A 72,089-nucleotide genomic window follows, 5' to 3' on the forward strand; every position below is an offset into this window, starting at 1 on the left:
ACTGGGGTACAGTACTGGTGGAGACAGGTCTGTCACTATAACACTGGGATACAGTACTGGTGGGGACAGGTTGTCACTGTATAACACTGGGGTACAGTACTGGTGGTGACAGGTCTGTCACCTAAAACACTGGGGTACAGTGCTGGTGGGAACAGGTCTTTCACTGTATAACACTGGGGCACAGTCCTGGTGGGGACAGGTCTGTCTCTGTGTAACACTGAGATACAGTACTGGTGGGGACAGGTCTGTCACCTAAAACACTGGGGTACTTTACTGGTGGGGACAGGTCTGTCTCTGTATAACACTGGGGTACAGTACTGGTGGGGGCAGGTCTCTCTGTATAACACTGGGGTACAGTACTGGTGGGGACGGGTCTGTCACTGTATAACACCCGGGTACAGTACTGGTGGGGACAGGTCTGTCTCTGTATAACATTGGGGTACTGTACTGGTGGGGACAGGTCTGTCACCTAAAACACTGGGGTACAGTACTGGTGGGGACAGGTCTGTCTCTGTATAACACTGGGGTACAGTACTGGTGGGGACAGGTCTGTCTCTGTATAACACTGGGGTACAGTACTGGTGGGGACATGTCTGTTATTATAATACTGGGGTACAGTACTGGTGGGGACAGGTCTGTTATTATAACACTGGGATACAGTGCTGGTGGGGACAGGTCTGTCACCTAAGACACTGGGGTACAGTTCTGGTGGGGACAGGTCTGTCTCTGTATAATACTGGGGTACTGTACTGGTGCGGACAGGTCTGTCACCTAAAACACTGGGGTATGTTGCTGGTGGGTTGAAGTCTCCACTGTAAAACATTGTGATGCAGCACTGGTGGGTACAGGACTGTCATTTATAATTCTTTGGTACAGTACTGGTCCCGACACACATCTCTCACTCTACAGCACTGGAGTGCAGTTCTGGTGGAGACAGGTCTGTCACTGTGTAACACTGGGGTACAGTACTGGTGGTTTCACACCTTTCACTGTATAACAATGCAATTCAATTCATAGAAACTAGGAGCAGGAGTAGGCCATTCGGCCCTTCGAGCCTGCTCCGCCATTCATTATGATCATGGCTGATCATCCAACTCAATAGCCTGCTCCCGCTTTCTCCCCATACCCTTTGATCCCTTTCACCCCAAGAGCTATATCTAACTCCTTCTTGAAAACATACAATGTTTTGGTCTCAACTACTTTCTATGGTAACGAATTCCACAGGCTCACCACTCTCTGGGTGAAGAAATTTCTCCTCATCTCAGTCCTAAATGGTCTACCCCGTATCCTCAGACTCTGACCCCTGGTTCTGGACTCCCCCACCATCAGGAACATCCTTCCTGCATCTACCCTGTCTAGCCCTGTTAGAATTTTATATGTTTCTATGAGATCCCCCCTCATTCTTCTGAACTCCAGTGAATATAATCCTAACCGACTCAATCTCTCCTCATATGTCAGTCCCGTCATCCCAGGAATCAGTCGGGTAAACCTTCATTGCACTCCCTCCATAGCAAGTACATCCTTCCTCAGATAAGAAGACCAAAACTGCACACAATATTCCTGGCGTGGTCTCACCAAGGCCCTGTACAATTGCAGCAAGACATCCCTGTTCCTGTACTCGAATCCTCTGGCTATGAAGGCCAACATACCATTTGCCTTCTTTACCGCCTGCTGCACCTGCATGCTTACCTTCAGTGACTGGTGTACGAGGACACCCGGGTCTCGTTGCACATTCCCCTCTCTCAATTTATAGCCATTCAGATAATAATCTGCCTTCCTGTTTTTGCTACCAAAATGGATAACCTCACATTTATCCACATTATCCTGCATCTGCCATGCATTTGCCCACTCACTCAGCTTCTCCAAATCACACTGAAGCATCTCTGCATCCTCCTCACAGTTCACCCTCCCACCCAGCTTTGTGTCATCTGCAAATTTGGAGACATTACATTTAGTTCCCTCATCTAAATCATTAATATATATTGTGAATAGCTGGGGTCCCAGCACCAATCTTTGCAGTACCCCACTAGTCACTGCCTGCCATTCGGAAAAAGACCGGTTTATTCCTACTCTTTGTTTCCTGTCTGCCAACTAGTTTTCTATCCATCTCAAAACACTACCCCCAATCCCATGCGCTTTAATTTTACACACCAATCTCTTAAATGGGACTTTGTCGAAAGCCTTCTGAAAGTCCAAATAAACCACATCCACTGGCTCCCCCTCATCAACTCTACTAGTTACGTCCTCGAAAAATTTCAGTAGATTTGTCAAGCATGATTTCCCTTTCATAAATCCAAGCTAACTCTGATTCTGCCACTGTTTTCCACGTGCTCAGCTATTAAATCTTTTATAATCAACTCTAGAATTTTCCCCACTACCGACATCAGGCTGACTGGTCTATAATTCCCTGTTTTCTCTCTACCTCCCTTTTTAAATAGTGGGGTTACATTAGCTACCCTCCAATCTCTAGGAACTGTTCCAGAGTCCATAGAATCTCAGAAGATGACCACCAACATATCCACTATTTCTCGGGCCACTTCCTTAAGTACTCTGGGATGTAGATTATCAGGCCCTGAGGATTTATCGACCTTCAATCCCATCAATTTCCCCAACACCATTTCCCTACTAATATTGATTTCTTTCCATTCCTCCCTCTCACTAAACCCTGTGTTCCCCAACATTTCTGGTATGTTATTTGTGTCCTCCTTTGTGAAGACAGAATCAAAGTATGTATTTAGTTGGTCAGCCATTTCTTTGTTCCCCATTATAAATTCCCCTGTTTCTGACTGTAAGGGACCTACATTTGTCTTCACCAATCTTTTTCTCGTCACATACCTATAGAAACTTTTACAGTCAGTTTTTATGTTCCCCGCAAGCTTACTCTCGTACTCTATTTTCCCCTTCTTAATCAATCCCTTGGTCCTCCTTTCTAAACTGCTCCCAATCCTCAGGTCTGTTGTTTTTTCTGGCCAATTTGTATGCCTCTTCCTTACATCTAATACTATCTCTAATTTCCCTTGTAAGCCATGGTTTGGCCACCTTTCCTGTTTTAGTTTTGCGCCAGACAGGAATAAACAATTTTTGCAGTTCACCCATGCACCTTTTGAATGTTTGCCATTGCCTATCCACCGTCATCCCTTTAAGTAACGTTTCCCAATCCATCATAGCCAACTCGCACCTCATACCATCGTAGTTTCCTTTATAAGATTCAGGACCCTAGTCTCAGAATCAACTACATCACTCTCCATCTTAATGAAGAATTCTATCATATTATGGTCGCTCATCCCCAAGGGGCCTTGCACAACTAGATTGCCAATTATTCCTTTCTCATTACACAATACCCAGTCTAGGATGGCCTGTTCTCTTGTTGGTTCCTCAATGTATTGGTCCAGAAAAATATCCCATATACACTCCAGAAATTCCCCCGGTATTGTTACTAATTTGATTTGCCAATCTATATGCATATTAAAGTCACCCATAATTACAGATGCTCCTTTATTACATGCATCTCTAATTTCCTGTTTAATGCCATTCCCAACATCACACTACAGTTTGGGGGTCTATATGCAACCCCCACTAACATTTTTTGCCCCTTAGTGTTTCTCAGCCCCACCCATACAGATTCCACATCGTTGGAGCTAATATCTTTCCTCACTATTGCGTTAATTTCCTCTTTAACCAGCAATGCAACTCCACCGCCTTTTCCTTTTTGTCTGTCCTTTCTAAATACTGAATACCCCTGGATGTTCAGTTCCCATCCCTGACCACCCTGCGCCATGTCTCCGTAATCCCGACTATATCATACCTGTTTACATCTATTTGCGCGGTTAATTCATCCACTTTATTGCGAATGCTCCTCGCGTTAAGGCACAAAGCATTAAGGCTTGTCTTTTTACCATTACTTGTCCCGTTCCCACTCATTTTCACTGAGGCCCCGTTTGATTCTTGCCCTTGATTTCTCTATCATTTTTCTTATTTCGCTTTCTGTCTTTTGTTCTTGTCTTTGATTCCCCCTCCTCTGACTCCTTGCATAGGTTCCCATGCCCCTGCCATTTTAGTTTAAACCCTCCCCAACCACTCTAGCAAATGTTCCCCCTAGGACATCAGTCCCGGTCCTGCCCAGGTGTAACCCGTCCAGTTTGTACTGGTCCCACTTCCCCCAGAACTGGTCCCAATGCCCCAGGAATCTGAAACCATCCCCTTCACACCATCTCTTCAGCCACGTTTTCATCCAATATATCCTGCTATTTCTACCCTGACTGGCACATAGCACTGGTAGTAATCCTGAGATCACTACCTTTGAGGTCCTAATTTTCAACTTACTCCCTAACTCCCTATATTCTGCTTTTAGGACCTCATCCCTTTTTTTACCTATGTTGTTTGTACCAATGTGTACCATGACCACTGGCTGTTCACCCTCCCCCTCCAGAACGTCTTGTAGCCGCTCTGAGACATCCTTGACCCTAGCACCAGGAAGGCAACATACCATCCTGGAGTCTTGTTTGCGGCCACAGAAATGCCTATCTATTCCCCTTACAATTGAATCCCCTATAACTATTGCATTCACACACTTTTTACTCCTCCCCTGTGCAGCAGAGCCAACCGCAGTGCAACGAATTTGGCTGTTGCTGCTTTCTCCTGAGAGGCCATTCCCCCCAACAGTATCCAAAGCGGTATATCTGTTCTGCAGGGGAATAGCCACAGGAAATTCCTGCACTGCCTGTCTAGTCCTCTTGCTCTGCCTGGTGGTCACCCATTCCCTTCCTGCCTGTGGACTCTTAGCCTGCGGTGTGACCACCTCTCTCTATGTGCTACCCACGATACTCTCTGCCTCATGGATGCTCCACAGTGTCCCCAGCCGCCGCTCCAATTCCGAAACCCGGGCTTCCAGGAGCTGCAGCTGGAGACACTTCCCGCACACATGCTGGCCCCGGGCACTGGAAATGTGCCCGGCTTCCCACATAGAGCAGGAGGAGAATACCACGGCTTTGAGCTCTCCTGCCATGACTTACCCCTTTAAATTAAATTAAACCTTTTGAAAGATACTTAATATCAAATAATATCAATTACTTTCAAGCCCTTCTTCCCTGCTCCTCATATAACCAAGAATATAACCCTTACAAAGGATGAACCACAAAATAAGACCTTAAAAGCTGTAAGCAATAAATGTAGCAAATGCTTACCCGGCCGTACTCACGGTACTCAAAGGATCACATCCTTCCCTCCTCACAGAACTCCCTCAGTCACCACTGCTCTCCCAGCTTCTCTTGACCTCCCGACTCCTCTCGTGCTCCTCCTCAACTCCTGGCTTCTCTCACGCTACTCCTCAACTCCCGACTACTCTCGCACTTCTCTTCGACTCCCGACTCATCTCGCACTCCTCTTCGACTCCCGATTCCTCTCGCACTTCTCTTCGACCCCTAACTCCTCTCTCGCTTCTCTTCGACCCCCAACTCCTCTCATGCTCCATTTCGACTCCCGACACCTCTTGCGCTTCTCTTCCATTGGTGGGTACTCACTGTATAATGCTGAGGTATACTGCTGAGGTATAATGCTGGTGAGGACCCATCTCTCATTGCATAAAATTTCTATACAGTGCTGATGGTGACAGGTCTGTCACTGTATAACACTGGGGTACAGTACTGGTGGGGACAGGTCTGTAACTGTATAACACTGGGGTACAGTACTGGTAGGGACAGGTCTGTCATTGTATAACACTGGGGTACAGGACTGGTGGGGACTGGTCTGTCTCTGTATCACACTGGGATACAATATTGATGAGGACAGGTCTGTCACTGTGTAACACAGGGGTACATTACTGGTGGGGACAGGTCTGTCACTGTATAACACTGGGGTACAGTACTGTTGGGGACAGGTCTGTCACTATGTAACACGAGGGTACAGTACTGGTGCCGACATATCTCTCGTTGGAAAGCACTGGGGTGCAGTTCTGGTGGGGACAGGACTGTCACTGTATAACACAGGGATACAGTACTGGTGGGGACAGGTCTGTCACTGAATAACACTGGGGTACTGTACTGGTGGGGACAGGTATGTCACTATAACACTGGGGTACAGTACTGGTGGGGCAGGTCTGTCACTGTGTAACACTGGGGTACAGTATTTGTGAGGACAGGTCTGTCCCTGTATAACACTGGGGTACAGTACTGGTGGGGACAGGATTGTCACTGTATAACACTGGGCTACAGTACTGGTGGGGACAGGTCTGTCACTGGATAACACTGGGGTACAGGACTGGTGGGGACAGGTCTGTCACTGTGTAACACTGGGGTACAGTGCTGGTGGGGACAGGTCTGTCCTGTGTAACACTGGGGTACAGTACTGGTGGGGACAGCTCTGTCGCTGTATAACACTGGGGTGCATTACTGGTGGGGCAGGTCTGTCACTGTGTAACACTGGGGTACAGTACCGGTGAGGACAGGTCTGTTACTGTATCACACTGGGATACAGTATTGGTGGGGACAGGTCTGTCCCTGTATAACACTGGGGTACAGTACTGGTGGGGACAGGTCTGTCACTGTATAACACTGGGCTACAGTACTGGTGGGGACAGGTCTGTCACTGTATAACATTGGGGTACAGTACTGGTGGGGACAGGTCTGTCACTGTATACCACTGGGGTACCGTGCTGATGGGGACAGGTCTGTCACTATAACACTGGGGCACAGTACTGGTGGGGACAGGTCTGTCACTGTCTAACACTGGGGTTCAGTACTGGTAGGGCAGGAATGTCAATGTATAACGCTGAGGTAGATTGGTGGGGCAGATCTGTTAGTGTAAAACCTCGGGTACAGTACTGTTAGGGACAGGTCTGTCACTGTATAACACTGGGATACAGTACTGGTGGGGACAGGTCTGTCACTGTATAACACTGGGGTACAGTACTGGTGGGGACAGGTCTGTCTCTATATAACACTGGGGTACAGGACTGGTGGTCTCACTGTAATGTTGTGCTGGTGTTTTTCCTGCAGGCTCTGACTGCTGCAGTACTTGTGAAGCTGTCATGTCAACTCTGTCAAATTATGCCCGTCGCATGATGCGACTTAGTGCACAGATCTTTCAGGAAGTCGCCCGACCCACTGATGACCGCTCAAGGAAGGTGATAACACTGTTCAGCGAGCAACCCCTGGCACTGGGGAAGGGGGTGTATGACTGGTACCCACAGCACAACCAATACTACAGCCTAATGAAGAAGCTGCGACTCCTGGGTTTGTACAGGTGATGGTCCTCCATTCTCCTTTCCCTCTGTCCACTTTGCTTTTTTGATTAACTCCATGCACCCATGCATGGTCAGGCTGTCGGTGCTTTGAATATCATAGCAGGGGCTTGTTGGACTGCAGGCTAACAGGTATGACAGTTTACTGCTGAACTATGTTTAGACCAAGAAGGGACAGTGGTTGATCCAGTCGTTTTGTGTACCGTCCTTCCACCTCAGGGATATGGGATAACATTCAGTCTGCATGGTTAGAATAGCTCATGAAATTCTAGCGACATTCACTTGTATTAATGTCGAGCTCCTTTAACAAGGTAAAACATCCCAAGGCTTGTCATTGCACAGAATATCAAATAAAGCTTGATACCAAACCAGCTAAGGTGATATTGGGGCAGATGACCATATAATAGTTAAACACGGAAGGAGGCCATTTGTCCCGTCATCTCCATGCTGGCTCGCTAGAAGATCTGTTCAGGTAGTCCAGCTCCCCTGCCTTTTCCCCCAATAGCCCTGCGATGTTTCTCTTCAGCTTATTGTCCACTTCTCTTTTGAAAGCCACGATTGAATAATCTCAGGCAGTGCATTGCAGACCCTAACCACTCGCTGCAGAAAAAGGTTTTCCTAATGTCGTCTCTGCTTCTTTTGCCACTCATCTTATATTGGTGTGCTTTTGCTCTCAACCTTTGCATCCCAAAGGGAACAGTTTCTCTCTATCTATTCTACCTAGGCCCCTGATGATTTTGAACACCTCAATTAAATCTCCTCTCATCCTTCCCTATCCTAAAAAGAACAACTCACATCTTCCCCAATCTATCCACGTAACTGAAGTCCCTCATCCATCGAACTATTCTTGTAAATCTTTTCTGGACCCTCTCTAATGCTTTCACATCCTTCCAAAAGTGTGATGTCCAGAACTGGACGCAATACTCCAGCTGAGGCCAAACCAGTGTTTCATAAAGGGTCACCATAACTTGCTTGCTTTTGTACTTTATGTCTCTATTTATAAAGCCCAGGCTCCCAAAGAACTACTTCAAACCACTTTCTGACCCTGTCAAGCCAGGTTCACCCATTTGTGCAGATATACCCACAGGCTTCTCTGTTCCTGCACCCACTGCGTCATTGTACCTTTCATTTATATTGCCCCTCCTGATTCTACCTGGGAAGGAGTTTCATTTCACATTTCTCGGCATTAAATTTAATATGCTTCATGTCCACCCATTCCACCAGTCTGTCTATGGCCCCTGAAGGCTGTCATTAGCCTCTCAGTTCACATTACTTCCAAATTTGGTGTCATTCTGTTCCCACCAGCTGGGGAGCAGTGAACTGACTCACCTCTATCCAGCCTCCTCGTTTGGTCACGACAAAGGCTTTTTAAATTTCTCCTCCCTCTGGATGACTTTTCCATATCCAAATATATTGTTTACTATTGATTCAGTGAACAATAAAGAGCCAATCGCAAGGTTCTCTTGAGCCAAAGAAAGAACTCGTGCAGACAGGCAGACACACGCAAACAGACAGACACACGCAGACAGGCAGACACACGCAGACAGGCAGACACACGCAGACAGGCAGACACACGCAAACAAACAGACGCACGCAAACAAACAGACGCACGCAAACAAACAGACGCACGCAAACAAACAGACGCACGCAGACAGACAGACGCAGACAGACACACACAGACAGACACACGCAGACAGGCAGACACACGCAAACAAACAGACACATGCAAACAGACAGACACACGCAAACAGACAGACACATGCAGACAGACAGACACACGCAGACAGACAGACACACGCAGACAGGCAGACACACGCAGCCAGGCAGACACACGCAGACAGGCAGACACACGCAGACAGGCAGACACACGCAGACAGGCAGACACACGCAGACAGGCAGACACACGCAGACAGAGACACACACGCAGACAGAGACACACACGCAGACAGGCAGACACACGCAGACAGGCAGACACACGCAGACAGGCAGACACACGCAGACATACAGACACACGCAGACATACAGACACACGCAGACAGACAGACACACGCAGACAGACAGACACACGCAGACATACAGACACACGCAGACATACAGACACACGCAGACATACAGACACATGCAGAGAGACAGACACACGGAAACAAACAGACACACGCAGACTGACAGACATACGCAGACAGACAGATACACACAGACAGACAGACACATACACGCAGACAGACGCACAGACAGACACACGTTCCAATTCTTAGAAGATCTTGATTTTTTGAGACGCAGCGAGAGAGCGATAGAGACAGCCAGAGCGCAAGGGTGTGATAGAGACAGAGAGAGAGATACAGGCAGAGTGACAAACAATGATAGAATTCTTCATTAGGATGGAAAGTGAAGCAGTCTGATCTGAAACTAGGGTCCGAAATCTTAACAAAGAAAACTACGAAGGTATAAAGCGTGAGTTGGCGAAGATAGATTGAGGAACTTCATTAAAAGGTGGATAGACAATGGTTACTATTTAAGGCATGAATGTTAGTATTGCAACAATTATACATTACTTTCTGGCACAAAACACAACAGGAAAAGCGGCCCAACCATGGCTAACAATTGAAATTAAGGATAGCATTAGACCCAAAGAGGAGTCACATAAAGTTGCTAGAAAAAATAGCAAGCCTGAGGATTGGGAGCAGCTTAGAATTCAGCAAAGGTGGACCAAGGGAGTGATTAAGAGGGGAAAAATAGAGTATGAGAGTAGACTTACAAAGAACATAAAAGCGGACTGTAAAAACTTCTGTAAGTATGTAAAAAGAAAAAGATTAGTGAAGTCTGAAAGGGGAGAATTTATGATAGAAAACAAGGAAATGGCAGAGCAATTCAGTAACTACTTTAGTTCTGTCTTCACAAAGGAAGACACAAATAGCTTCCCAGAAATACTAGGGAACCAAGGGTCTAGTGAGGAGGAGGAATTGAAGGAAATTAGTATTACTAAAACAATAGTGCTGGAGAAATTAATGAGTCTGAAAACTGGTAAATCCCCAAGGCCCGATAATCTACATCCCAGGGTACTAAAGGAGGTGGTCATGGAAACATCTGTTGGTTGTCATCTTCCAAAATTCTGTAGATTCTGGAACAGTCCCGGCAGATTGAAGGGTGGAAAATGTAACCTCACTATTTAAAAAAGGAGGGAGGGAGGAAACAGTGAATTACAGACCAGTTAGCCTAACATCAGTAATAGAGAAAATGCTAGAGTCTATTATAAAGGTTGTGATAATAGGAACTTAGAAAATATCAATGGAATTAGACAAAGTCAGCATGGATTTATGAAAGGGAAATCATGTTTGACAAACCAACTGGAGTTTTGAGGATGTATCTAGCCAAACACACTGACCTCATGTGGGACTTTATCAAAAGCTTTCTGAAAATCCAAATACACCACATCTGCTGATTCTCCCTCACCTTTCCGCAAGTAGCATTTTCCCCACTACTGAGTTTAGGCTAACCAGTCTGTAATTTGCTGATTTTCCCCTCACTCCTTTTTTTAAAAATAGTGGGGTTACATTTGCCACTCTCCAATTTGCCGAGACTGTTCCAGAATCTGCATAATTTTGGAAGATGATAATCAGCACATCCTCAGTTTCCCTGGCCACCTCCATTCATACCCTGAGATGTAGTTTATCAGGCCCTGGGGATTTATCGGCTTTCAGTCCCATTCATTTCTCCAGCACTTTTTTTTAGTAACACTAATTTCCTTTAATTCCTCCTTCTCGCTAGACCTTTGGTTACCTAGTATTTCTGGGAAGTTATTTGTGTCTTCCTCCATGAGGACAGAACTAAAGTAGTTGTTTAATTGCTCTGTCATTTCCTTGTGCTCTATTATAAATTCTCCTGTTTCACACTGTAAGGGACCTACATTTGTCTTCACTAATCTTTTTCTTTTTACTTACTTATAGAAGCTTTTACAATCTGCTTTTACATCCCTTGCAAGTTTAATCTCATACTATGTTTTTCTCCTCTTAATTGCTCTCTTGGTCCTCCTTTGCTGAATTCTAAACTGCTCCCAATCCTCAGGTTTGCTACTTTTTCTAGCAACTTTATGTGACTCTTCTTTGGATCTAATACTATCCTTAATTTCAGTTGTTAGCCATGGTTAGGCCGCTTTTCCTGTTGTGTTTTTGCGCCAGAAAGGAATATATGACTGTTACAATACATATGTTTGTTCTTTAAATATTAGCCATTGCCTATCCACTGTCATGCCGTTTAGTAAATTTCCCCAATCTATCTTAGCCAACTCAGGCCTCATTCCTTCATAGGTTGCTTTGTTAAGATTTCGGACCCTAGTTTCAGATCGGACTACTTCACTTTGCAACCTTTCCAATGTTATGGTCACTGTTCCCTAAAGGACCCCGCACAACAAGATTATTAATTAACCCCTTCTCATTGCACAAAGCCAAATCTAGCCTGTTCCCTAGCTGGTTCCCCGATGTACTGGTATAAAAAACCATCCTGTACACACTCCAGGAATTCATCCACCACAGTATTATAGCTAATTTGGTTTATCCAGTCTTTATGTAGATTAAAGTCACCAATGATCACTGTAGCACCCTTGTTACATGCGTCTCTAATTTCCTGTTTAATTCTGTCCTCTACCTTACCACTACTGTTTGGAAGCCTGTATACAGCTCCCACTAATGTTTTCTGCCCCTTGTTACTTCTTAGCTCCATCCAGATTGATTCTACATTTAGATTTTCCAAGCCAATATCTCACTGTCGCATGGATTTCATCCTTAACGAACAATGCCACCGCCTTTTCCTTTTTCCCTGCCCATCCTAAATATTGAGTACCCTTGGATATTCACTTCCCAACCTTGGTCACCCTGCAGCCATGTCTCCGTAACCACAATCATATCGTACCCGTTTACATCTATTTATGCTGTTAATTTGTCTACCTTATTGCGAATGCTCCATGCATTCAGATACAATACCTCTCGATTTGTCTTTTTACACATCTGTTTTGTACTATGGCCCTATTTGCTGCTCGCCCCTATTTCCTCTGCTTTTTACTTTTACTTTTTGCTTTTCTGTCTTTCATTCCTATCTTTGCTTCCCTCTCTTGTGTCTCCTCACTCAGGTTCCCATCCCCCTGCCACTCTAGTTTAAACCCTCCCCCACAGTCCTAGCGAATACCCCTGCGAGGATATTGGCCCCGATCCTGCTGGGGTACAACCCGTCCAGCTTGTACAGGTCCCGTCTTCCCCAGAATTACTCCCAATGTGTCAGGAATGTAAATTCCTCCCTCCTACACCATCTCTCCAGCCACGGTTTCATTCGGTCTGTTTTCCTGTTCCTGATCTCACCAGCATGTGGCACTGGGGGTAATCCTGAGATTGCTACCTTTGAGATCCTACTTTTAAATTTATTTCCTGGCTCCCTCTGTGCTGCTTGTTGGACTTCATCCCTCTTTTTATCTATGTCGTGGGTACTGATATGGACCATGACCTCTAGCTGTTCACCCTCCCCATTCAGAATGTCCCGTAGCCACTCAGTGACATCCTTGACCCTGGCACCAGGGAGGCAACACTCCATCCTGGTGTCATGCCTGCGGCCGTAGAAATGTCTATCTGTACCCCTTACGATGGAATCCTTCATCACTGTTGCTGTCCCATTCTTTTTTTCTCCCCCCGCCCCCAGTGCAGCTGAGCCAGTTGTGGTGCTACGGACTTGATTCTGGCTGCATTCCCCTGAGAAACCATCTCCCCCAACAGTGTCCAAAACAGAAAATCTGCTGGAGAGGGAGATGGACCCAGGGGACTCCTGCACTACCTGCCTAGTGCTTTTACTCTGTCTGGCGGTCACCAATTTCCTTCCTGTCTGTGCCCTCTTTACCTGTGGTGTGACCGCCTCACCGTACGTGCTATCCACAAAGATCTCAGCCCTGCGGATGCTCCACAGTGGCTCCAGCTGCCGCTCCAGATCCGAGGTGCGGATTTCAAGTAGCTGCGGCTGGAGACACTTCCTGCACACGTGGTCACCTTAGACACTGGAAGTGTCCTGAACTTCCCACATTGCACAGGAGGAGCATTCCATGTGACCGAGCTGCCCTACCATGACTTACCCTTGACTTACTCTTTTTACTTTTACTTTCTCTAGTTCAGAGAATATTAAGGAAAGTACAAATACTCACCAAGTCCTAATTACCAAGGCCTCTGCTCTCCTTACCGAGGAAAGGTAGAAAATGAAAGGATCACCTCCTTCCCTCATCAGTGAGCCCCCTCACTCACCAAACTCCAACTGAAGCACTCTAATGCAGACAAAAGCAGCACGGTAGATGGCTTGCTTTTATGCTGTCTAAATCTAGCTTCTGAAAACCGGTTAACTAATTAACTAGCTGCAAGCAGAGCCTGAATGAGCCCTGTTATAAAGCTGGACAAAAACTCATCTTCTCCCAACCCAAAGAGCAACTTTTAGTTAATTGCTTAATTAAAGAAAGACGAGACTGTAGATAAAAATTAACTCTTAAATTAAATTAACCCTTAAAATTCCCTCACTCACCAAACCCCAAGTGAAGCACTCAAATTCAACCCAAAGCAGCACTCCAAAGACACACACACACACACAGGGATACCAAGAGAGGAGACACACAGAGAGAGGAGAGGCAGAGAGAGAGACAGACAGAGTGAGAGAGAGAGACACACAAGAGAGAGGGGCAGCTAGAGACAGAGGGACAGACAGAGAGACAGACAAACAGAGAGAGAGACACACACAGGCAAATGGACAGAGATAAAGACACAGACAGAGAGAGAGAAAAATGGACAGAGAGAGAGAGAAAGACATAGACAGAGAGAGCAACAAACAGAATAAGCGGAGAGACAGATGGAGAAGAGAGAGAGAGAGACACCGAGAGGGAGAGACACCGAGAGGGAGAGACACCGAGAGGGAGAGAGACACCGAGAGGGAGAGAGACACCGAGAGGGAGAGAGACACCGAGAGGGAGAGAGACACCAAGAGAGAGAGACACCGAGAGAGAGAGAGACACCGAGAGAGAGACTGAAAGAGAGAGACACAGCGAGGGAGAAACATAGAGAGAGAGAGAGAAAGACACAGAGAGAGACACACACACACAGAGATGGAAAGAGAGAGAGGCAGACACAGACAGACAGAGAAATAGAGAAAGACACAGACAGACAGGCAGAGAGAGAGAGACAGACAGGCAGAGAGAGAGACAGACAGAGGGAGAGAGACACGCCAAGAGAGAGCAACACACCGAGACAAAGAGACACACTGAGAGAGATCCATGCAGACAGAGAGAGACATGAAGAGAGACAGAAAGGGAGAGATTTGAACAAAGAGAGAGAGACAGACAGAGAGAGAAAGGAGACAGACAGAGAGGAGACAGAGAGACAGACAGACAGAGAGCAAGAGAGAAAAACAGACAGAGGGGGAGAGAGAGAGAGAGGGATACAGACACAGAGAGAGAGAGAGACACACAGACAGAGACACACAGACAGGCAGTGTGAGATAGACAGACCGAGAGAGATAGATGCATGGAGAGAGAGAGAGACAGACGGACAGAGACAGATGGATAGAGAGAGAGAGAGACAAAGAGAGTGAGACACAGAGAGACGGACAGACGGGGAAAGAGAGACGGTGACAGGCACGGAGAGAGAGGCAGACAGACAAACAGGGAGAGAGAGACAGAGAAAGACAGAGAGAGAGAGATACACAAAGACAGGCAGAGAGAGAGAGACAGACAGAGAAACAGAGAGAGAGACAGACAGGCAGAGAGACAGAGAGAGAGAGAGACACCCACATAGATAGGCAGATAGACAGAGAGAGCGACACACACACAGACAGTAAAACAGAGAAAGATGCAGACAGAGAGAGGGAGACAGACAGAGGGAGAAAGACACAGACAGACAGAAAGAGAGAGATGGACAGAGGGAGACAGAGAGACAGATGGAGAGAGAGACAGACACAGACAGAGAAACGGAGAGAGACACAGACAGAGAGAGAGGGAGAGACACAGAGAGACACACAGACAGACAGAGAGAAAGAGAGACAGACAGAGAGAGACACCCACATAGACAGGCAGACAGAGAGATACAGAAAGATGCAGACAGAGAGAGAGGGGAAGACAGACAAAGAGAGGGAGAAAGACAGAGAGAGAGACGGACAGAGGGAGACAGAGAGACAGATAGAGACGGAGAGAGAGACACAGACAGACAGCGAGACACAGACAGTAAGAGAGAGAGAGATAGACAGACAGAGAGAGAAAGAGATACATATGGGCAGAGAGACAGACGGGGAGAGAAACAGATAGATAGAGAGTGAAACACAGACAGAGAGACAAACAGAAAGAGAAAGATGCATAGACAGATGGACAGAGAGACACAGAAAGACAGATAGAGAGACATAGAGAGAGGGAAAGCCAGACAGACAGGCAGAGACAGAGAGAGACAACAGATAGAGAGAAAGAGAGACAGAGCGAGACAGAGACAGACAGGTAAAGAGAGAAACAGACAGAGAGCCAGACAGACAGGGAGAGAGCGACAGACAGACAGGGAGAGCCTGACGGACAGGGAGAGACAGACAGAGAGAGAGATACAGACATAGACAGCCAAAGAGAGACAGAGAAAGACAGACAGGGAGAGAGAGAGACAGACAGACAGGGGGAGCCAGGCAGACAGGGAGAGAGACAGACAGACATACAAAGAAAGAATGACAGACAAAGAGAGGGACAGACAGAGAGAGAGAGAGAGACGGACAGAGAGAGACAGATGGAGAGAGAGAGAGATACAAACATAGACATGCAAAGAGAGACAGAGACAGACAGACGGGGAGAGAGAGACAGACAGACGGGGAGAGAGAGACAGACAGACGGGGAGAGAGAGACAGACAGACGGGGAGAGAGAGACAGACAGACGGGGAGAGAGAGATAGACAGACGGGGAGAGAGAGATAGACAGACGGGGAGAGAGAGACAGACAGACGAGGAGAGAGAGAGACAGACAGATGGGGAGAGAGAGACAGACAGACGGGGAGAGAGAGACAGACAGACGGGGAGAGAGAGACAGACAGACGGTGAGAGAGCGACAGTCAAACATGGAGAGAGATGGACAGAAAGAGAAAGAGGCAGTCAGAGAGAGACAGACAGACAAACTGAGGAAGGCAGACAGAGAGAGAGGCACAGACAGGCAGAGAGAGAGCAAGAAACAGACAGGCAGTCATCAGAGAGAGAATGACACTGATCGAGAGAAAGAGATTGAGATACAGACAGAGAGGGGCAGACAGACAGAGAGAGACAGAAAGAAAGAGACAGACAGAAAGCGAGAGAGAGAGACAGAGAGCGAGAGAGACAGACAGAGAGAGAGAGAGTGACAGACACAGTCAGGCGAGAGAGAGAGGTGCACTGACAGGCAGACAGGGAGAGAGATCGAGAGAGGCAGACAGACAGCGAAAGGCAGACGGGGGGAGAGAGGGGGGAGGACTGAGAGAGACAGACGGGCAGAGACAGAGAGACAGACAGATAGAGAGAGAAAAACAGAGACACAGGCAGACAGAGTTAGACGGACAGAGAGAGACAGACAGAGGGGGAAAGAGAGAAACAGACACAGAGAGACAAAGAGAGTAAGAGATGGTCAGACGGTGAGAGAGAGAAAGAGAGAGAGACAGTGACTAGCAGAGAGAGAGAGAGACAGAGACTTACAGAGAGAGAGTATGACAGACAGAGAGAGAGACACCGACAGACAGACAGAGAGATAGACGGACAGAGAGACACAGATGGAGAGAGAGATACAGACATAGACAGCCAAAGAGAGACAGAGAAAGACAGACAGGGAGAGAGATAGACAGACAGACAGGGGGAGCCAGGCAGACAGGGAGAGAGACAGACAGACATACAAAGAAAGAATGACAGACAAAGAGAGGGACAGACAGAGAGAGAGAGAGACGGACAGAGAGAGACAGATGGAGAGAGAGAGAGATACAAACATAGACATGCAAAGAGAGACAGAGACAGACACGGGGAGAGAGAGAGACAGACAGACGGGGAGAGAGAGATAGACAGACGGGGAGAGAGAGATAGACAGACTGGGAGAGAGAGACAGACAGACAGAAGAGGAGAGAGAGAGACAGACAGACGGGGAGAGAGAGACAGACAGACGGGGAGAGAGAGACAGACAGACGGGGAGAGAGAGACAGACAGACGGTGAGAGAGCGACAGTCAAACATGGAGAGAGATGGACAGAAAGAGAAAGAGGCAGTCAGAGAGAGACAGACAGACAGACAAACTGAGGAAGGCAGACAGAGAGAGAGGCACAGACAGGCAGAGAGAAAGCAAGAAACAGACAGGCAGTCATCAGAGAGAGAATGACACTGATCGAGAGAAAGAGATTGAGATACAGACAGAGAGGGGCAGACAGACAGAGTGAGACAGAAAGAAAGAGACAGACAGACAGCGAGAGAGAGACAGAGAGCGAGAGAGACAGACAGAGAGAGAGAGAGAGTGACAGACACAGTCAGGCGAGAGAGAGAGAGAGAGAGGTGCACTGACAGGCAGACAGGGAGAGAGATCGAGAGAGGCAGACAGACAGTGAAAGGCAGACGGGGGGAGAGAGAGAGGGGAGGACTGAGAAAGACAGACGGGCAGAGACAGAGAGACAGACAGATAGAGAGAGAAAAACAGAGACACAGGCAGACAGAGTTAGACGGACAGAGAGAGACAGACAGAGGGGGAAAGAGAGAAACAGACACAGAGAGACAAAGAGAGTAAGAGATGGTCAGACGGTGAGAGAGAGAGAGAGAGAGAGAGAGAGAGACAGTGACTAGCAGAGAGAGAGACAGACAGGGAGAGAGAGACAAACAGGAGAGAGACAGACAGACAGAGATAGATGGACAGAGAGTGAGTGACAGGGATAGAGGGAGAGAGAGGGAGACACACAGGCACAAAGAGAGAGACAGACAGACAGAGAGAGTGAGACAGACAGGCAGAGAGAGAGACAGACAGACAGGCACACATCAGAGAGAGAGAGAGACACACACACCCACACAGTCAGAGAGAGAGGGGCAGTCAGAGAGAGAGAGACACTGACAGGCACACAGAGAGCGAGAGATTGAGAGAGACAGACAGACAGAGAAAGACAAAGGGTAATACTCTGGGGACCAGGGTTCGAATTCTGCCTTGGCAAATGGTGAAATTTGAATTCAATAAAAAATCTAGAATTGAAAGTCTGATGATGGCCATGAAACCATCACCAATTATTGTAAAAACCCATCGGGTTCACTAATGCCCTTTAGGGAAGGGAATCTGTCATCCTTACCCAGTCTGTGACCCCTGACCCACAGCAATGTGGTTGGCTCTTAAAATGCCCTCTTGACCAAGGATAATTAGGGATGGGCAATAAATGCTGGCCCAGGCAGCGATGCCCACATCCCATGAATGAATAAAAAAGAGAGAGAGAGAAGAGACAGGCAGGCAGACAGAGAGGTGGACAGAGAGAGACAGATGGGCAGAGACAGAGATATAGAGAGAGACAAAGAGAGAGAGAGAGACAGAGACAGTCAAGGAGAGACAAAGACAGAGAGATAGACAGAGAGAGAGAGAGACAGACAGACACAGAGAGAGGCACAGACAGACAGAGAAAGAGAGAGAGTGACAGACCGAGAGACAAAGACAAACAGACTGAGAGAGACAGAGCGAGCAAGACAGAGAGAGAGAGACAGACAGAGAGAAACAGATAGACAGACAAGAGAGAGACGGACAGAAAGAAACAAAGACAGATGGAGAGAGAGGGACAGAGAGAGAAGGGGACAGAGAAGGAGAGATGCACAGAGAGCCAGACAGAGACAGACAGACAGGAGAGGGAGAGAAAGGGAGGGACAGACAGGCAGATATCACAGAGAGAGTGAGATACAAGCAGAGAGAGAGAGTGAGACATAGACAGAGAGAGAGACACACACAGACAGGCAGAGAGAGACAGATAGGCAGACATCAGAGAGAGACATACACAGACATAGAGAGAGATAGACACGCACAGACAGAGAGACAGAGACAGATAGGAAGATGTCAGAGAGAGAGTGAGACAGACTGACAGAGACAAGGACAGGCAAAGAGTGAGAGGGACAGAGGCAGACATGAGAGAGACACACATAGAGAGAGAATAACACAGACAGAGAGACAGAGACATAAATGGGGAGAGAGAGACAGTCAGAGAGACAGACAGACAGAGAGAGAGATGCAGAGAGACACAGACAGAAAGAGAGAGACACTGACAGGCAGACAGAGAGAGAGAGAGAGATAAATCAAGTGAGACAGACAGGCAGACAGAGAGAGAGCCACACAGGCAGGCAGAAGGACAGAGAGAGATATACCGACATGGAGAGACAAAGAGAGACAGACAGAGAGACAAAGAGAGTGAGAGACAGACAGATGGACAGATAGCAAGAGAGAGGGACAGTGACAAACAGAGAGACAGACAGATAGTGAGAGACAGACACAGGGAGAGAGTGACAGACAGACAGAAAGAGAGAGAGGGACAGATACAGAGAGAGAGAGTTAGACAGAAAGAGAGACAGACAGGGAGAGGGAGAGACAGAGACACAGGCAGAGAGAGAGAGACACACAGGCAGGGAGAGAGACACTGACAGGCAGACAGAGAGAGAGAGAAATCGAGTGAGACAGACAGGCAGACAGAGAGAGAGAGAGAGACAGGCAGAAGGACAGAGAGAGATATATACCGACATAGAAAGACAGATAGAGAGACAAAGAGAGTGAGAGACAGACAAATGGACAGATAGCGAGAGAGAGAGAGAGACAGTGACAAACAGAGAGACAGTCAGACAGATAGTGAGAGACAGGCACAGGAAGAGAGGCAGACAGGGAGAGGGAGAGACAGAGAAACAGGCAGAGGGAGAGAGACAGACAGGCAGAAATCAGAGAGAGAGAGTGAGATACAAACAGCGGGAGAGAGAGAGAGAGTCTGGCAGGCAGGCAGAGAGAGAGATCGAGTGAGACAGATAGGCAGACAGAGAGAGAAAGATATATAGAGACATGGAGAGACAAAGAGAGTAAGACACAGACAGATGGACAGATAACGAGAGAGAGACAGTGACAAACAGAGAGAGAGAGACAAACATACATTGAGAGACAGACACAGGGAAAGAGAGACAGACAGAAAGAGAGACAGACATCAGAGAGAGAGAGATACAGACAGAGAGGGAGAGAGAGAGAGACTGGCAGGCAGAGAGAGAGACACAGGCAGACATCAGAGGGAGAGAGACACAGAGAGCGAGAGAGATAAAGACAGACAGGCAGATATCAGAGAGAGAGATAGACAGACAGACAGAGAGATAGAGACACAGACTGGTAGACGGACAGACAGAGATACAAACATAGAGAGACAAAGAGACAGAGAGAGAGAAACAAACAGACAGATGGAGAGAGAGAGAGACAAAGAGAGTGAGTGAGAGACGGACAGACAGGAGAGAGAGACAGTGACAAACAGAGAGAGGGACAGACAGAGAGAGACAGACACAGGTAAAGAGAGAGACAGGGAGAGAGCAACAGACAGACAGGCAGAAAGGGACAGACAAACAGTCACAGAGAGATAGACAGAATGAAAGAGATAGAGACAGAGACAAAGGCAGAGAGAGAGGGAGACAAGCACATCAGAGGGAGTGTGAGACACAGACAGAGGGAGAGAGAGAGAGACATACAGACAGAGAGAGAGAGACATACAGGCAAGTATCAAAGAGAAAGAGAGACAGACACTTAGGCAGGCAGAGAGAGAGAGACGGGCTGACAACAGAGAGAGAGAGGGAGACAGACAGACAAAGACAGAGAGAGACACTGACAGGCAGACAGAATGACAGAGAGAGACACAGAGAGAGAGAGAAAGAGAGACACAGGCAGCGAGAGAGAGTCACAGAGAGAGAGACACACACACAGACGGACAGAGAGACAGACGGGTAGAAAGAGTGAGAAAGACAGATAGAGAGAGACAGGCAGACAGAGAGATGGACAGAGAGGGAAACAGACAAACACAGAGAGAGACACAGACAGACAGAGACAGATAGACAGAGAGTGTGACAGACAGAGACATACAGAGGGAGACAGACACGGAGAGAGACAGACCAACAGAGAGAGGGGGAGAGAGAGAGAGAGACAGACAGGCTGAGAGATACAGACAGAGAGAGTGTGAGGCAGAGAGAGAGACACACACACAACGAGAAAGAGACTGACAGACAGGCAGACATCAGAGACAGAGAGAGAGAGACACAGACAGGCAGCAAGAGAGGGAGACAGATATGCAGACATCAGAGAGAGACACAGACACAGAGAGTGAGAAGGGCAGTCAGGGAGAGAGACGGAGAGAGAGAGACAGACACAACCAGAGTGAGACAGTCAGAGAGACTGACAGACAGAAAAAGGCAGACAGAGAGGGAGAGAGAGACACTGACGGGCAGATAGAGAGAGCAAGCGAGAGACAGACAGGCAGACAAACAGAGAGAGAGAGACAGACGGACAGAGAGATAGAGTTACAGTGAGAGTGAGAGACGCAGGCAGACAGAAAGAGAGAGAGAGAGATGGACAGAGACAGACGGGCAGAGAGACAGATAGGGAGTGACAAAGAGACACAGACTGGGAGAGATCGACAGTCAGACACAAAGAGAGAGACAGGCAGACAGAGAAAATGACAGAGTGAGATTCAGAGACAAACAGAGAGAGAGCGACAGAGAGACAGACAGAGAGAGAGGGAGAGAGACAGAGAGGGAGAGAGACACAGAGAGAGGAAGAGAGAGACAGACAAAGAACAAGAGCCATAGATAGAGACAGGAGAGAGAGAGAGACACAGCCACAGACAGCTTGACAGACAGACAGAGAGACATGGACCGACAGGAGAGAGAGAGAGACATAGACGGACAGACACAGCGAGGGAGACGTAGACAGATAGAGAGAGAGACAGACTGACAGGAGAGAGAGACACATGGACACACTGCAAGAGAGATAGACAGACAAACAGAGAGAGAGAGACTCAGACACAGAAAGAGAGTGAGACACAAACAGACAGGCGAGAGAGAGAGAGACACAGACAGGCAGCGAGAGAGACAGACAGAGAACAGAAAGACAGACACAGACAAGCGGGAGAGAGAGAACAGAGAGACACAGATAGACAGACGGAGAGATATAGACAGGCAGAGACAGACTGACGGACACAGAGACATCCCTTACTGCTCCATTAGCAGCTTCTCCACACTCCTCTACCTGCTTGGCAAACCCAGTTCTTATAACCCTGCTGGCTGATATTCCAAAGGATTTTGATTACCACGTCTGCTGTAGTCATTGTTGTAGGACAAGTAATCACATTTTGATGTTTCATCTCAGAAACTTTTGACACATTTCAGGATTGTAGAAACCAACAGGAGATGGGGTTCTTTCATCCTGCACAGGGGGTTTGAGTGTCTGTTGTTTGTATATCCTGGCTGACTAGGAGCTCCCTATTACCTTGATTAAAGTCCAACACTTTACATTTTTAATATCTTCCTTAGTGTTGGGTTTCGATGTCTGTAAGTTACCTGAAGTGTCTCTCTCATCAAACTTCCTTGGTGGGATCGTGTTTGCTTTTCTCGTCTTCACCTTGGAAAGTGGCCTCCCATTTTAAAGCATTTTAAACCTTGCTCGGGTGTCCTGTTTTCTTCATCTGGGTGTTGGACAAGATCCTGCCCTGGGCTATGGTGAGTCCTCCCAACAGCTTGTTGAACTGCTCGTCATTTTGGAAGATGAACCTCAGGTGGCGGGGGATGGTGAGAGTCATCTTCTTGTCCTGGGCAGCTCCAGGATTTCACCGGTAGTCAGGTAGCCAAGGGCTCTGGCCTCGACATGGTCAGTAGAGCGACCCTTGCGCACTGTGCAGTAGCTGGTGGAGGCTCACTAGGCCTCCACTTCAGGCCTTGAGGATTACGCCTATTACTTAATATTGAGTTCAACAAATTCAGCTCATGAACTCTCTCCTCCATCCCCACCCCTTTCCGATCCCCCCTTTTCCAATAATTTATAATTTTTTTTTACACTATATTGTTTTCTTTTCCCTCCTATTTTTAAATTTATTTCGATCTATTGTTTCATCTCCACACCTTTTAGCCCATTTAGATCCCTTTCCACCACCCCACTCACACTAGGACCATCTGCCACTAGCTTGCTTCCCTTAATGTCCCGATTAGCACATCCTTTAGATAATATCACCACTGTCAACACCCCTTTGTCATTTTGTCTATGACATCTTTGGCAATCTCTTCTTGGCCTCCACCTATCACTGGCCCTCTATTGAGCTCTCCTATCCCACCCCCTCCTGCTAGCTTATATTTCATCTCATTTCTATATGTCTTAGTTCTGATGAAGGGTCACACGGACTCGAAATGTCAACTGTATCCCTCTCTGCAGATGCTGTCAGACCTGCTGAGTTTTTCCAGGTATTTTTGTTTTAGTTCTAGATTTCCAGCATCCGCAGTATTTTGTTTTTATCTTACACTTATAACAGTTTCTGGGCTTGGCAGGTTTGCACTTTGGGAATGGCCAGTACTGGGGGGAAGCAGCCTAGACTGTGCATGTGTGTCCTCCCCAGGCCAGTGAGGGGTGCAGAGAGGTGGTAGAGCATTATTTTATGGTTTATTAAATTCTGTTCAGTAACGTGGCACTTAGAACTGATGTTTCTGACAAGTTGTCACAAACCAGAATTGAGTTGTAAGGATATTATTTATCCTGCACAGTGAGGGAACACCCAATTAAGTTGTCAGTGAAGCTCAGTTGGCTTACAATCGAAATTCTCGATTAGATTATAACATAAAATCTCATTCCTTACATTTTTCTGTAGGTTTATACCAATATTCTTTATAGTCCTACGATTCCTATTTGAGATGAATCTGATGTTAGTTCATTATTATAAATTGGGAAATGTATCTAGAATCAAAATTTGCAAGAAAATACCAAGGAACTAAGGAAGAATTATATCCTGGAACTTGTGTGAAAATGAAAAAGGATCCCCCAAAATCAAAAGAGAGCCCCCGAAACTCAGAGTGGCCCTCAGGAAAATCACAAGAACAGCTCTGAAAAATAATATCTTGAGCTCTGCTGACAAGCCTATTATGTGACACTTTATTAAATACCTTTTGGAAGTCCATGTACACCACATCAACCACATTAACCCTCTCTGTTACCTCAGCAAAAACCAAAGTCAAGATAGTTGAACATGCTTTGCCTTTAACAACTCCTTGCTGCCTTTCCTTAATCCCACTTCTCCAAGTGACTGTTAATTTTGTCCCAGATTATCGATTTATCAATTCTAAAAGCTTTCCCAACACCAAGGTTAAACTGACTGGCTTATAGTTGCTAGGTTTATCCTTACACCCTTTTTTGAACAGGGTGCAATTCTCCAGTCCTCTGGCATCATCCCTTGTATCTAAGGAGTATTGGAAGATTATGGCCAATATCTCCATCCTTATTTCCCTCAGTAATTTAGGATGTAATTTATCAATCTTAAATACAGCTAGCCTATCTACTACCTCCTCTTTGTTTACCATTAACCCATCCTCTTTGGCTACGACTTTGGCAACACCATCTTCCTTGGGAAAGACAGATGCAAATTATTCATTTAGTGCATCAGCCAGGCCCTCTCCATCCATTTGTAGATCCCCTTTTTGGTCCTTAATCAGTCCCCCTCCCCCTCCTCTTACCACTTTTTTTTTTTTACTATTTATATGTCAGTGGAAAACGTTGGATTCCCTTCAATGTTAGCTGACAGTATTTTTTCATATTTCTCTTTGCTTCTCTTTTTTTCTCACTTCCCCTCTAGACCTTCAGTATTCAGCCTGGTTCTCACTTGTATTAGCAGCCTGGCATCTGTACATGCACCCTTTTTCTGTTTCATCTCTTATCTCTTTCATCATCCAAGGAGCTCTGGATTTTTCACCCTACCTTTGCCCTTTGTGGGAATGTGCCTCAACCTTACCCAAATTCTTTCACCTTTAAAAGCATCCAGTTGTTCATTTGCACTTTTGCTTGTTATTCTTTGATTTTAATTTACCTGGGCCAGATCTGTTTTCACCTCATGGAAATTGGCCCTCCTCCAATTAGATTATTCCTTGTCCTTTTCCATTGCTGACCTAAACCTTATGATGCTATGATCACTCTTTTCTAAATGTTCCCCTACTGACATGTGATCACTTGACCCACCTCATTCCCCAGAACCAGAACAAGCAATGCCTCCACCTCATTGGGCAAGAAATGTATTGATCATGAAAATTTACTTCAGAAACTCTTCCCCCTCACTCCTCTTTACACTTTTACTATCCTAGTCTATATTAGGATAATTAAAGTCCTATAAATGCTCTACAGCTTTTGCACCTCTCAGTAATTTCCCTACACTTTTGTCCCTCTCTATCTTTCCCACTAGTTGGTGAACTATATAACACACACCCAGTAGTGTAATGGTATCTCTTATCATTTTTTTAACTCTAACTAAATAGATTCTGCCCTTGACCCCTCTAGGACATTCTCCAGCAATCTAATATTCTCCTTAATCAATACTGCTGCTCCACCTCCTTTCTTCCCTATCTTTCCTAAATACCTGTATCCAGGGATATTTAGTATCCAGTCCTACCTTTTCTTTGAGACTTGAGCCAGGTCTGCGCTATTGGCACAGCATCATATTTCCACATGGCTATCTGTGCCTGCAGTTCATCAACTTTATTTACAACACTTTGTGTGTTCACAAACATGCACTGACCACCCAATTTAGGCCTTATTCCATTTCCCCTTATTCTGACCCCAAGTAATACTATTTCTTATGCTTGTTCTATCTGCTTCTCCCAATCCTTTATGCACCTTCTCTATCCTCCCTATTGATATCTTCTGGCTCCTATTGCCTACCAGGTTAGTTTACACCCTACCCAATAACTCTTGCAAATGGCCTTGCAAGGAAATTGGTCCCAGTTCTCTCAAGTGCAACTCATCGGATCCCATCTCCCCCAGACCAAGTGCCAAAACCACAGGAATTTAAAACCTTCCCTCCTGCACCATCTCTCCTGACATCCATTCCTCTGCTCTGTTCTCCTGTTCCTATACTCATTAGTGTGTGGCACCACAAATAACCTGGAGATTATTACCTGCGAGGCTCTGTTTGCTAGTCTCCTTCTTCACTCTCTAAAATCTGCCTGTGGGACATCATCCCTCTTTCTACCCATGTTGGTACCGATATGTAACACAATCTCTAGATGGTCATCCTCCCCTCCTCAGGGTGCTTTGCAGCAGCTTACTGTTGTCCTTGACCTTGGCACGAGAGGTAACATACCATCCTGGCATCACATCTATAGCCGCAGAGACACCTGTCTATGCTTAACTGTAGATCTCCCTATCACTTGCTTTCCTAGTCTTCCTCCTGCCCCCTGTAGAGCTGAGCCACCCAGGCTGTGGACTTAGCTCTGGCTGTACTCCCTAGAGGAATCGTCACTCTCACCAGTATTCAGAAATGGAATAGTGTTGGGGAGTGGGATACACTCAGGGGACTCCTGCACCACCTGCCTGCTCCTCCTTGTCTGTCCAGCGGCTGCGCGTTTCCTCTCTGCCTGTATGCCCGTAAGCTGCGTGTTGACCACCTCCGGAAGCCTAGCAGGTATGTTTTAACCAATGCTTTAAAGGAGGAGAAAGAAGTAGAGAAGTTTCAGATGGGAATGCTGGAGCCGGGGCCTTGGCATGGCTGCCAATGGTGGGGCAATTAAAATCGGGGTTTCCAAAGAGGCCAGTGTTGGAGGAACACAGAGGGTTATAAGGCTGTAGAAGGTTAGAGAGATAGGGAGGCAGTGAGCCCATGGAGGGATTTGAACCAGGATACACAACATAAGGAGACTATTCAGCCCACCTCAGAGCTATCAATTAAGTCCCATTTCCATGCTTTTTCCCACAGCACCACCATTATTTCACATTCCAGCTTTTATCTTATTCCCGTTTGAAAGTTATTATTGAATCTGCTTCCACCATCCTTTCGGGAAGTGTGTTCCAAATCATAACAACTCTGCGTGAATTTTGCCAATTATCTTAATTCTGTGCTGTCTGGGTTACCGACCATCCGTCCAGTTGAAAGAATTTTGCCTTATTTACTCTATTCTCTGCTGATTTTAAGGACCCTACATAAAAATGAGATTGGGTACCCACAGCCCAGTTCCTAACAGGCAAGCGACCATCACACAAAACAGGTTTTAAACCGGCGTTCCCTGAGGGTGACTGGGAAATAAAAACAGAAAATGCTGGAAACACTCAGTAGGTCAGGCAGCATCTGTGCAGAGAGAAAATGAGTTAATGTAACAGGTCAAGGACCATTCTTCAGAAAAAAAGTGTTCTTCAGAAAGGTCCCTTGAACTGAAACGTTAATTCTGTTTCTCTCTCCGCAGATGTTGTCAGACCTGCTGAGTATTTCCAGCATTTTCACTTTTTACTTCAGATTTTCAGCATCCACAGTATTTTGCTTTTATTGTGGTGTAGAATGAAAGCTCTTCTGAATTTGGGGTTGAGGCAAGGTGTAGGGACACAGCGGAAGGAGCTGTACTGTGCTCTCTAAACAGAAAACGCCTGACTGTGGGAGCGCTTGATACAGACTGCAGGCGCCTGGAACGCTAAGTGTTGTTCCCCGGTATCAGCCCCCTCCCAGCATCTCAGTAAGCTTAAAATTCATCAATAGTAAGAGAATTTTAATATTGCAGGGAGTGTCGTCATTTGAGGTTGGATGATGGTGCTTCTGCATGACAAGTAACGTGAAGCATGTTACCAATGGTATTGAATCATTGTGGTAAAGATCGCACTGTTTGTAGCTGCTGTGTTGTCCTTTATTTCAGATTTGATGTTTGTTAGTGTTTACCATGTCGCCTGGTGGAGTGTTTTGAATTGATTTTCACGTGGGCACATGATACTGTAATGAATTTGCCCATTTATCATTTCTCCCTGCTTCTCCCACTAAACTGAGTTCTCAGCACTGGAATAAGATAAATAAAGTCATCAAAAAATAACATTTATAAGACAAGGATTAAACCTATCTAACAGTAGTATTTTGCGTGCCTGACATGCTGCTGAAATGGCTTCTGTCAGAGGCTTGTGCCTTTGTGAAAAGCCTCAGGCTTCAGCATAGACACTGAACAGGCAGATTACCATTCACAGTGTGAATCTGTCCCTGCCTGTCTTTAGTCTCTTCCCCCCTAGACTGACAGCAAAACTGGCTATTGGCTGAGCATGTCAGGGCTTGCCATTTGTAAGCTTTGCCTTCTTATAGAAATAATGTTTTGTATTTTACATTATGCATTGTTGCTGTCCTTATAAAACAGCCCATGCCATGACCAGTGCCACAGGAGACTTTCTGCTTATCATGCTGCCTGCCAGATGACATTGGAAAATTAGATGCAAATCTGTTATCTCAATGGGATGTGATTAGAATGTATTTATTTATGACACTTTATTTATACTGATCTGCAAGGGGATAAGAATATGGTCCACATTTAGTGCAGAGAGAATACAGCTTGCACCTTTCTAGATAAATATACTGTCTGGTGTCCTGTTGAGCCGTGTAGACTGTAGAGTTCAATCCCAGGGCTCAGCTAAGCTACCTGACCAGGCAGTGTAGCAGCTGGGACATTACAGTCAACCTCTCTCGCTGGCCTAGAGAGCAGAAAATATCCATATAGAAATATAGGAATAGCTAGGTGTAAAAAGACCAAGCTCCATCTAGTTTGCCTTCTGCCATCCTGGTAGTCACATGATACAATGATAATAGAGTTGTTGAATAATCATAGCAATTAACTCCTTATCATCTCTTATCAGACTACAACAGACCCAGAAATGAGGTAAGGAAAACCCCAGTGATAGAGGACAGTGAGGTGTTCAAGATGATTAAAGAAATTGATAGGGTAGATAGAGAGAAACTATTTCTCTGGTCAGGGTTGGGACTCCAGAACAAGAGATCATAACCTTGAAATGGGAATCCGGCCACTCAGGGGTGACGACAGGAAGCACATCCTCACACAGAGGGTAGTGGAAATCAGGAACACTGTCCCCCAAGAAGCTGTTGAGGCTGGGGGTCAACTGAAAATTTCAAAGCAGATTGATAGATTTTTGTTAGGCAAAGGGATTGAAGATTATGAAACCAAGGTGGGTAGATGGAGTTAAGATTGGCCATGACCTGATTGATTGATGGAATAGACTTAAGGGGCTGCTCCTGTTCCTGTGAAACAAGGTACCAAAAGTCTTTCCGTTCCTGAATAGGGATCTGTGCTGCTGGGAGGAAATGAACTTTGCCAAGTTGAAGAAGCCAATGGTGTAAAAATGCAGTAACGCCAAAACCTGGGCGTTGCTGAATCCAGAGTGACTGCAGATTGAGTCCGGATTTCTGACCCAGGGAGACCAGCAACGTGGAGTTGTGTGACAGGATTGGGGTGAAATCGTGCTGTTGAGCCACATCGCCTGTGACTCTCTCTCTCTCTCACCTTTTGTCTCCACAGAGATGAGCATGAAGATTTCAAAGAGGAAATGAGACGGCTCAGGAAGTTGCGAGGCAAAGGGAAGCCGAAGAAAGGAGAAGGGAAGCGAGCCTTGAAGAAGTAGAGGCGTGCCTGGTCAGGCTACAGGCTCACCCTCTCAATGGTCAACTACACCTGGCTGCCTCTCCCATCTGCCCCTTTCCTTTTGAGTATTTTTCTAGAAAGAAGTGTCAAATTTAAATTGTCTTCTCCATCTCCCCGCCCTCAAACTCTTCCTTTCTTTCTCTCTCTCACTGGATTACATTGGCTGTGCTATCTGCAGTTCTCCAGGCAGCAAAGTTCCTGATCAAGCCTTGGATGTAAGGAAGCAAACCAAGCCGAACGACTCATTCTCTCCCTGTCCCTGGTGGTTAGTTGGGTGCAGGTATTAACCAATAAAGAGAGTAGAAGCTGCCAGGTTCAATCTCCTGATCGGTGCTCAGGTAGTTTGACTTCACTCGAGGTACTAAAGTAACTTAGGGCACCCTTGCCTTGAGGCTGGGCTGGGCACAAACCTGGCAGAGATCGTGTCCCGATAAGTGACCAGAGATCCAGCGCCAGTGTTGGGTGGGGACAGAATTGGGCTGGCTCTGATGCCTGCCTATGGTCAAATTGGCCCAGCATTGTTCACTGCCCTGACTCCTTCGCGGTGAGCGGCCAGTAAGGTGAGGCACTGTCAGAATAGCGATGCCTGTGGAGCCAGGACTCCAGGACAAGTAGACTGCTTTGGGAGAGGTTAAAGGAAAATGAATCAGGCTGCTTTCAGCCAGTGTCAGCGGCAGCAATTGATCAACGTGTCTGCAAACCTGGGATGGGGTGTGGACCGTGACAGTAACAAAAGTGAGAGATTCCTGAGGAAGCACAAACTAACTGTACCAGGACTACAGCAACTCTGACCTGGTGTTTGAGCAGCCTTGGGAGGCAAGACAAAACTCTCATTCCCCTGCTACCCATTTCATTGTCTGTGTCATCCCCATGCCATCGACACTCTCTCTCTGCCTCTCTCTCTTCATATAGTATCCTGGTTATCTGAGGGATGCTAATCATGGCTCAATGATGCACGATATCAGAATGGGGCAAGTAGAACAGACAATCCCCAAGACCTGTACATCACCTTAGATGTAATTAAGCACCACACTCCAAGCATCTGAACTAACCGGCCCAGGCATCAATTCAGGCCAGTAAATGGCAATCCCATATCCCCCTTCACCATCAAGTACACAAGGGAGAGAGAGCGGCAGGCTTGATATACTCGAAAAGGATTGTGTGCCGTGCTTTTGAACTGATAGAGCACCAGACAGCTTGTCAACCAATCATTGGGTTGAATCGGAGGGTTTAACTATCTCGAACTGTTCCAAGTGTTATGACTGCACAGATGGCCAGCGATTGATGGGAGTTTGTAACCACCATCCAAAGGTGTGAGTATCATTAACTGGTAGACTGTCAGCCAGTGTGATCCAGTACTGTGATCTGAATGGATCCAGTACTGTGATCTGAATGGATGGCTGACCTCAGTACAAATCCATTTAATAAATGCTGAAATGTGTCAGGCTGTCCGATTTCTTTCAGTTTGTTCGCTGAGAAATTGAAGATCTGTTGGTTGTAAAATATCTGCCTGAACAAATAAAATCTTGTAAGAAACCGGTGAAGCCATGTGAAGTGTGGCTCTTTCTGCAGCATGGTTCTGTAGGTACCAGCAGCTCCTCACTACCTTGCTCAAATGATTGCTCTTGGTCTATGAGCCTAGACCGAGTGATGGCTTATTCAATCATGGAAGACATCCCAACGAAGACCAATCCTTACTCAAAGTCTCCTCCCAGCAGGCAACACTAAGTTTGGTTTATTTACCCCCCCCCCCACCGCCCCAACCTCAGTCAACCCCACCCAACCTAGGCTCCTGAAGTAAGGGCCAATTCCAGTGTTGCAGCTACTACCTCAAGTAAAGTCATTAACTGGGCCTCTTGGGACTGGAAGACAGACCCTCTGGCCTCAGTGACCTTGTGTGCTGCACTAACTATGCTTAACCCAGAGTGGTTGGTGAGTGTTCATTCAATTTCCATGTCTTCATTTGAATATTAAATTAGATTTTGCCCCACCTTTTCCTCATGTGAGCCTCGGACTCTGTGACTGACATCATTGAGGATTGAGCGCTTGGAAGAATTATAGATAGGAACATCGAACAGGTGTTGGCATTTAAGGAGATCACAGTGGATCTGTGACTTAACTCCATATACGTGAAAAGAAGAGTGAAAAAATGACCATCGTCCAGTCAACTGTAACCTCATACACTGTCCTCCCAACAACATTATCCTGTGGACTAGGCAAAATAAAACCTGTAGCTAATTCAGGAAAAACTGGGAACTTTCTCTCCAACTCCCCTAAGCAATCATATATGCCCCTGAAAGCACGTTGCTCGTGACTCCTTCGAGCTATTGTTAGCTAGCATCGTATTGAAGAACTTGTCCAGCTTCATTTACCTACACCATGTTTGGCCTATCAGTTCCGGTGGATATGCGAATGTAGTGACTGTAACTGGACCATTAACCCAGAGGTCTGGACTAATGACCTAGAGACTGAGAGTTTAAATCTCTGCATGCCAGTTTAGCAATTCAAATGTGGTTTTAATTTAAAAAAAACTGAAGATAAAAATCATTAAAAGTGATCACAAAGCCATCAGACTTTTGTTTAAAAAGTCAAATAGTTCACCAATGCCCTTTTGGTTCTAACCCAGTCTGTCGTATTTGGCACTCTAGTTCCACACCAATACAGTTGGCTACCAAGGGGGCAGCAATGTAGCAAACCATTCGGTTGTATCAATCCACTACCAGCAGTTCAAGGAGGTGGCCCACCACCATCTCCTTAGGGCAACCAAGGATGGGCAATAAATGCTAGCCTGATCAATTATATCCACATCCTGAGAATTGATATACCTTTCTGGCAGCTACCCCAAGTTGGATTTTCTCCAGAGATGGCAGTGCTGTGCAGAGTGACCACAGAGTCCCATGGCAAAGAAGGAATTTGATTGATGTGAAAGCTCGTGCAGAGATGATGAGCCACCGCCACAGTTTAAAATCTTGATTGTTCAGTCCTGCAGTAAGATCCTGGTGAATGGTAATAATAGCCCATACTCCCTCATGCCCCCCTTGGTGGCCAGCTGTTCATTTCAGCCTCGTCGCAGAGGGAGGGGATTTCACGTGGAATATTAATTTCCTTCCCTAAAGGGCATTAATTTATTGGCATGAAATTTGTGCCCTTTATGTTGTAGAGTTGACATACACTGCCCAACAGCTAGACAATAGCGTAGCTTAGAAAATGAAGCAGTGTGTTCCTGTTGCCATATGAACCTGAATAACGTGTTTTGTATGTGTCCACGCATGTGTTTTTCCAAACTTTTCAAATACAGGTGCAGGAAAGACTGGTGGGAGGACAGACGTGAATTATTCAACAGCTTTATTTCACAGCAAGGGACCACACAGATCAACAAATATGATCAGACTTCCTTAGTTCAATAATAGCAACCTGTCTTAATAGAAAATAATGAGCACACTTGTGCTTCCCCACAGTAGATGGTTCATCATTTTTGTCCCTGTACTCAGCCTGCATTAACATGAGAACACCCTTATTTTACAGCGACCACTCTCCCGATGCATACTAATTGACCTTTTGTCTGTGATAACGTAATGTCTATTTTCAGCACAATGCAGATACCCAGCTCCCAGAAAGCCATAATTAATCCCCATGTGTGTTGTTTCCAGTAATAGGATTTGTACAAGTTAAAAATTCAACGCCAACAAAACAGTAGATTTCTATCACAATGAGGTCAGAAGGCTGCTGGTGTTTGTGGAGAAGAGGAAAGGAGAAACTAGAAGACAAAATAATATATTTATTCCTAATCCAACAGTTCTGGAAAATTGTGGTTTCATAGTGAGCAAAAAGTACAAAGCAATTTGTGTGTCTGCTGGAATAAAGATTTCAGTTATAAATATTTTTTTAAATGTTGTATTATGGTGCAGCTTCAGATTCTTTTGCACCCATTTTCATGAGTTCCTGCAAAGATACACGAGCTCCAGCCATGGACAATGGTGTAAAGGGGATCCATGGAATTCCTGGCAGACAATCAAGATCCCTGCAATTGACCCTCATATAACAGTGTATGGATTAAGAGTACATCAGTTACGGAGCAGAATAGCATTCTGTCAACATAGATGTGGGCTTAGGTCATTTAGCTTCTCAAGTCTGTCTCACCATTCAATTAGATCATGGCTGATCTCCAAACCATCTCCATGTAACCGTCATTGCCCCATATCCCTTAATATCTTTGATTAACAAAATCTATCAATCTCAGTTTTAAAATTAAAAATTGACCTAGCATCAATTGTGATCTGCAGAAGAGAGTTTCAAACTTCTACCACCCACATCATGTGTAGAAGTGTTTCCTAATTTCCCTCCTGAAAGTACCAGCTCTAATTTTTGGACTATACCCCCTAGACTCCTGCCAACAGAAATAGTTTCTCCCAATCTACCCTATTTGTTCTAAAATAAAAACAAAGTGCTGGAAAACCTCAGTAGGTCTGGCAGCATCTGTGGAAATAAAAACAGAGTTACCGTTTCGAGTCCAAAATGACACTTCTTTGGAATGGAATAGTTCTGTATCATATTCAATTATTTTTCTTTTTTCCTGGTCAATCTATGCTGCACTCTCACCAAGGCCAATATACCCTTCCTAAGGCCTGGTGCCTAGAACTACCCACAGTACTCCAGATGTGACATAAAAGAGGCTTTGTATAGTTGTAGCATAACTTCTAACCCCTTTTTTCTATTCCTCTAGATATAAAAGACAACATGTCATGAGTTTTTTTGATTATTTTCTGTATGTGTTCAGGCATTTTAATCATCTGAGTACCCGGATCCAGAAGTCTCTTTGAACCTCCACTGTTTCTAGCTTGTTACTGTTAGGGGAAAATTAAAAATGTTAAAAGAGAACACTGTAAGAATTTACTGAAAAACCCTAAAATCTCCAGGCAGACATGGCTGCTAAACAGATTAAGAGTTGAAGATTACCAGATGAACATTGCACAGCCTTGAGAGTCAGACTGAAAGACACAAGCAGGACATAAATTAGATTAGGTGTGCTCCCCTCTCACATAAGGAAGGGGCAGATGGTTTTAGTTTAGACATGGGAGGACATACAATGGACAAAGAGGGGGCTTTCATGAAACATAAACAGTCTTGAGTTGTGAGAACCAAGGTCTTTGTGTACGTGTTTTAATTTTGATTGGATTATATATTTATGTATACATCCTTTAGAATAATTGGTTTGCAAAATCACATGTTTATGTACTCAATAGGATAGTGTTAACATGGTACCTGTGTGTCGGTTACCGATTAGATATATTCAAATGTACTCAAATGTATTGTGATAAGAAAAAGTACAAAAGTAATGAAATGTAATCAGCCTGGGAGCTGGGTCTCCATTCTTAGGAATGATTGCGGCTCCCTTACTTGAATAAATCTGGTTAAAGGAAGCCTGAGTCTCTGTGATCGCTGTGTGATCGGGGATTATACTTTCTCCTCTTCAACTGGCCTCTGTGTTGGTTGCTGGATTGGAGGGAGTGCCCTCTTCAGTTACCATATAGAAATACAACACCAGCATCTACCCAGCAATGTGGAAAACTGCCCAGGTATATCCTGTTCACAAAAAGCAGGACAAATCCTACCCAGGCAATTACCGCCTCATCAGTCTACCCTCAATCATCAGTAAAGCAATGGAAGGTGTCGTCGACAGTGCTATCAAGCAGTACTTACTCAGCAATAACCTGCTCATTGGCACTCAGTTTGGGTTCCACCAGAGTCACTCAGCTCCTGACCTCACTACAGCCTTAATCCAAACATGCACAAAACAGCTTAACTCCAGCGGTGAAGTGACAGTGACTGCCCTTGACATCAAGGTAGCATTTGACAGAGTGTGGCATCAAAGAGCCCTAACAAAATTGGAGTCAATGGAAAACTCTCTGCTGGTTGGAGTCATACCTAACACAAAGGAAGCTGGTTGTGGTTGTTGGAGGTCAGTCATCTCTGTTCCAGGACATCACTGCAGGAGTTCCTCAGGGTAGTGTCCTCGGCCCAACCATCTTCAGCTGCTTCATCATGACCTTCCTGGGGATGTTCGCTGATGATTGCATGATGTTTACCACCATTCATGACTTCTCAGATACTGAAGCAGTCCATGTCCAAATGCAGCAAGATCTGGACAATATCCAGGCTTGGGCTGACAAGTGGCAAGTAACATTTGTGCCACACAAGTGTCAGGCAATGACCATCTCCAAGAAGAGAGAATCCACACCCTCCCCTTGATAGTTAATGACATTACCATCGCTGAATCCCCCACTATCAACATCCTGATGGTTACTATTGATCAGAAACTGAATTGGACTAGCTATATAAATACTGTGACTACAAGAGCTTGTCTGAGGCTGGGAATTCTGCAGAGAGTAACTCACCTCCTGACTCCCCAAAGCCTGTCCACCATCTACAAGGCACAAGTCAGGAGTGTGATGGAATACTCTCCACTTGCCTGGATGAGTGCAGCTCCAACAGCACTCAAGAAGCTCAACATCGTCCAGGACAAAGCAGCCTGCTTGATTGGCATCCCATCCACAAACATTCCCTCCCTCTACCACTGACACACAGTAGCAGCAGTGTGTACCATCTACAAGATGCACTGCAGCAACTCACCAAGGCCGCTTCAACACCTTCCAAACCCATGACCTCTACTACCTAGAAGGATAAGGGCAGCAGACACATGGGCCAGGATTTCCCAGTCGGCGAGCGGTGGGGGGTTGTGTGGAGCCTGCTGGCCGACGCATAAAATGACACGGGATGACATCGGGTGGAACTCCCTAGGTCACCCTGCCCCATTTCAATTTTCAGGAAGGCGGGGGCTCAGCCAAATCAGCTGTGTGCCCACCGACCTGTCAATGGCCAATTGAGTCCATTGACAAAGTAATTAATGTAATTAGTGGACCTGCCCGTCCAACCTTAAGGTTGGCGGGCAGGCCAGGAGCCCTGGCGGGCATTAGAAAAAGCATCAAACCTCATCCACGGGCGGGATGAGGTTTCATTTATGTTTATAAATTTTTAATAAAAGTGAAGCTGAAAGTGATGGACATATCCCAACCCATGTGACAGTGTCACATGAGGGGACGTCAGGGAAATTTTTTTCTGTTTTCAATATTTTTTAATGTGTAGCCGATCTCCCTGAGGCAGCGCTCAGCCTCAGGGAGATGAATGCGCTCTTCCGCGCACATGCACGAAAGAGTGCATTCTCGGCTCAGGGAATTTCCCCCTCCCCCCACCCGCACAGGGAGCACAGAGCACTTCCTTGCAGATGTCACATTGGGTGGGCCTTAAGTGGCCCACCCACGTAAAATGGCGGCGCGCCCCCAATCGGGAGCGCCGATCGGAGGCACGCCTCCATGCGCCTACTCTGATGGGGGAAAATTCTGCCCATGGAAACGCCACCACCTGCAAGTTCCCCTCCAAGCCACTCACCATCCTCATTTGGAAATATATCGCCGCTTCTTCGCTATCGCTGGGTCAAAATCCTGGATCTTCCTCCATAACAGCACTCTGGGTGTGTCTACACCACAGGGACTGCAGTGGTTCAAGAAGGCAGCTCACCACCACCTTCTCAGGGGCAATTAGGGAATGGCAATAAATGCTGGCCTAGCCAGTGATGCTCACATCCTGTGAAAGAATACAAAAAAGAAATTACCCTGTTCTATCCTTTTTAATTCCAAATTGATGACCTCACAGTTGCCTGCATTGAAATCCATTTTGCATGTTCATATAATCCATTAATAACTCATGCTAATTTTATGCTTCCACCTGCCCCGCTTACATGGTACCTATCTTTGTGTCATTGACAAACTTGGATATGTGGCTTTCTATCCCATCAACTAAGTCATTAACAAATATGGTGAATAATTGAAGTCCCAATGTAGATCCTTGCAGGATCCCACGAGTCACATTCAGCTAATCAAAGTTTCTGCCCGATATCTCTACTCTCTGTCGCCTCCACTCAGCCATTTCCCTAACCAGGTCAATGATTCACTTCAATTCTATAAGCTTCAACTTTAGCAAGCAGTCTTTTATGAAGGACTTTCTGGAAGTCTATATAAATATAGACATTCCCCTGGTTGCAACTTTAGTCACCTCTTCAAAACATTCAGTCAGGTTTGTCAAGCATGACTGACCCTTGGGTAGATGGGTCCTGGCTCTCTCTGATCAGCTGAAATTGTTCAAGGTGTTCAGTCACTCTGTCTTTAATTATAGACTTTAGTAATTTCATGAGAGCAGTTGATGGACTAACTGGTCTATAATTCCTTTGTTTACTTCTTTTGTCTTTTTTTTAAGTAGTGCAATGACATTCGTAATTTTCCAATTTAGAGGAACAGTTTCCAAATCAGGAGATCTTCCAAATTGGAAGATTATAGTTAGGGCATCTGTAATGTTTCATTAATTTTGTTAAAATGCTGGGATAGAAGCCTTCTGGTCCTAGGAATCTGTCACACTTTAGTCCTATTATTTTCTTCATTGCTGTTCTTTTGTTAATGTTAATTTTGGTAAGCGCCTGTCCCTGATTCATAAGTAGTCTCCTTGCAATGTCCAACATGCCGCCCTCTTCCCCTATTGTAAATACTGATGCAATGTAATTATTCAACTTGTCTGTCATTTCCTTATTTTCACTGAGAATATCACCATTGTCAGTTTTGAAGGGAGCACATTGCTCCCGACCACCCTTTTCTCCCCAATGTATATAAATATTCTGTGATGATTTTGATATTCCTTGCAAGTTTCTTTTTATACTCCCTTTTTTGTAGCTCTTACTATCTGTTTTGACGCCTTTTGTTGCTTTTTGTATCTTTCCCACTCATCTATACCTTTTTTGTGTATGTTTTTTCTTTTAGTTCTCTTACCTCATTAGTTGTCTGTGGAATTTTTTTTGTAGAGTAGAGTTCTTGCCCCTTCAGGCAATAAACTAGTTCTGTATCATATTAAATTATTTTTATTTTTCCCTCCACTGATCTTCTGTTGTTTTACCTATTGACAGATTTGCCCAGTTTACCATGGACAGTCTCTGTCTCATCCCGTTGAAGTCAACCTTACCGAAGTTTAGAATCATAGCTGTGAAACATATCTCCCTTTCAAACACTACTTTGAATTAATCATATTATGATCGCTATCAGATAAAAGTTCGCACATCATTAGGCTATTAGCTAAATCTGATTCATTAGTAAATCTAATATGTCATGCCCCCTTGTGGGGTCTAGGACACATGATTGCAGAAAACTATTCTGAGCACACTCAAGAAATTGACTTATTTTCTGACGTATATTCATCTACTTATCCCAGTTTCTGCAAGTTAAAACTCGCATTAAAACCATTCTGCCTTTGTTACCTATTTGTCTAATCTCTACATTTATACAATCTACCACTTCACAGCTGCTACCATTGGGTCAATAGGCAACTCCAACTATAGTCTTAAATCTTTCTCTATTTCTTAATTCTACCTATAGTCTCCACTACTGCTTTACCTCTGTTATATTCTCTCTTATTGTTGAAGTGATTTGATCCTTAAAACTCTAAAGATACTCTTCCCCCCTCTAACATTTTCACCATCTTTCCTATCGACCTTATAACCTGGTATATTGAGTTCCCAGTTTGGACTGTCTTGCAGCCATGTCTCGGTAATGGCCTCCATGCCATACCATGCAAGTTAAATTTACACCTGCAATTCATTCAATATATTCCTTATACTCTGTTTGTATAAAGAGTTCTTATCTGGGCCAGACATCCCTTAAATATATACCCACAGAAACGTATCTCCCTCTCCCATCTTTACATCTTTCAGTTTTCCCTTTCCTCCTAGTATCTAAACCCCAATTTCTGACTATTACTCTACTCTCTTCCCATTTATTTGTCTTCAAACAATATCTATACTACCTTCTCCACCTGAGCCCTTCACCCCCCCACCCCTGTCAACACACCACCCCTAACCCCACCCCCCCCCCCCCAACACTACCCCAACTTACTAGAAAATGGTTGTGGTTGATGGAGGTCAATCATCTCAGTTCCAGGACATCACTGCTGGAGTTCCTCAGGATGGTATCCTAGGCAAAACTATCTTCAGATGCTTCATCAATGATCTTCCTTACATCATAAAGTCAGACATAGGATGATTGCTGATGATTGCACAATGTTCAGCAGAATTCGCAACTCCTCAGATACTGAAGCAGTCCATGTCCAAATGCAGCAAGACCTGGACAATATCCAGGCTTGGACTGACAAGTGGCAAGTAACATTTGCGCCACACAAGTGCCTGGCAATGACCATCTCCAACAAGAGAGAATCTAACCGTCGCCCAGTGATATTCAATAGTATTACCATCACTGAATCCCCCACCATCAACATCATGGAGGTTACCATTGACTAACAAATGAACTGGACTAGCCATATAAATACTGTGGATACAAAAGCAGGTCAGAGGATAGAAATCCTGCAGTGAGTAACTTACCTTCTGACTCCACAAAGTCTGTCCACCATCTACAAGGCACAAATCAGGAGTGTGATGGAACACTCTCCACTGGCCTGGATGAGTGCAGCTCCAACAACACTCAAGAAGCTTGATACCATCCAGCACAAAGCACCCCGCTTGATTGGCACCCCATCCACAAACATCCACTCCTTCCACCATCAACACATAATAGCAGCAGTGTGTACCATCTACAAGATGCACTGCAGGAATTCACCAAGGCTCCTTAGACAGCACCTTCCAAACCCACAACCACTACCATCGAGAAGGACAAGGGCAACAGACACATGGGAACACCACCACCTGCAGGTTCCCCTCCAAGTCACTCACCATACTGACTTGAAAATATATCGCCGTTCCTTCACTGTCACTGGGTCAAAATCCTGGAACTCCCTCCCTAACAGCACTATGGGTGTACTTACACCACATGGACTGAAGTGGTTCAAGAAGGCAGCTCACCACCACCTTCTCAAAGGCAATTAGGGATGGGTAATAAATGCTGGCCCAGCCAGTGACACCCACATCCCGTAAATGAATTTTTATAAAGTCCTTTCTGCTAGGACGCTGGTTCCAGCCTGGCTCATGTGGAGTAGAGTTGTAGTAGAGTATGTAGTAGAGTTCCCTCCTGTCCCAGTATTGATGTCAGTTTCCCATGAAATGTTTCAACACCAATCTTTCAGCCATGTGTTCCCCTCTCTAATCCGCTCATCCCTATGCTTATTCGCACATAAGAAACAGGAGTAGGCCATTCAGCCCCCTGATCCTGTTCCACCATTCTACAAGGTAATGGCTCATCTGAATGTGGCCTTAACTCCACTTTCCTGTCAGCCCCCATAGCCCTTGACTCCCTTGTCGATCAAAAATCTATCCAACTCAGCCTTGAATATATTCAATGACCAAGCCTCCACTGCTCTCTGGGCAAGAGAGTTCCACAGACTAATGACCCTCTGAGAGAAAAAAATTCTCTTCATCTCCGTCTTAAATGGGAGACCTGTTATTTTTAAATGGTGCCCCCAGTTCTAGATTCCCCCATGAGGGGAAACATCCTCTCAGTATCAGAATCTTACCTGTTTCAATAAGATCACCTCTCATTCTTCTAAAGTCCAATCAGTGCAGGCCCAACTTGCTCAACCTTTCCTCATTGAACAACACCTTCAGCCCAGGAATTTGTCTAGTGAACCTCCTCTGAGCTGTTTCGAATGCAAGTATCCCTCTTTATGTAAGGAGACCAAAAATGTATACCATACTCTGGGTGCAAATTCACCAATGCCCTGTATAGCTGGAACAAGACTTCCCTACTTTTCCCAAGACTTCCCCACATTTGACCTCTCCCCCAAGCAGCACCGACTCATCCTATCTCAAAGCTGTCCTTGTCCCCAGTTTCATTTTATTCTTCGTCTCATCCTATGCCTTAACGGGAAACTTTTCCTCTTCCTTTCAGATGCTAGGGAACACAAGCACCAACAACTCATCGACACCAACGCCCATCCAGGACCCTCCACCCCTTACCGTCCCTCTGACCATCCTGTCTTCTAATCCCAGCCCCGGACATGTATTCACCATACGCCCTGACCTTCCCCTCTCTGATGCTGAATGTTCAGTGCTCAGCAAAGGACTTAGTTTCATACCCTTACGCCCTCATCTCAATGAATTTCGGGCTCGGCACGATGCTGAACTCTTCTTCCGCCGCCTTCGTCTCCGTGCTCACTTCTTTGGGCAGGAGTCCTCTCCCCGTTCAACGGATCCTTTTACCCACCTCCAAAATTCTCCCTCCATCTGGACCCTTCCCTCTGGATTCTTACCTTCTCTTGATCTTTTAATTGAGAACTGTCGGCATGACATCAGTCGTCTCAATTTCTCTGCTCCTCTCACCCACTCTAACCTGTCTCTTCCTGAACTTGCTGCACTCTGTTCTCTCAGGTCCAACCCTGACTTTGTCATCAAACCTGCTGACAAGGGTGGTGCTGTTGTTGTCTGGCGCATTGACCTCTACCTCGCAGAGGCTGAGTGCCAACTCGCAGACACTTCCTCCCACCTCCCCCTGGACCATGACCCCACCACTGAACATCAAGCCATTGCTTCCAGGACTGTCACTGACCTCATCTTCTCCGGAGATCTTCCCTCCACAGCTTCCAACCTCATAGCCTCCCAAACTCGGTCGGCCCGCTTCTACCTCCTACCCAAAATCCACTAACAGGACCGTCCTGGCAGACCGATCGTGTCAGCCTGTTCCTGCCCCACAGAACTCATTTCTTCCTATCTTGACTCCATTCTCTCTCCCCTTGTCCAGTCTCTTCCCAACTATATCCGCGATTCCTCTGACACCCTACATCATATCAACAATTTCCAGTTCCCTGGTCCTAACCGCCTCCTCTTCACCATCGACGTCTAATCCCTCTACACCTCCATCCCCCACCGGGATGGTCTGAGGGCTCTCTGCTTCTTCCTCGAACAGAGGCCCGAACAATCCCCATCCACCACTACTCTCCTCCATCTGGCTGAACTTGTTCTCTCACTGAACAATTTCTCCTTAAACTTGTGTTACTTCCTCCAACTAAAAGGTGTGGCTATGGGTACCCGCATGGGCCCCAGCTATGCCTGTCTCTTTATGGGACACTCCTTGTTCCAGTCCTAATCAGGCCCCCTCCCACAATTCTTTCTCTGGTACATCGATGACTGTTTTGGTGCTGCTTCATGCTCTCGTCAGGACCTGGAAAAATTTATCAATTTTGCTTAAAACTTCCACACCTCTATCACCTTCACATGGTCGATCTCCAACAATTCCCTTCCCTTCCCTTCCTTGACCTCTCTGTCTCCATTTCTGGCGATAGACTGTCCACCGATATTCATTACAAGCCTGGAAAAACTCAGCAGGTCTGGCAGCATCTGCGGAGAGGAAAACAGTTAACGTTTCGAGTCCGAATGACCCTTCAACAGAACTAAGTAAAAATCGAAGAGAGGTGAAATATAAGCTGGTTTAAAGGGGTGGTGGGACAAGTAGAGCTGGATAGAGGGCCAGTGATAGGTGGAGGTAACCAAAAGATGTCACAAACAAAAGGACAAAGAGTTGTTGAAGGTGGTGATATTATCTAAAGGAATGTACTAATTAAGGGTAGAAAGCAGGACGAGCAAGACACAGATAGCCCTAGTGGGGGTGGGGTGGGGGGAAGGGATCAAAAAAGGCTAAAAGGTAGAGATAAAACAATGGATGGAAATATATTTAAAAATAATGGAAATAGGTGGGAAAAGAAAAATCTATATAAATTTCTGGAAAAAAAAGGGGGGATCAGAAAGGGGGTGGGGATGGAGGAGAGCGCTCATGATCTAAAATTGTTGAACTCAATATTCAGTCCGGAAGGCTGTAAAGTGCCTAGTCGGAAGATGAGGTGCTGTTCCTCCAGTTTGCGTTGAATATTGCAGCAGGCCAAGGACAGACATGTGGGCATGAGAGCAGGGTGGAGTGTTGAAATGGCAAGTGACAGGGAGGTCTGGGTAATGCTTGCGGAGAAGGTCCAAAGCGTTACCCAGACCTTCCTGTCGCTTGCCATTTCAACACTCCACCCTGCTCTCTTGCCCACATGTCTGCTGCATTGTTCCAATGAAGCTCAACACAAACTGGAGGAACAGCACCTCATCTTCCGACTAGGCACTTTACAGCTTTCTGGACTGAATACTGAGTTCAACAATTTTAGATCATGAACTCTCTCCTCCATCCCCACCCCCTTTCTGATCCCCCCTTTATTTTCCAATAATTTATATATATTTTTCTTTTCCCACCTATTTCCATTATTTTTAAATGTATTTCCATCCAATGTTTTATCTCTACCTTTTAGCCTTTTTCAATCCCTTCCCCCCACCCCACCCCCACTAGGACTATCTGTACCTTGCTCGTCCTGCTTTCTACCCTCAATTAGTACATTCCTTAGATAATATCACCACCTTCAACACCTCTTTGTCCTTTTGTCTGTGACATCTTTTGGTTATCTCCACCTATCACTGGCCCTCTATCCAGCTCTACTTGTCCCACCCCTCCTTAAACCAGCTTATATTTCACCTTTCTTCTATTTTCACTTAGTTCTGTTGAAGGGTCATTTGGACTCGAAACGTTAACTGTGTTCCTCTCCGCAGATGCTGCCAGACCTGCTGAGTTTTTCCAGGTATTTTTCTTTTTGTTTTGGATTTCCAGCATCTGCAGTTTTTTGCTTTTATTTCATTACAAGCCCACTGACTCCCACAGCTACCTCGACTACAGCTCCTCAGACTCCGCTTCCTGTAAGGACTCCATCCCATTCTCTCAGTTCCTTCACCTCTGTCACATCTGTACCGATGATGCCAGTTTCCAAAATGGCACTTCTGACATGTCTTCCTTCTTCCTTAACCGAGCACGGTGGTTGACAGGGCCCTCAACCGTGTTCGGCCCATCTCCTTTGCCTCTGCCCTCAAATCTTCCTCTCCCTCTCAGAACCATGATAGGGCCCCCCTTCACAGAATCACACAGTGCAGAAGAGGCCCTTCGGCCCATCGAGTCTGCACTGACACGTGAGAAACTCCTGACCTACCTACCTAATCCCATTTACCAGCACTTGGCCCATAGCCTTGAATGTTATGATGTGCCAAGTGCTCATCCAGGTACTTTTTAAAGGATGTGAGGCAACCCGCCTCCACCACCCTCCCAGGCAGTGCATTCCAGACCGTCACCACCCTCTGGGTAAAAAAGTTTTTCCTCACATCCCCCCTAAACCTCCTGCCCCTCACCATGAATTTAAGTCCCCTTGTGACTGACCCTTCAACTAAGGGGAACAGCTGCTCCCTATCCACCCTGTCCTTGCCCCTCATAATCTAGTACACCTCGATCAGGTCGCCCCTCGGTCTTCTCTGCTCCAACAAAAACAACCCAAGTCTATCCAACCTCTCTTCATAACTTAAATATTTCATCCCAAGCAACATCCTGGTGAATCTCCTCTGCACCCCCTCCAGTGCAATCACATCCTTCCTATAATGTGGTGACCAGAACTGCACACAGTACTCCAACTGTGGCCTCACCAAGGTTCTATACAAGTCCAACATGACCTCCCTACTTTTGTAATCTATGCCTCGATTGATAAAGGCAAGTGTCCCATCTGCCTTTTTCACCACCCCACTAACATGCCCCTCCGCCTTCAGAGATCTATGGACACACACTCCAAGGTCCCTTTGTTTCTCAGAACCTCCTAGTGTCATGCCGTTCATTGAATACTTCCTTGTCAAATTACTCCTTCCAAAGTGTATCATCTCACACTTTTCAGGGTTAAATTCCATCTGCCACTTATCTACCCATTTGACCATCCCATCTATATCTTCCTGTAGTCCAAGACACTCAACCTCACTGTTAACCACCCAGCCAATCTTTGTGTCATCCGCAAACTTACAAATCCTACCCCCTACATAGTCATCTATGTCGTTTATATGTCCTCATTTTTCACCCCACCAGCCTCCGCATTCAAAGGATCATCATCTGCTATTTCTGCCAACTCCAGCATGATGCCACCATCAAACACATCTTCCCTTCAGCAACCCCCCGTCGACATTCTGTAGGGACCATTCCCTTCAGGACACCCTGGTCCACTCCTCCATCACCCCCTGCACCTCAACCCCCTCCCACGGCACCTTCCCATGCAACCGCAGAAGGTGCAACACCTGCCCCTTTACTTCCCCCCTCCTCACCGTCCAAGGGCCCAAACACTCCTTTCAAGTGACGCAGCATTTCACTTGCACCTCCCTCAATTTAGTCTACTACATTCGCTGCTCCCAATGCGGTTTCCTCTACATCGGAGAGACCAAACGCACACTGGGTGACCACTTTGCGGAACACCTTCGGTCTGTCCGCAAGCATTACCCAGACCTCCCTGTCACTTGCCATTTCAACACTCCACCCTGCTCTCATGCCCACATGTCCGTCCTTGGCTTGCTGCAATGTTCCAGTGAAGCCCAACGCAAACTGGAGGAACAGCATCTCATCTTCCGACTAGGTACTTTACAGCTTTCCGGACTGAATATTGAGTTCAACAGCTTCAGACCATAAACTCTCTCCTCCATCCTCACCCCCTTTTTTTAATCCCCTTTTCTCTACATTCATTTTTATATTTTATCCACTTATTTTTATTTTCATTCATTTATCTGTGGGCTTATCTCTTTTTTTTATCTCCACTTCTATCCCATGTTCTATCCTTTTTTCCCTCACCACCGCTCCTCCCCCCATCCCATCCCCTACAGGACCATCTGTTTCTTGTTCCATGTTGTTCTTTCACACAATGCTACCCTTGTTCTGCTATTATCACATTCTGCTTTCTTACTTTTATACCACTATCAGCAGCTTTTTTAGCACTAACCACTACCATTAACACTCCCTTTGCCCTTTCGTTCATGACACCTTTCTCAATCCCTCCTTTGTCCCCACCTATCGCTGTCCTTCTATCCAGTGCCACCAGCCCCAGCCCCCTTAAACAGTATTAATTTCATCACATTTCCACTTCTCTTCAGCTCTGAAGAAGGGTCATATGGATTCAAAACATTAATTCTGTTTCTCTGGAATTTATAATCTGGAATTAAAAGTCTAATGATAAGACCATAAGACATAGGAGCAGAAATTAGGCCATTCGGTCCATCGAGTCTGCTCCGCCATTCAATCAATCACTCTCTCCACAGATGCTGCTAGACCTACTGAGTTTTTCTAGCATTTTCTGTTTTTATTTCAGATTTCCAGCATCCACAGTATTTTGCTTTTATTTTCCCTACTTTTATAATTCGTCTGCCTTACAATAAAGAACATTCCATTTGCCTTCCTAATCACTTGCCGTACGTGTACTTTTAGTGATTCATGTACAAGGGCATCCAGATCACTATGTACCCCAGCATTCTGCAGTCTTTCTATATTTACATAATATTCCGCTTTTTTATTGTTCCCACCAAAGTGGACAACCTCACACTTTCCCATATTGTACTTCATCTACCTCATTTTTTCCATTCACTTAACCTACCTATATCCTTTGCCAGACTCTTTCTATCCTCCTCATAGCTTGCTTTCTTATTTATCTTTGTATTATCAGTAAATCTGACTACAATACAGCCTATCCCTTCATCCAAATCATCAATATAGATTGTAAATAGTTGAGGCCCCAGCACTGATCCCTGTGGCACTCCACATTACATCCTGCCAACTGGAAAATGACCCAGTTATCCTGAATCGGTTTCCTGTTAGTTAGCCAATCCTCTATCCGTGCCAATATATTACCCCCAACACCATAGGTTCTTATCTTGTGTAATAACCTTTTATTGTGACACCTTATGGAATGGCTTTTGGAATTCCAAATACGCTACATCAACTGGTTTCCCTTTATCCATCCTGTTTGTTAAATCCTCAAAGAACTCCGATAAATTAGTCAAATACGATTTTCTTATCACATTGCCTCTGCTTGATTTCATTATGATTTTCTAAATGTCCCACTACCAACTCCTTATTAATGTATTCTAGAATTTCCCAATGAAGATGTTAGGCTAACTTGCCCATAGTTTCTTGATTTTTGTCTACCTCTTTGCTTGAACAGCTGTGTTACATTTGCAGTTTTCTGGATCTTTCCAGAATTGAGAGAATTTGGAAAGATTACAACCAATGCATCCACTATCTCTGCAGCCACTTCTTTTAAGACCTGAGTCTGCAGGCCATCAGGGCAGGGGACTTGCCAGCCATTGGTATCGGTATTTTTCTCATTACCTTTTTTACTCTTGATTGTGATTGTTTTAAGTTCCTTCCATTTGCCTCTTGATTTTCTACTATTCTTGGGATTTTGTTTTGTGTCTTCTACTATGAAGACAAATAAAAAATACATGTTCAAAGTCACTGCCATTTCCTTGTTCCTCATTATTGATTCCTCTGTCTCATCCTCTGAAGGACCAATGTTCACTTTTAGTTACTCTTTTCGTTTTTAAATAGAAGGTTTTACTGCCTGTTTTTTATATTTCTTGCTACTTTTCTCTCATACTCTAATTTCTTTCTTTTTTTGGTCATCCTTTGCTTGTTTCTAAAACTTTCCTAACCTTCTGGCCTCTCACTAACTTTCACAGCATTGTACACCTCTTCTTTCAATTTGATGCCATCATTAACTTCCTTAGTTGGCTAAGACTCGGAGTCACTTTAAAAATAAGGGGTCACCCATTTAAGACAGAGACGAGGAGAATTTCTTTTCTCTCAGAGAGTTGTGAGTCTTTGGAACTCTCTTCCTCAAAAGGCAGCAAAGTCTTTGAATATTTCTAAGGCAGAGCTAGATCGATTCTTGATAAGCAAGTGGGTGAAAGGTTATTGGGGTAGATGGGAATGTGGAGTTGAGGTTCCAATCAGATCAGCCATGATCTTATTGAACAGTAGTGAAGGCTTGAGTGGCTAAGTGGCCTACTCCTGCTCTTAATTCATATATTCACATGTTAGCCACGGATGGTGCATCCTTCTCATAGAGTCTTTTCTTCTCAATGGAATATATCTTTGTTAAGAGTTATGAAATATCTCCTTAAATGACTGCCAGTGCTTCTCTATCATTTTACCTTTTAATCTATTTTCCGAGTCCACTTTAGCCAACCCTGTCTTCATACTCTTGTAACTGCCTTTATTTCAGTCTAAGGCACTAGTTTTAGACCCTCATTTCTCACTCTGAAGTAGAATGTGAAACATGTGAAATCATGTTATGATTACTGTTAACTAGTCAATTCTTTGCTCTGAGGTCAATTCCTGTCTCATTATACATTACTAGGTCTAAAATAACCTGTTCCTTGGTTATTTCGAGACATATTGTTCTAAGAAGTTGTCCCAAATACACATCTCCCAGGCTCCCTTTGCCAATTTATATCTATAAGATTAAAATTGCCTACAATTATTGCAGTACCTTTCTTACAAGCCCCCATTATTTCTTGATGTATATTGTATCCTACAATATAGTTACAATTAGGAGATTGTTAAATGATTCCCACCGATGACTTCGTTCCTTGGCTATTTCTTATCTCCACACAAATTGATTTTACGTCTTGATCTTCCAAACCAAGATCATTTCTCACTACTGTGTTGACCTCATCCATTATTAACAGAGCTAATCCACCTCATTCTCCTTTCTTCCTGTGCTTCCAAAATGTCAAATACCCTTGAATATTCAGGTCCCAGTCTTGGTCACCATGCAACCATATCTTAGTAATAGCGATCATATTGTACTCATTTATTTCTATTTGTGTTATCAATTCATCCATCTCGTTATGAATGCTGTGTACATATAGATAAAGAGCCTTTAATTCTGTTTTTTTTACCATTTTTCCCTACTCTGACCATGTTTGCTGGCGCACTCTTATTCTCATGTGCTCTGACCCTTCCTGTCACACTCTGTTGATCATTAAATGTATTGTTACCTTGCATTATTGCCTTGTCCTTTCTCTTAAACCTTCCAAATCTGCCCTCATGTGAATCCCCCACTTCCCAATATTTATTTTAAAACTCTCTCTACAGCCCCAGTTATACGGTTCACCAGGACGCTGGTCCCAGTGGCGTTCAGGTGAAGACCATGCCAATGGTACAGCTCCCTCTTTCCCCAGTACTGGTGCTAGTGCCACATGAATAAAAACACATTTCTCTCATGCCAATCTTTGAGTCACGCATTCAACTCCCTGACCTTATTTACCCTATGCCAATTTGCATGTGGCTCAGGTAGTAATCCAGAGATTATTACCTTTGTGGTTCTGTGTTTTAATTTAGCCCCTAGCTGCTCGTACTCCCTCAGAAGAAGTTCTTTCTTAATCCTACCTATGTGGACCATGTCATCTGGATCCTTCCCATCCCACTCCAACTTCCTCACCAGCCCTGAGGAGATGGTGTTAACTCTGGCACTGGGCAGCCCTCAGGCTTTGTGGTCTCAGCTGCAGAGAACCCTATTTATCCCCCTAACTATAAAGTCCCCTACTATCACTACATTCCTTTTTACTCCCCCAACTTGAATGGCTCCCTGCGTCATGCCTAGAGTCCAAGGCAGAAGGACCTTCTCAGAAGATGGTGGCATCAGTGGAGACAAAAGGCATATTGGTGTGATTGGAGGAACCACAGAGTGAAGAAACCTTTGAAAACAGCTTGCAAAAAGTCAGCGGGAGAAGGAGGCACACTGGAGGGAGGTAACGATGACTGTACCTGGTGAACAGTCCCTGCCCTTGCCCTGCCTGTTTGATTGAATCTAGGGCCTTCTGAGAGGCCAGCACTGGGAGTTATGGAAATGCCCTTTTGTTTCTAAAGAGCAGAAGCATCATTAGTTCCTTTCTTTATGCTGTCAGTCCAATAGCAGATGACATTCTCCATAGGCCGGGTGTTCAGGAGTCCACAGTGGACTTTGAGTCCATTACTAAAGCCTTTGACACCTATTTTAACCTGAAGCAAAATTTAGTAATTGAAAGAGCATGTTTTAACCAGAGGTCATGACGACCTGGAGAATCGACTGAATTATTTCTAACTGACCCAGCTAGTTCTTGTGAATATGGGGAGCTAATCCGTGATCACATAAAAGCGGGTGTCCAGGATGAAAAACTCTCCGACTTTCTGCAATCCAACAATGACCTTACTTTGGATCAAGTGGTCCAGCATGCGAGGCAGACTGAGCTTACAGCATCTAACTGGGCTGTACTTCAATGCACTTCTGAGGCTTCACATCATTCCATTGACTGGGTAGGTCCCACCTACAAGAAAGCCCACTAAAGCAGGCAATAGGCTGGGAAACTCCACACTGGCAGCTATTTTGAGTAGCTTACGTTGTGGTGCGATATACCAATATAAACGCCAGGACTGCTCAGCAGCGGGTACGGAATACTTCCAGGGCAGAAAAACTGGACATTTCAAGTTTGCAAATCCAACAATTTTAATCGAGGTTGAAGACAAGAAAGTATTCATGAAACACACTCCGTCCAAAAATGGGAAATCAAAATAAAGACAAAATTGCAGAGTTCCTAGGGGAAGTTGATAGTCTTAGTCCAGACTATTTGTCAGTTACAGTCCAAGTTCAAGGCTTCAATACCACCTTTAAAACTGATACTGGCACTGCTGTTAATATATCAGCAGATAATCTCGACTGGCTTCGGCCAATGACCCTTCATCCACCAGACATGAAGTTACAAGGTCCAGGCGGTATAGACCTTCCAATCAAAGGCAGGATTATTGCTCCTCTTCGCTATAAGGGGCAACAGATCATTGATTCTCTCTCTGTTCTTCACACTCAGCGGACATCCTCATTGAGTGGTGATGTTGACATACTTCAAGGAATCCTAGAAAAACCAGATGATGCTCATCATTTGAACGACTCACCATCTTTCACAGAACGATCTTCAGCCTTTTATTTAGAAGCAGTGGAAACTCAGCCTTCAGAAGCTTAGGAAGTTTATTCACTCAGCAGGGAATTCCTTTCTTTCACAGAGACACCATCCACTCGACTCCGGGCAGAGACTGAAGTTATGAATCTCTCAGTTCTTTATGAAGTAAGTCTGGAGGTGGCAGATACAGAAGGCACTGCAGCAGGTGGTGACCATCCCCAGGAAGACCTGCTGGACCTGAACTGGCTCTTCCTAGAGAGTGATGAGGAGGAATCCCTTTCAGTACTGAGTGATCTGTTGGAGGTTGAGGTCCTAAAGGATGATTCATCTTTCCAGTTGGTTAACGCACTATATGAAGTCCCTGTTGCTTTTTTTGGGGAGTCAGCTATGTTTCTAGTGGCTGAGCAGCATTCAGATCTCTATTCCATTGAACAGTTTATCTCTCATTGTCCAGAACTGGTACTTTCCCAAGGTGAAAGTCAATAGGCAACCATTCTTCAGTCCCAGTTGAAAGTCTTCTTCCCTCCAGAGCTGGAGGTCAGCATGGAAGCTGCAGCTGAATCTCTAGCACTTCTTAAGTCTCTGACTTAATTGTCTATGGGGAATTTGTCTCACTGCAGAAAGTGTTGATGTCCTACCAGATGCAGAAGAAAGCCCTCAAGTCTTCAAGATGTCTTCCCTAAGGGCTGAGAATACTGTGGGAGATTGAATTGGAGAAGGGGGAGAGTAGGACTTGGAATTGGCTAGAATCTGTAGTTGTAAAAAGGGAGTTACAGAAATGCAATGCAAGTTAAAGATGTAGTTTCATATTGTTGTTGAAAACTGGACAGTATACTGGGGAAGGTATAATATAAAGGTTCAACAGATGGGATATGATGTAGATGATGATGTATCACTGACATCAGTCACTCATGTGTTGGACTTGAGAGAGAGAAGTTGGAACACCATGCCGAGAAGCAACAAGCCTACTCTATAACCTGTTTTGGTGTAGCACTAGTAGCACAAGTGTTAAGCAGATACCAGAGTATGACTACAGACTGTCTACTAACCAAGTCCCACATCTAGAGTCCAAGACAGGAGGACCATCTCAGAACCTTTTTCTCTGTATTTTTAATGACATTTCTGCCTCTCTCTGGGATGGGTCAATATGTCTCTCCCCACAAGCCCCCCAATCTTGCCCCCTCCTCGCTTTCTCTATTTCTCTTTTGTTAGGAACAATGTATAATTGTGAAATTGAATATATATATTTATGTGTTAAGTAAGGTAAAAAGGCTTTTGGTTTCATGTAGGTTTTGTATGAACCTTGGTGCCTATAAGTCTGGGCAGACCTGTGGCTGAAAGGTCAGTATTTTGGGTTTGTTTATATATATTTTTAACAAAGTTTTACAACCCCTGAGGTTAAACAGGTGGGTTCAAAAGGGTTAAATGTTTAGTAATTTGGTTAAAAAACACGAAGTAGAGAAAACTGGGTTGTCGCCTAGCGACAGTGGTCAAGTGACACATAGACACAGAGACGCAGAAAAAAGACAGGGAAGAGTTTAGTGTGTGTGAGAGTGAAGACAAGGATCTTCAGTTCTCGGAGATAAGAAAAACTAAAAGGCTACTGGGAGACTGAGTTTAGGGAACTCGTGTTGACTCTGCAGTTGAAGCAATAGAAAGTTCAGAGTTTGGTTTTGGGTGTCTCGGGGAAAGATACGAATTGCGTGAGAGGCATCAAGTGAATGCTCAAGAATTCACTGGAAGAAAACCATTTGCATGTGTGCCAGTCCCAAGCAAGAAGCCCTTGTGTCAAGTTAGTGGTAACTTTTCACTGGCTTATAAGCCTATAAAGATATTGCTAGGGAAAGAAATATTGAAAAATTGAAACATCTTCTTGTGTTTGTCTTGAGGGATTTTCAACCTTTTTTTTTCTGATGTAACATGGTTCATTTTTCTTGTTTCATAAATGTTTTATTTTTTTGTGTTAAAAGTTCGTCAGCAGACTCGTGTGAATTTGTTCAGTGACTTCCTCCACGGTTTTAAAAAAACATGTTATGATCAATCAAGCCAGGCTCCACTCTGGAATCTGACTTGTCCAGTAGTAACATCAGCTTGGACTGTAACAGTCTCTATTGACCTCTCTCTTTCTTCTCTCTGCAATGGCCTCACTCTCTTTGGAATGGCCAATCTCTTTCCCTCTTTCTGCAATAATCTTCTCTCTTTGTAATCACATTTATGCCTGTACTTGTGATGCTTTCTATGTCTCTCTAAATCCATCTCTCTTTCTCTCTGCAATAACATATGATGTCTCCATCTCTCTACAATGCCTATCACTCAGCAATGACCTCTCTCTGCAATGAAGTCTCTGCAGACAGTGTGTCCATAATGACTCACCTTTCTCTCCCTGTAACAATCTCTCTCTCTCCCCTGTAATAATCTGCCTCTCTCTTCATTAATCTATGTCTCTATCTGTAATGAACTAGCTTGATCTTGCTCTATATTGTTCTGTCTTTCTCTTAACTCCCTACAACAACCTGCTTTCTCTTTGCCATCCAAAAGTCTGTCCCTCTCCCTCCGCGCCCTCCCCCCACCCACCACTCCCTCCTCCCCATTTCTCTCTCTCTCTCTCTCTCTGTCTCTCTTTCTCTCTTCTGGCAGTGACCTCTCTCTCTCTCTCACAAGATAATTTTAGATGAAGAAGGCCTTTTATCTCATCATTAGTTCATTCAGGATTACACTTTCCATTCCTATATTCAGTTGTTTCTTTGATGCGTTAAGCATATTCGACTCCATCATTCTGACTACGTATCCATTCCAAGTGTTGATTAGTCCTAATGTTACCTTCCACTAGTTCAAATGTGTGTCACCTTCTTGAAATAGGGCTGATTAACCTTTTCCATCATCACTGTGCTGTTGAGCTGAATAAGACAGTGACCAATTCTGCCTTGGACTTCTTCCTCCAGTTTGTGTGGCGCAGTTCAGCAGAATTCATTATTATCGATTTGCATAAAGCTCGTCTGTTGATGTCCAGCTCCTTCCTCATTTGACTTCCAAATTTGTGTTTGCTTCAGGGTTTCTATGTCTGTCATTTTCAAAATGCTGTCTGAAGCACACTGCACTGGAAGCTGTTAAGATTCTTTGGGCTGCCTTTGTTAGATCATCTGTTCCATACAGAAACATTTTTTTTATTCAGCCATGGGCTGTGGGCATCACGAGCTAGGCCAGTATTTATTGCCCATCCCTAATTGCCCTTGAGAAGGTGGTGGTGAGCTGCCTTCTTGAACCGCTGCAGTCCCTGTGATGTAGGTACATCCACAGTGCTGTTAGGGAGGGAATTCCAGGATTTTGACCCAGTGTCAGTGAAGGAACAGTGATATATTTTCAAGTCAGGATGGTGAGTGATTTGGAGGGGAACTTCCAGGTGGTGATGTTCCCATGTGTCTGCTACCTTTTTTCTTCTAAATGGTAGTGGTCGTGGGTTTGGAAGGTGCTGTCTAAGAAGCCTTAGTGAGTTCCTGCATTGCATCTTGTAGTTGGTACACACTGCTGCTACAGTGCGTCGGTGGTGGAGAGAGTGAATGTTTGTGGATGGGGTGCCAATCAAGTGGACTGCTTTGTCCTAGATGGCGTTGAGTGTTGTGAGAGCTGCACTTATCCAGGCAAGTGGGGAGTATTCCATCACACTCCTGACTTGTGCCTTGTAGATGGTGGACAGGCTTTGGGGAGTCAGGAGGTGAGTTACTCGTTGCAGAACTCTGACCTCCGACTTGCTCTTGTAGCCACAGTATTTATATGGTTGGTCCAGTTCAGTTTCTAGTCAATTGTAACACCCTGAATGTTAATAGTGGGGGATTCAGTGATGGAAATGCTATTGAATGTCAAAGGGCGATGGTTAGATTATCACTCGTATGGGAGATGGTCCTTGCCTGGCACTTGTGTGGTGCAAATGTTACTTGCCTGCATCGCACCTCCCACCAGCTCAAACACTTACACCTTGTTGCGTTTGCACACTCTGGCTGAATGGGAAGCACAAACTGGTTTGAGCAGCACATAAGCACTGGGCCAGCTGTCAGAAGCTATTGTTATCCAGGCTTCTGACACTCGGAGGAGTGCTGGAGTCCAGGCTGATGCTGAGCCCCAGGCTGATGACAAGCCTCTGAAGTCGTCTGTAATTTGGCAGATGTTAATCATCCAGCAGGAAATGTGTACTTCCTCAGTGCTTCCTCCAAGCGATGTTCAACATGGAGGAGCACTGATTCATCAGCTGAGGGTGGGTGGTACGTGGTAATCAGCAGGAGGTTTCTTGCCCATGTTTACTTGGTGCCATGAGACTTCATGGGGTCCGGAGTCGATGTTGAGGACTCCTAGGGCAACTCCCTCACGACTATATACCACTGTGCCACCACCTCTGCTGGGTCTGTGCTGCCAGTGGGACAGAACATAACCAGGGATGCTGACGAAGGAGTCTAGGACATGAGCTGTAAGATATGATTCTGTGAGGATGACTACGTCAGGCTGTTGCTTGACTAGTCTGTGAGACAGCTCTCCCAATTTTGGCCCAACCACCAATGTGTGAGGACTTGCAGGGCCGACAGGGCTGAGTTTGCTGTTGTCATTTCTGATGCAGAGGTCAATGCCGGGTGGCCCGTCCGGTTTCATTCCTAATTGTCTTTCTAGTGATTTGGTACAACTGAGTGCCTTGCAAGGCTATTTCAGAGGGCATTTAAGAGTCAACCACTGGATCTAAAATCACATATAAGCCAGGCCTGGCAAGGATGGCAGATTTCCTTCCTCCAACGGGGCATTAGTGAATCAGATGTGTTTTTACCACAATCAACAATGGACAATGGTTTCATCGTTGTCATTAGACTTTTAATTCCAGATTTTTATTGGTTAAATTTAAATTCCACCATCTGCTGTGATGAGATTTGAACCTGGGTCCCTAGAGCATTACCCTGGGTCTCTGGATTACTGGCCCAGTGACAATATCACTCCACCACCACTTCCACTCACAGACAGTGCATTGCTCTTAAATTCATCCACTTTGTTTGTTCTCTAATTACATTGTATTTCCAGGTTGAGTGCAGTGTGCAAAAAGCTCCATTAGCTTTTCCAATGTAAGCTCCGACATCGAGCATCCTTCTCTGTGCATTCTCTAACATTGCCTTTTTGGTGGCTGGATGCACAGTTTACAGTTGTTCACCTTGCAGGTGTAATTTGTCTTCAAAGTCATCATCAACTTCCATGACCTAGGATTTTGTACTGTTGTTGTATAGCCCAACTTTCCTGGCTGTGTCTGAAAACTTATTTATCTGGATGTCTTCTATATTTTTATTAATAAAGCACATGTCATCTGTAAATTCAAGGGATATGTCTAAACTAAAGAAGATTAACAATCGACTTTTATAATTAAACTGGACACTTTAAGTGCCTTTTTCCCCTCAATGCTTGTTTTCTCAAAAAGCATTATTCATGGTATCGCTTAGGATGCTGTACCTCCATTTTGTAGATTTGGTATTAATTGCTCTCAGTGGTGTGTTGACAAGCTGTGCAGGCGATGTTTTGTGTGTTGCTCTTGGTGTTGTAGGAATCGTGCTTGATGTTGCTAATGTGTTGCTTGTTGATGATGTTGCATCACTTGTTGGTGATGCTGTCAGTCGCTTGTTGGTGATGTTGCTAGTGTTTTTGACGGCTTTTTCCTGCTTTGCCAGCTCAGGTATAGGTCGAATACGACTCTGTTCCTTCTCATTTGCTTACTGGTTTGGGTCTCGTCACCTATGACCTTGGAGTCTCAGCTTCACCAACTATACTTTTAGGGATCATTCCTATAGCTTTTTTTACTTGAGAAATGTGTTCTAAAAGGGTCGTTCTCACTAACCATGAGGAGGACATATGGCATTTCCTTCTGAGTGTGAAGCAGGTTATAAGTATGGCTTTTTGTAAGAGCATTTAGCCATTGATGATTGAAGAAAACAACCTTCACCAGGTTCCATGTTTTCATGACTGGATCCTGTACATGTACAGTTTACCCTTTCAGTAACTCAGCCAGGGGTTTCCCAAGATTGTTGAAGTGTTGACCTCTTCTACCTGTGCATCAGTCAGTTTTGTCTTATTTCCTCCTGGTCACTTGCAGGGAGCGTCTTGCTTGGGAAAGTCCTCTTGTACTTTCTGCATATTTGCAGAATGCAGCATTACACACGTCTGCTAACACCCAGTGTCCCACAAATCTTTCTCTTGTACTCTTTTGAGTACAATCAGATAAATAACTAAAGCTAATTAACTGATGAACCATCCCTTAAGGAGGCACTGTGACAAATAACAAAAACCCTTAACGGAAACATATAAAATTAAATGAAAATAATATTTCTGGGGCTGATGATGCACTCTAGCTTCTGTGGTGCCCACTGGTCACAGAAGGCCCCAAACTCCCTCTCCAAGGACACCTGGGCTCAGGTGTAACCAGGGAAGAGGGGCAGACAGTCTTTCTTTCATATGCTCTTTTGAAAAACCATATCAACAAATATAAACAAATTGATTAATTGAAAGCCCCCTAAAGGGGCACAATAACAAAAAACAAAACTTTCAAAGGAAACAAAACTTGCAAAGGACACTTACTAAATTAAACTAAAGTGTTGTTTTGGGGGCTGATGGTGCACTCGAGCCCCTGCAGCAGCTCCCACTGGTCGCAGAAGGCCACAAGTATACTGGCGGACACTGCATGCCGCCTCTCCAGGGACACCTGGGCGCAAACACTGCCACAGAAGAGGGGCAGACAGTCGGGAGTCTTTCTTTGAAACTCTTTTTAAGCGAGACAAAAGTCAATAAATTAAACTACAAATCAATAAATCAGACGGGGTGACAGCCCCTGATGGGGCTCTGTAACTAAAACAAAAACGTGAAAGGAAACTTACAAAATCAAATCAAAATGTTATTACCCGGGTGATGGTGCACCCCAGCCCCTGCGGGGTTCACCGAGCACGGAAGCCTCTAGCGTACTGGTGGACCCCGCGTGCTCCCTCTCCAAGGACACCCAGCCGTGAATGTAGCCATGGAAGAGAGGCAGATGGTTGGGAGTCTTTCTTTTATATGTGCTCAAGATATTGAATCAATCAATGCCCTTCACCTGTGCATCCTTAACATTGATAATATAATTAACATACCATTAACAGATTCTCCTCATCTTTAAATTAAAATTCTATAACATTCATCTCAAAACGAATTGAAGAAGAGAAAAAGGAAATGATTTATATTCTGTATGTCACATCACAATACAACACTTCCCTCCTCCAGGACTCCCAGTGGTCTTTTTGTACAAGCATTCCTTTTTGTAAAACAATCTGACTGTTGGTGACTTGCATTGACCCATTTTGTCTTGGAAATTTATAATTACAACAAGAAACAATCTCTTTTACACTAGCAAGGTCAATGCTTAGCCTTTTCTCAGTCACACTCTTTGTCTAATGTAAATTATCCCACAAGGAACTGTTATCCACGTAGCATTGACTGGGTAAACTTTTCTGAGAATTCCCTTTGTATAGCAGTTCCCTCAAAATGTTTGCCAAGTGAAGTCCCGTATCTATTACTTCTACCAGAGCCAGTGGGCAGGATATTGAGTCCGGCGAGTTGGGGACAGGACCCGCTCGCCGACACATAAAATGACGCGGGATGAAGTCGGGCAGAACTCCTGACGCCACTCCACACCATTTCCATTTTCAGGTCGGCGGGGGCGCAGCCGAACAACTCTGCGCCCGCCGACCTTTCAATGGCCAACTAAGGCCTTTTAAAAACTAATTGAAGTAGTTAAAGGACCTACCCGTCCAACCTTAAAGTTGGCGAGCAGGCCGGGAGCCCTGGCGGGCTTCAGAAAAAGCATGAAACCTCATCCATGGGCGGAATGAGGTTTCATGTAGCTTTTAAAAAATTTAATAGAAGTTTAATTAAAAGTGATGGACAGGTCCCAACTCATGTGACAGTGTCACATGAGGGGACATGTCAGGGAAATTTTATTTTTCTATATTTCACATTTTTGAATTTGATGCAGATCTCCCTGAGGCAGCACTTAGCCTCAGAGAGATGAGTGCGCTCTTTTGCCTGCATGTGCCAGAGAGTGCACTCTCGCCTTCTCGCATTCTCCCCCACCCGCCTAGGGAGCGCATAGCGCTTCCTGGTGGACGTCACGCTGGGCGGGCCTTAATTGGCCTGCCCACGTAAAATGGCGGTGCGCCCCGATAGGAGGTGCACCTGCACGTGCCCGCTCCTGAACATCCCTCCCCAACAGAGGGAAAACCCTTCCCAGTGTTTCCGCAGATAGGGTACTTTTAACCACCCATTTTATTTTCTTGGCTTCCCATGCCAAGGAACAACACTTTCCAATTTTACCCATTTAGAACATGATAGACCTAGCTGTACTCAAATACCCATCTGATAGATTGGTATAAGAAGTAACACCAGAAAGGACTAATTTCATATCCTTCGGATCACCTTGGCTGGAAACTTGAGCACATATTTCTCTGAATTTAATTTCTTTCATGTTTTATATGCCCTCAAAATCTCTTCAGTTGTAACATGTTTCATCTTAGTACTTCCAATATGTCATAACTGGCATTGCGTCTTGTCTGACTACATAGTCAGTTTAACTGTTCAGTCAAGCTTCTTAACTGCTCAACAGAAGACACAAGTTGCTTCTAAGAAATAGAGAGTAACGTAGAGACAGTGGCAAATGTTTGAAGAGCTTGGGGAGTGGGTGTGTGGATTCAGAGCATTCTTAAGAAAATCAAAATGTGACATAACAGGAAAGCAGGTAAGTGCTTGATTTGTTGGTGAGTTATTTCTCTTTATCTCTCACCTAAACTAGGGAGTTTTAATTGGGGTAAGTATAACATTAATTGAAATAATAAGAATATAAGCACAAGCAGGACTAGAGGCATTGATTAAAATTTAATTAAGGAAATAGTTAATTCATTAATTAAAACACAATAAGGATGGCAGGGCAGGTGATGTGTTGCAGCTGTAGTATTTGGGGAGTATTGTCGCAAGTGTGATCTATGGCAAACACATCTGCAGTAATGGTCTACACCATGAGGAATTCTGGCTCAGAGTTAATGAGTTGGAATCTGAGATTCGGACATTGCAATGCATCAGGGATGGGGAAAGCTACCTGGACACTTTGTTCCAGGAGGCAGTCACATCACTTATGCAAGGGTCTTCTGATTTGGTCCGTGGTCAGGGACAGGAAGGTGTGACTGTGAGTCAGGCAGGTATGGGGATTGAGAAGATAGAAACCACAGCCCTTGCAATTGTTCAAGAGGTTTGAGGTCCTTTCATGTTGTATGGACATGAACGGGGGATGCAAGATGGATTAGCAAACTGACCATGACACTATGGTGCAGGGAGCCATTCAGCTGGGGGAGTAAATAGAAATGTAGTGGTACTAGAGTCAGGGAGGACAGTATAATCAGGGGAATAGATACAGTTCTCTGCTGCCGAGAGCGGGAGTCCAGAAGGCTGTGTTGCCTGCCTGGTGCCAGGGTTCGGGACATCTGCTCAGGGCTGGAGAGGAACTTGGAGTAGATATAGATAAGACTAGGAAAGAGGTTCTGCTTTGAGCGAATGAGCAGCTAGAGGCTAAATTAAAAAGCAGAACCACAAATGTAATAATCTCTGGATTATTACCCAAGCCATGAGTGAATTGGTGTAGGGTAGATAAGATCAGAGAGATGAATATGTGGCTGAAAGATTGGTGTGGGAGAAATGGGTTTTGATTCATTGGGCACTGTTACCAGTACTGGGGAAGGTGGGAGCTGAACAGTTGGGATGGTCTTCACTTGAAACATGCTGGGACTAACGTTCTGGTGAGTCAGGTGACTAGACAGGGCTTTAAACTAAATAGTGGAGGGGAGGGGTCATGCGGTAAAATTAGGAGAAAGGGCAAGGCAATAGAGCAGGGTAGAGTCATGATAATCAGAATGTGTCAGAAAGGGACAGAGTGTACAAACCTAAGAGTTCAACAGTAGATAAGGGCAGAGTTTGCAAGAGTGGTTAAAAAAAGCAGAATTAAAGGCTCTATATCTGAATGCATGCAGCATTCGTAACAAAATAGATGAACTGATAGCACAGATAGAAAGAAATATAAAATATGAACCTTCAGAGACATGGTTGCAAAGTGATTAAGACTGAAACTTAAATAGTTAAGGCATTTTGATATTTCAGAAAGACAGGAAGCTAGGAAAAGGTGGTGGGGTAGCTCTGTTAATTAAGGAAGATATTAGTACAGTAGTAAGAGATGACTTTAGTTCAGAAGATAAAGATGTAGGAGCAGTTTGGGTAGAGATAAGCAATAGCAAAGATAAGAAGTCATTTCTGGGAATAGTTTATAGGCCCCCTTGCAGTAGCTATATTGTAGGGCAGAGTAAACAGGAAGAAATTTTGGGGCCTTGTAAGAAAGATACTACAATAATCATGGATGATTTTTATCTTCATATAGATTGGATGAATCAGATTGGCAAAGGTAGCCCAGAAGATGTGTTCATAAGAGTGTATTTGGGACAATTTCTTAGAGCAGTACTAAGTAATGCCAATGAGGGAGACGACTATATTAGACCTGATAATGTGCAATAAGACAGGATTAATTAATGATGTCATAGCAAAGGAGCCTCTAGGCAACAGTGATCATAACATGATAGAATTTCACATTCAGTTTAAGCCTAAGAAGCATGTGTCTAAAATAAGGCAACTCCAAGGGTATGAAGACAAGTTGGCTAAAGTGAACTGAGAAAATAGGTTAAAAAGTAACACTGCAGAGAAACAGCGGCAGGCATTTAAGGAGATATTCCATAACTCTTGGCAAAGATATATTCCATTGAGAAAGAAAGACTCTAGGTGAAGTGTGCACCATCTGTGGTTAATTAAGGAAGTTAGGATGGGACCAAATTGAATGAAAAAGCGTACAATCCTGCGAAGATTAGTGGTAGGTCAGAAGATTGGACAGATTTTAGAAACCAGTCAAGAATGACTATAAAAAATGAGGTAGAAATTATGGTGTTAGAGAAAGCTAGCTGGAAATATAAAAACAGAAAATAAGAGTTTCTACAAGTATTTAAAAAGGTAAGGAATAACTAAGGTGTTGGTCCTTTACAGAGTGAGACTGGAGAATGAATAATGGGGAACAAGGAAATAGTGGAAGCGATGAACAGGTATTTCCTGTCTGTTGTTACTGGAGAAGACACAAAAAAACACCCGAAGGATATGTGAAAAACAAGAGGTAAAAGGGAGTGAGGAACTTAAAACAATCACTATCACCAAGGAAAAGGTATTGGGAAAACTATTAGAACTAAAGTTTGACAAGTCCCCTGGACCTAATGGCTTTATCCTAGGATCTCAAAAAAAGTAGATGCATTGATAGTAGATGCATTTGTTGGGATCTTCCAAAATTCCCTAGATTCTTGAAAGATCACAGCGGATTGAAAAATTGCTAATTTTAACACCTCTATTCAAGTAAGGAGGGAGACAGAAAGCAGGAAACTATAGGTTAGCTAGCCTGACGTCTGTCAGGGGAAAATACTGGAATCCATTACTAAGAGAGGTAATAGCAGGCCATTTAGAAAATCATAATAAAATCAGGCAGAGTCAACATGGTTTTGTGAAAGGGAAATCATGTTTGACTAATTTATGAGCGTTCTTTGAGGAAGTAATATGATAAAGGGGAACCTATAGATGTGGTGTACTTGGATTTCCAAAAGGCATTTTATAAAGTGTCACAAAATATGAGCTCATGGTGTGTAGCGGTGGGGGGTGTAACATATTAGCATGGATAAGGGATTGGTTAGCTAACATGAAGCAGAGCTTAGGGATAATTGAGTCATTTTTGGGTTGATAAACTGTAACTAGTTGAGTACCACAGAGGTCAGTGCTGGGGTCTCAACTATTTAAAATCTGTATCAATGACTTGTATGAAGGGACTGAATGTATGGTAGCTAAATTTGCTGAAGACACAAATAGTAAGAAAATAAGTTTTCAAGTGAACATAGAGATTCTACAAAAGGATTTAGATAGGTTAAGTGAGTAGGCAAAAACTTGGCAGCTAGGGTATAATGTGAGAAAATGAGAATTTTTCCACTTTGGTAGGAAGAATAGAAAAGCAGGATATTATTTAAATGGAGAGAGATTGCAGAACTCTGAGGTACAGAGGGATCTGGGTGTCCTGGTACATGAATCACAAAAAAGTTAGTATGGAGGTACAGCAAGTGATTAGGAAGGCAAATTGAATGTTGGTGTTTATTGCAAGGGGAATTGGGTATAAAAGGAGGGAAGTATTGCTGCAGCTGCACAGGGTCTTAGTTAGGCCACATTTAGAATACTGTGTACAGTTATGGTCTTCTTACTTAAGAAAGAATATAATTGCATTAGAAGCAGTTCAGAGAAGGTTCCTCGGGGCGATGGAGTTATTTTCTGAAGAAAGGTTGTGCAGATTGGTTATATACCCATTGGGGTTTAGAAGATGGAGAGGTGATCTTATTGAAACATATAAAATCCTGGGGGGATTTGACAGGGTAAAAGCTGAGAGGATGTTTCACCTTGTGGGGGGTCTAGGGGCAAAATTTAAGAATTATGGGTCTCCCATTCAAGGAGATTTTTTTTTCTCTCAGAGGGTCATTAATCCGAGGAATTCTGTTCCCGAAAGAGCAGAGGAGGCTGGGTCATTGAATATAGTCAAGGCTGAGTTAGTTAGATAGATTTTTGATTGACAAGGAAGTCAAGGGTTATGGGGGCTGACAGGAAAGTGGAGTTGAGGCCACAATCAGATCAGCCATTATCTTATCAAATGGCGGGCAGGCTTGTGGGGCTGAATGGCCTACTCCTACTCCTAATTCTTGTGTTCTTGTGTTTCTTCTTTGGATGTAGGATCATCTTTCTGTGACGACCTGGCCCGATTTATTGGGATATGATTAACACTTTCTAGATATGATTGTTGATTCAAGGTTACCCCCAACCTATTCTGATTATTGTCTAACCCTATTCTTTAAAGACTGACCCCCAATCATAAATTCCCCTCTTATTATAAAAAATTACTCAAATTCCGCAGAACCTCCCCATAGAGAATCATCGATGTACATCATAAAGATACCAGCAAGTTTCTCTTTGTGATACCAGTAGAAAATTGCTGGATTTGCTTTCAGCTGAATACAACCTATTTTCAGAAAGACAGACCCTCACTGAGAAATACCGTACCCTCGACACATCATTCAATCCATAAACACATTTGTTTAATTTCCACAGCTTCCCTTCTGTATCACTCGCATCATTGGGGAGTTTCAAAAACAGTCCTCTGTGAAATTTTTCACCCTGCAAAAATTCAACTTTTATATCGACTGACATTTATTCCCACAAATATTTGGCAAAAAGAGCTCAAAAAATCTTCAAGATCACTTTTCCTGCTGTGGGGAAATCCACTCTAACATCTTGACCACCAAGTCTCTCTTCGAAACCACAAGGCCACTAGTCTCGCTTCAGTCTTTTATGTCCCATCAAGGAGTACTTTTTCCGTATGTATCCATCTGTGTGATAAGTGCCCACCTGGCACTTCAGAGTAGACACCATATTCCTTCCAGCTATCCAATTCGTATGGTTTTGCCCCTCATTAAATTATGTACAAATTTTTTTCAGCCACCAAAACTTCCAAATCATAGGCCGTCTACTTCTAGTTGTGTTCCTAGTTTGTTCTGTTGTCCTTCTTTTATTGCATAACCCACTCAATCGACGGCCCCTGCTTGCCTTCCTATCTCTTTCTGGTTTACTGCTATGCGATCTCTCCCTCCCATGATCAGAGGCTCTGTTGTCAATACGTGATTGCTTCCTAGCACCAGAGTCACTTCCAGATCCACAATGGGGACTCACATTGCATTTTCTTGTTTTCCACTGTTCCATCCCATTTTGCCAGTCCATAGACTTTTCTTCTTGTGCGTCATCTCAGACATTTAATCGGTGTTTGAATTTGATGGTGGCTTTCCCTGCTCACCATACAATGGTCACATCTCCATTCACTGGACTCTTCTGTTATGTGCATTACCCTAGTCCTGAGTTCTGGGCGTTGCCCGGTTATGTGCTTTGGTATCACTTTATCTATTGTCATCCGGCCCCTTAGTGACTGTATACTGTCCCTCATAACTATCAAAAATTTGCCTTTCTGTGAGATTTGGGTATGTCATCAAATTCTATTAATTGTTCAGATTTTGAAAGTTTAAAACCAATCCTGATTAACCAAGATGAATGGACCTTAATAGTTTGACTATCATATTGGAGAACTACTGCCTTCCCAACTCACCCTCTCTTTAAGACTAAATGTTAATTCTGGGGATTTAATATTTATCTGATGGTCTTGTGTGGTTACGTAAAGCCCACCAAAAATTCTCTGTGCCCCAGTCTCTCTCTATCTCCCTGTCAGGACCTGTATCTCAGTCTCTCTCTATCTCCCTGTCAGGACCTGTATCCTAGTCTCTCTCTATCTCCCTGTCAGGACCTGTATCCCAATCTCTCTCTATCTCCCTGTCAGGACCTGTATCCCAATCTTTCTCCATCTCCCTGTCGGATCTCACTCCCAGAAGTCCCTTATGCGCGACACGTGCTCTAGATGACGTTTTCCGCTGGCGCGGTACCGCCCACCGACCGTTAACGTCACATCCGGCCGGGCCTGGCTTTAAGATGGCGGCCGCCAGCCCCGATCCGCCGACGTTAAACGGCCCCGAGGAGCTGATGGATCCGGCGGGGGACGAAATTGAGGACCTGAGCGTCCCGGAGGAGGTGAGAGGCGGGTCCGGGGGGAGGGAAAGAGGGGAGAACACACCATCCCGACACTGCCGGACCGGCTGCAGAGAACACCGGGTCTGTCAGAGGGTCCGACAACACTGGGGTGCAGGAGCTGCGGGAACAGGTCTGTCAGCGTAAAACATCCTGTTATAGTGAGCATGGTGCAGGCCTGTCTCTATATAACACTGGGGTACAGTACTGGTGGGGACAGGTCTGTCCCTGTATAACACTGGGGTACAGTACTGGTGGGGACAGGTCTGTCCCTGTATAACACTGGGGTACAGTACTGGTGGGGACAGGTCTGTCCCTGTGTAACACTGGGGTACAGTACTGGTGGGGACAGGTCTGTCCCTGTGTAACACTGGGGTACAGTACTGGTGGGGACAGGTCTGTCCCTGTATAACACTGGGGTACAGTACTGGTGGGGACAGGTCTGTCCCTGTGTAACACTGGGGTACAGTACTGGTGGGGACAGGTCTGTCCCTGTATAACACTGGGGTACAGTACTGGTGGGGACAGGTCAGTCACTGTATAACACTGGGGTACAGTACTGGTGGGGACAGGTCTGTCCCTGTATAACACTGGGATACAGTACTGGTGGGGACAGGTCTGTCTCTGTATAACACTGGGGTACAGTACTGGTGGGGACAGGTCTGTCACTGTGTAACACTGGGGTACAGTACTGGTGGGGACAGGTCTGTCTCTGTATAACACTGGGGTACAGTACTGGTGGGGACAGGTCTGTCCCTGTATAACACTGGGGTACAGTACTGGTGGGGACAGGTCTGTCCCTGTATAACACTGGGATACAGTACTGGTGGGGACAGGTCCGTCACTGTGTAACACTGGGGTACAGTACTGGTGGGGACAGGTCTGTCACTGTAACACTGGGGTACAGTACTGGTGGGGACAGGACTGTCACTGTAAAACACTGGGGTACATTAATGCTTGGGACAGGTCTGTCACTGTTTAACACTGGGATACAGTGATTGCGAGGACTGGTTTGTCTCGCTATAATACTGGTGTACAGTACTGGTGGGGACAGGTCTGCCACTGTATAACACTGGGGTTCATTAATGCTTGGGACAGGTCTGTCACTGTACAACACTGGGGCACAGTACTGGTGGGGTCTGGCCTGCTCTTTTATAGCACTGGGGTACAGTACTGGTGGGGACCGATCTTTCACTGTATAACACTGGGGTACAGTACTGGTAGGGACAGATCTGTCCCTGTATAACACTGGGGTACAATCGTGGTGGGGAAAAGTCTGTTTCTGTGTAGCCTGGGGTACAGTACTGGTCGGGACAGGTATGTCACTATAACACTGGGGCACAGTACTGCTTCGGCTAGGTGTGTCACTGTATAACACTGGGGTACAGTACTGATGGGGACAGGTCTGTCACTGTATAACACTGGGATACAGTACTGGGTGGGACTGGTCTGTCTCTGTATAACACTGGGGTACAGTACTGGTGGGGACAGGACTGTCACTATATAACACTGGGATACAGTGCTGATGGGGACAGGTCTGTCACTGTATAACACTGGGATACAGTACTGGTGGGGACAGGTTTGTTTCTTTATAACACTGGGGTACAGTACTGGTGGGGACAGGTTTGTTTCTTTATAACACTGGGGTACAGTACTGGTGGGGACAGGTTTGTTTCTTTATAACACCGGAGTACGGTACTGGCCAGGTCAGGTCTGCCACTGTACAGCAGTGAGGCACAGTACTTATAGAGACAGCTCTGTCATTGTATAATGTGAGTACAGTAATGGTGAGGACAGGTCTGTTAGTGTAAAACATTGTTATGCTGTGCATGGTGGAATTCTTGTCCCTGTATAACACCGAGGTACGGTTCTGGTGCGGACAGGTCTGTCACTATAGATCACTGGGGTACAGCATTGGTGGGCACAGGCCTGTCACTGGATAGCACTGGGGTACAGTACTGGTGCGGACAGCTTTTTCACTGTTGATCACTGGTGTACAGTTCTGCTGGGGAAGGTCTGTCACTGTACAGCAGTGGGGTACAGCACTGCTTTAGACAGGTCTGGCACTGTATAACACTGGGGTGCAGTACTGGTGGGAACAGGTCTGTCGGTGTAAAACATTCTGTTATGCTGTGCTTGGTGGATGTCTGTCACTGTATAACACTGGTGGGCAGAACTGCTTTAGACAGCTCTGTCTTGTATAACACAGGGTACAGTACTGATGGAGTTAGATCGGTCTCTGTTTAACTCTGGGGTACAGTACTGGTGTGTACAGGCCTGCTACACTCTCACTGGGTACATTGCTGGTGTCGACAGGTTTGTCACTGTATAATGGATACAGTAGTGGTGGGGACAGGTCTGTCACTGTATAACACTGGGGTACAGTAGTGGTGGGGACAGGTCTGTCACTGTATAACACTGGGGTACAGTACTGGTGGGGACAGGTCTGTCACTGTATAACACGGGTACAGTACTGGTGGGGACAGGTCTGTCACTGTATAACACTGGGGTACAGTACTGGTGGGGACAGGTCTGTCACTGTATAATGGGTACAGTAGTGGTGGGAACAGGTCTGTCAGTGTAAAACATTGTTATGCTGTATATGTGGATGTCTGTCACTGTATAACGCTGGCTACAGTGCTGGTGGGGTCAGATCTGTCTGTCTAACACTGGGGCACAGAACTGGTGGGGACAACTCTGTTACTGTAGAACACAGGGTACAGTGCTGGTGGGGACAGGTTTGTCACTGTGCGGCAGTGGGGTACAGTACTGGGGGAGACTGCTATATCAATGTCTAACACTGGGGTTCAGTACTGGTGGGGCAATTCTGTCACTATAGAACACTGGGGGACAGTACTGGAGTGTGTGGGTCTGTCACTATAATATCCTGTTATGGTGCCTGTAGTAGATGTTTGTCACTGTATAATACTGGTTGACAGTACTGATGTGGGCAGTTCTGTGGTTCTCTTACACTAGGTTACAGTACTGGTGAATGCAGGCCTGTTACTGTATAACACTGGGGTACAGTACTGGTGGGGACAGGTCTGTCACTGTATAACACTGGGGTACAGTACTGGTGGGGACAGGTCTGTCCCTGTATAACACTGGGGTACAGTACTGGTGGGGACAGGTCTATCAATGTATGATACTGGGATACAGTACTGGTAAGGACAGGTCTGTCGCTGTGTAATACTGGGGTACAGTATTGGAATGGACATGTCTGTCACTGTGTAACACTGGGGCGCAGTACTGGTGGGAACAGGTCTGTCACTGTAAAACATTTTGTTATGCCGTGAATAGTGGATGCTTGTCACAGTACAACACTGGGGTACAGTAGTGGTGGGGACAGGTCTGTTTCTGTATAACACAGATACAGTAGTGTTGGCGACAGGTCTTTCACTGTACAACACTGGGGTGCAGTACTAGTTGGGCCTGGTCTGTCACTGTATAACACTGAGCTACAGTACTGATGGGGGCAGGTCTCTCACTGTATAACACTGGGCTACAGTACTGGTGGGGATATGTCTGTCACTGTATAACACTGGGGTACAGTACTGGCGAGGTTAGGTCTGACCCTGTTTTACACTGGGGCACAGTACTTGGGACAAGTCTGACACTGTATAACACTGAGGTACAGTACTGGTGGGGACAGATCTGTAGCTGTGTAAGATGGGTACAGTACTGGTGGGGACAGGTCTGTTATTGTATAACCCTGGGGCTCAGTACAGGTGGGGACAGGTGTCTCACTGCATAACACTCGGGTACTGCACTGGTGGGGACAGATCTGTCCCTGTATAACACTGGGATGCAGCACTGCTGGAGACAGGGCTGTCACTGTAAAACTTTCTGTTATGCTGTGCATGGTGGATGCTTGTCACATTACATCCCTGGGGTACAGTACTGGTAGGGACAGGTCTGTTTCTGTGTAGCACTGGGGTACAGTACTGGTGGGGACAGGTATGTCACTATAACACTGGGGTACAGTAGTGCTTGGGACAGGTTTGTCACTGAAACACGGGTACAGCACTGGTGAGGACTTTGTAACAGTGGAGTGCAGTACTGGTAGGGGCATGTCTGTCACTGTATAACACTGGGGTACAGTGCTGGTGGATGCAGGTCTGTCCCTGTTTAACACTGGGGTACAGTACTGGTGGGGACAGGTGTGTCACTATAATACTGGGATACAGTATTGGTGAGGACAGGTCTGTCACTGTATAACGCCGGGGGGTCAGTACTGGTAGTGACAGGTCTGTCGCTGTGTAATACTGGGGCACAGTACTGGTGGGGACAGGTCTGTCACCATAACACCGGGGTACAGTACCGGCCTTGACACGTCTGTCAATGTATAACACTGGGATACAGTATTGGTGTGGACAGGTCTGTCACTGTGTAACAGTGTGGCACAGTACTGGTGGGGACATGTCTGTCACTGTAAAACATTCTGTTATGCTGTGCATGGTGGTTGCTTGTCACTGTGTATCACTGGAGTACAGTACTGGTGGGGACAGGTCTGTCCCTGTATAACACTGGTGCACAGTAGTGGTGGGGACAGGTCTGTTTCTGTGTAGCACTGTGGTACAGTAGTGGTAGGGACTGGTCTTTCACTGTATAACACGGGTACAGTACTGGTGGGGACTGGTCTGTCACTGTATAAGACTGGGATACAGCTCTGCTGGAGACAGGGCTGTCACTGTAAAACACCAAGGTACAGTATTGGTAAGGACAGGTTTGTCACTGTATAACACTGGGGTACAGTAGTGGTGGGGACAGGTCTGTTTCTGTGTACCACTAGGGAACAGTACTGGTGGGGACAGGTCTGCAAATGTACAACACTGGGGTACAGTGCTGGTGGTGACAGGTCTGTCATTGTATAACACTGGGGTACATTAATGCTTGGGACAGGTCTGTCACTGTATAACACTGGGGCGCAGTACTGGTGGGGACAGGTCTGTCACTGTATAACACTGGGGTACAGTACTGGTGGGGACAGGTCTGTCACTGTATAACACTGGGGTACAGTACTGGTGGGGACAGGTCTGTCACTGTAAAACATTCTGTTATGCTGTGCATAGTGGATGCTTGTCACAGTCCAACCCTGAGGTACAGTACTGGTGGGGATAGGCCTGTTAATGTATAAGAATAGGGTATAGTGCTGGTGTGTGTCGGCCTCTCACTATAATATTCTCGTATGGTGCCGATAGTAGATATTTGTTACTGTATAATACTGGTTGGCAGTACTGATGTGGGCAGCTCTGTGGCTCAAGTACACTGGGTTACAATACTGGCGAGTGCAAGTCTGTTACTGTATCACACTGGTGTACAGTACTTCTGGAGGTCGGTGTATATCACTCAGGTACAGCCTTGGCCAGGAATGGCATGTCATTGTTTCACATTGCAATACAGTACTGGGGGGACAGGTCTGTTGCTGTATAACACTAGGGTTTACTACTCTTGGGGATTAGGTCTGCTACTATATAACACTGCAGTACAGTACTGGTGGGGCAGGACTCTCACTGTATGGGTAAAGTACTGCTGGGGACAGATTTGTCATTGTAGAACACTGGTGTCGAGTACTGGAGGGACAAGT

The 72,089-nt window shown here is 45.3% G+C and overlaps 2 protein-coding genes and 1 non-coding gene across 3 annotated transcripts in view; all 3 read left to right on the top strand.

Moving 5' to 3' along the window:
- The first annotated feature begins 6,995 nt into the window (after window positions 1–6,995).
- mrps33 (mitochondrial ribosomal protein S33) lies at window positions 6,996–31,427 on the top strand. Its single transcript, XM_078568541.1, has 2 exons — window positions 6,996–7,239; window positions 29,761–31,427. The coding sequence occupies exons 1-2, from the start codon at window positions 7,025–7,027 to the stop codon at window positions 29,861–29,863; spliced, it is 318 nt and encodes a 105-aa protein (XP_078424667.1). The 5' UTR covers window positions 6,996–7,024; the 3' UTR covers window positions 29,864–31,427.
- A 26,082-nt stretch (window positions 31,428–57,509) lies between these two features.
- On the top strand, window positions 57,510–57,717 carry LOC144696834 (small nucleolar RNA U3). The gene has a single exon (XR_013580248.1). It is a non-coding gene; the product is annotated as a small nucleolar RNA U3 (small nucleolar RNA).
- An 8,681-nt stretch (window positions 57,718–66,398) lies between these two features.
- The window catches only part of braf (B-Raf proto-oncogene, serine/threonine kinase), a 105,959-nt gene continuing 100,268 nt past the window's right edge, over window positions 66,399–72,089 (top strand). Inside the window, exon 1 of the mRNA XM_078568542.1 lies at window positions 66,399–66,505. Coding sequence (XP_078424668.1) covers window positions 66,407–66,505 — 99 coding nt within the window. The 5' untranslated portion in view covers window positions 66,399–66,406. The remainder of the gene's footprint in view (window positions 66,506–72,089) is intronic.

This window comes from Cetorhinus maximus, chromosome 22 (assembly GCF_964194155.1).
Source record: "Cetorhinus maximus chromosome 22, sCetMax3.hap1.1, whole genome shotgun sequence".
NCBI lineage: Eukaryota > Metazoa > Chordata > Chondrichthyes > Lamniformes > Cetorhinidae > Cetorhinus > Cetorhinus maximus.

Coding starts and splice junctions, on each gene's coding strand:
- mrps33 (XM_078568541.1), top strand. CDS start 7,025: ATGTCAACTCTGTCAAATTATGCCCGTCGCATGATGCGACTTAGTGCA. Junction 7,240..29,760: donor CGACTCCTGGGTTTGTACAG/GTGATGGTCCTC, acceptor TTGTCTCCACAG/AGATGAGCATGAAGATTTCA.